The 71,685-nt window shown below is 46.9% G+C and overlaps 1 protein-coding gene and 1 long non-coding RNA gene across 2 annotated transcripts; both read right to left on the reverse strand.

Annotated features, from left to right (window-relative positions):
• Positions 1-5,302: 5,302 nt before the first annotated feature.
• On the reverse strand, positions 5,303-22,484 carry MEDAG (mesenteric estrogen dependent adipogenesis). The gene is made up of 5 exons (XM_043478079.1): positions 21,693-22,484; positions 11,400-11,509; positions 9,659-9,771; positions 8,961-9,246; positions 5,303-6,513 (listed from the first exon to the last, which is right to left on the reverse strand). Exons 1-5 carry the CDS (start codon positions 21,968-21,970, stop codon positions 6,389-6,391), a joined length of 912 nt encoding a protein of 303 aa, XP_043334014.1. The 5' UTR covers positions 21,971-22,484; the 3' UTR covers positions 5,303-6,388.
• Positions 22,485-44,237: 21,753 nt separating this feature from the next.
• LOC122447512 lies at positions 44,238-46,661 on the reverse strand. Its single transcript, XR_006271264.1, has 3 exons — positions 46,552-46,661; positions 45,388-45,772; positions 44,238-44,525 (listed from the first exon to the last, which is right to left on the reverse strand). It is a non-coding gene; the product is annotated as an uncharacterized LOC122447512 (long non-coding RNA).
• Positions 46,662-71,685: the final 25,024 nt, after the last annotated feature.

Genomic DNA, 71,685 nt, shown 5'->3' on the forward strand with positions numbered 1-71,685 from the left:
TTACTTAGCATGGGTTACCCACTTTGGTTCAAAGAGAAAACAGTAAATATGCATTGGAGACTGCCAGCTCCATGTTTAAAAAGCAATTTACGACAATCCCTTATCCTTTCAAGGAGTTATTCTAACACAGACCTTAGATAAACATGTTTACACGCAAATGCTAAAAAAGTTCATTTTTAGCCTAAAAATGAAGTGCTAAACAAGAATTTTCTGAGAGTAGAGTCTCATCCATGTAATGGAATGAATATAACACATTTAGACTCTGAAATTTGTTGCAATGAATGGTGGGACACACAGACTTCTGTCGATGTTATTAGAAGGAATGCATCTAAATTAAGATTTAGTAGTGGAGTCTAAATTAAGCAAGTAACACCCAATAACAGATTACTGTCTGGAAATAGAGCTCATTAGCATAGTATAACTTAAAAGAGGTACATTTTAAAAATAGAGCAGTGGGTATATAGAATTTTAAAAGTGAATTTTTATTAATATCTTATGTTTGTCTTCTCCTAGGCAAGCTGTGAAATGGGCAAGGGGTGGGGTGGGTTGGGTACACGCTGAATTGAGAGGCAGAAGATCTGTCAGCTTTCACCTGGGGGCCTTGGGCATAAAGCAGACACAGCGCCAAGTCTCAGCTTCCTTATCTGTAAAGTGAATATATGAGTATCCACCTCACTGGGCTGTAAAAACGAATAATTCTAACGACACTTTATAAATCGTAAAGCCATACACACCTATGGTATTGCTCTTTTGTCTTATTGCTCTTCTGATCTTCATTCCTTTTTGTAGTCTTTCATTTCTGCTTCAAAATGGATGGTTCTCATAGGTCCATTTCATTGTGAGCAGTACAGTGCTCTTCTTGCCTTTGAATTTGGGTTCCTTGAGGCAACTAGAGACTTCCCTGGTGACTCAGATGGTAAAGCATCTGCCAACAATGCAGGAGACCCTGGTTCAAACCCTGGGTCAGGAAGATCTCCTGGAGAAGGAAATGGTAACTCACTCCAGTATTCTTGCCTGGAAAATCCCATGGACGGAGGAGCCTGGTAGGCTACAGTCCATGGGGTCGCAGAGAGTCGGACATGACTGAGCGACTTCACTTTCACTTTCACTTGAGGCAACTCCTTTCAAGGATTAAGTAGAAATGTTTCCCTTCTTTCCCTTAGCAGATACTGACTGAGCACCGGAAGTGAGCCGTATGATGTATGTTAGAGGCATTAAGGGTTATTACTGGAACTTTGGGGTGAGTGGGTGTGTGGGACGCAGTGAAAACAACCTAAAAGGAATTTCCTGAGCTGCGCTCACTTGGAGAGTAAGATCAAACCAGTCCATCCTAAAGGAAATCAGTCCTGAATATTCATTGGAAGAACTGATGCTGAGGCTGAAGCTCCAATACTTTGGCCACCTGATGGGAAGAGCCAACTCACCGGAAAAGACGCTGATGCTGGGAAAGATTGAAGGCAGGAGGAGAAGGGGCTACAGAGGATGAGATGGTTGGATGACATCACCGACTCAATGGACATGAGTCTGAGCAAACTCCAGGAGATAGTGAAGGACAGGGAAGCCTGGTGTGCTGCGGTCCATGGTGTTGCAAAGAGTCAGACACGATTGAATGACTGAACAAGCTTCCAAGGGTGCTCGGAAGACAACCAGCTGAAGAGGGAGTGGCACCCAAAGGCTGAGGTCCCAGAAGCAGGGAACAGCCTGTGTCCTTCAAAACCCCTGAGAACTAGGTGTTGCCTTTTTATGAAAGATGAGGGGGAGAGCCTAGCAGAAGGCCCAGCAGCCACTCTGGGAAACTTGGGCTCCACCTGAATGCAAGGAGAGTGCACTGAAGTGGATTAGGCAACAGCGTGAAGGGTCAGGTAGGCAGTTTAAGTAAATCCTCTTTTCTAGGAGTAAGAGAGGCAAGGTTCCATATTCCCTGCCAAGGTGAGTCAATCACACAGAAACTAAGACATCGAGTCTTCCAATACGCCTTTGAAAGAGTTTTGAATTGATCAAAACCAAATGGGGGCTTCCCAGGTGGTGCTAGTGGTAAAGAACCCACCTGCCAATGCAGCAGACTTAAGAGAGGCAGGTTCGTTCCCTGGGTCAGGAAGATCCCCTGGAGAAGGAAATGGCAACCTACTCCAGTATTCTTCCCTAGAGAATCCCACAGACGGAGGATTCTCTCCGGCTGCAGTCCATGGGGTCACAAAGAGTCAGACACGACTGAAGCGACTTGGCACACACACAAAACCAGTTGAGAGTAGTTGCAGCGAATGGGTTAAAGGTTAATTGGTTATTCCCAATTTAAAGGATTACAATCAATTTCTGTCTGCCACACACATGTACAGAAGAAGCATGAGATGAAGAAGTAAGGACAGGCGTGGGTGGTGGGGGGAGGAGACATCAAGGAAAGAACACTTGAATTTTGTCCATGTAAGAGAAGAGAGTCTAGTGGGGGAAGAGGGAACAGGTCAGGTAGAGGGTTATTACCTGAAAGGAGAGAAGAGTAACCAAGTTCATAGGCCAAGGCCAAGGAGCCGCGAGAGAGAACTTGACCCTCCAGGGAGGGTGGATGTGGCCCCAGCCTGGAGGAAGTATATGTGCCAGGAAGTGGTCCCCAAACTGAGCATGTCTGTCACCACCTGGGCATCTGGTGAGGACACGGGTTCTGAGTCAGCAAGTCAGGGCAGAGGGTGGGGAGAGGGTAAGCTTCTGCTTTTCTAGTAAGACCCGCAGGTGATTCACAACATTTGAGATGGATAGATCTAGAGCCTTGTCCCGGGACCAGCAGCCTTGGCATCACCTGGCAGCTTGTTAGAAACACAGATGCTCAGGCTCCATCCAGACCTCCTGGATCAGGATCTGCAGCCTCACCCTCAGGAGATTCCAGGGCACATTCCAGCCTGAGAAGCTCTGCTTTGGTTAACATGAGATGTGAGTTTGGAGTGAGAGGGAGTGGGAAAGAGTTGGTGGGAGACTCGGCTGGTGGCTGCTTCCAAAAGCCCAGAAAAGGTCACAGATATTCTTCAGCGATGCCAAGTGCTTTGGGTACCAATATGATGAGGGGGTTTTTCTGACCTGCTTGTTGTATTTGGGCAAAAGATTTCCTGTTACTATGTGGTATGCAATGCTTTTATTTTTATTCAAGTCTCTTCATGTAAAAAAAAAATACTGCCATTTCTCTTTTAGCTGATTGATTACCTTGTAAAACATTTCCTCAATTTCTGTGATGGACTCTGTATTATTAAGGGCTCTCTAGAGAAACAGAACCAACAGTGTGTGTGTGTAGAGAGAGAGACTTAGTTTAAGGAATTGGCTCCCACACCTATGGGGCCTGGCAATTCCTAAATCTGCAAGGAGGCCAGAGGCCAGGTGCCCAGGATGGCCCAGGGTAGAACAAGGTCCAGGTCTTCCTGAGGTCACCTGGCTCCTGTCTGCCACCAAGAGGGGTTGTGGTTAAGCAATCCAAGAATGACTGCTATCCTTCCATGGAAAAATCCAGAAAAGAAAATCCCATACTAGTCTCTATTAGGACAGTCCAGTTTAATAGGGTAAATTCTAAGCTCTGCTTCTAACTTGCCACTCACCAAACTCACATTTTATTCAACTAAAGCCATAACAGCAAGTTCAGACCTTTCATTCTATCAAAACCTTGTCAATCGTACATATATGTCACCTTCCTCCTGGGCCATCTCTGTTGTCTCTTAAGAGTAATTATTCATGCCTTACACTGTTGGTTCTCTCAAGTTTATTCAAGCCATGAGTATCAAGTGTGAACATTCATTTAAAATCTGTTGGAACAGCATTTATCCTTCCAAATGAATGTTCTCTTCTTCAAAGTAATCATTTATTATAATGACACTGCTATTGCTTAAAGCATCTTTGAAATGTGTTAGAAGCTCTGTTCAGAAACTGATGCACATTCTTTTGAATTTCTTAAATACAGGTATAACTTTGCTCTTTGAAGATAGACTGAGTACTTGAAACAGAAGACGTTTGAGCTGATAATTAAGGTAGGCAATCGAGTTAGGCAGTGTTATCCTTTGGCCAAAATTCAAACTCTAACCATGAGGTAATAAGAGAAAAAACCCCCTCCTTCTGTAGATAATGTCTGGATTTGCATTCTTTTGGAACAAATTAATAGCTTCCAAGGTGACTCTTTCACTGAGAGCTTCTGTAATCTGTCACTTGGATAAACGAATCATTACGTATTTATCTTAAAACTAAATTTTACACTTACATGTCATTAATTTTATCATCAAAACTGGATCATAAGCATTTTAGATGCTTTCATTTTTGAATCTGTCCCTGAGCACTGATATTATTGTTCATACTAGCTGAGCACCTGTCTGTTACAAGACTGCATGCGCCTTGAAAGCAAGGGCCATGTTTCAGGCACCATTACTCAACAGCCCTCGGCTTCGCTGGTGGCTCAGACGGCAAAGAATCCACATATAGTGCAGGAGACCTGGGTTCAATTCCTAGGATGGGAAGATCCCCTTGAGGAGGGCATGGCAACCCCCTCCAGTATTCTTGCCTGGAGAACTCCATGGACAGAGGAGCCTGGCGGGCTAAGTCCATGGGGTTTCAAAGAGTCAGACATGACTGAACAACTAACCACACACACACATTTCCTTAGAGGCAGTGGACAAAACTTTGCTAAGTGCATATCGAATGAGTGGATGCACTTGGTTCCGAGTCAACTGATAAAAAAATTTTAATGATAAAAGAAAACTTTTAGATCTTTAGTCCATTCCTGGAGTGATGACTGATGGCTTTTCAAAAAAAAATGGACTTCGTCAATTTTTGTGAATAGAGTTTCTATTCCCTTTAGGAAGCATATACTATTGGATATCCACCTAAGATTTGTGTGCTCTGGTATAAAACTTATTTGATTGTTAATACTCTTCATTTTGCACTGCATTTGAATAATAAACATTTACCATTTTCTGTCATTAAGGAAGATTCCCCTTTTCTGAAACCTCAGCATCACTTTTTTCATCCAAATACTTCATAGACTTGTTATTCAAAAAAGGCTCTTTTTAAAAAAAATTTTTGTTTATTTATTTTTGGGTGTGCCCTGCAGTATGTGTGATCCTTGTTCCCTGACCAGAGATCAAACCTGCGCCCCCTGCATTGGAAGCACATAATCTTAACCACTGGACCACTGGGGAAGTCCCCCAAAAGGCTCTTCCTGAGAAAGTAGCTATAAAACCACAATTGTTACTGTAAGTAACTTACAAGGCCAACATACCACCTGCATAGCATGATGGAATGGTCACGCATATTGGTCACAAATTTAATCAGTTCTATGTTGAATGTTAAAGAAAAATTTAATTGCACAAATATGGCACATACCATTTCAAATACAAATGAAAGGACAATCGGTGGTGCTATCAAAACGTATCATACAGGAACATTCTTTAAAAGGATAAGAAAATTATACTCGGGACCCATAAATCTTTCTCATTAGAAGCCTATGTAGCAATTCATTCATGCAGATTTTTATATGTAGATAGGATGATTTTTTTTTTCTTTTTGAAGAACGCCACTGTAGCTATGAAATGAAAAATGTATTGATGTGACTACAATGTATTATGGTAATGCATAGCTTTCTTCTATTTTGCTTTTAGTGTTAGGATTGCTAAAAGCTTATAAAATACCCAACTGACATTATGTGCTTTTAATAGAGAGGACACGGCCGCATACATTATCCTTCTCCTGTCACGTTTGGTATCGCATCACCTGGCCTCTTTATACACAGGCCACTTTGTTAAGAGGGAGGCCAAGGGAGTTCAGATTTCAGGCAGCGGGGGGCAGGGTTACAATCGTACCATCCTGGCCAGTCCTCCATCCAGCCTCACCTCCGATGTTTGTCCTAAGGTTTCATCCTACCAGCAGGATGAAAAACCGACTTGACTTCTGGAGAAAGAGGTCCTGGACTTTTTTGCTCAGCCCGGTTTGCAAGACAATGGCACTCCTAACTTCATACTTGCTGGGTTTAGGTTCAGACAGGGATGTCCCCAAGCAGAGGGCCAAATCTGGAAATAGGAAGCATCTTGGGGCAAAACTTGGGTAAGATGGCTCCGCCTGGGAAGCTCCCAGGATGCCAGGGTAGGAGGTGCCAGGGTATGCCAGGGTATGATGCCTGCTGCTTCCCTCTGGCTCTTTGCAGAAGCATTCAAAGGAGAGGAACCTCCCAGTCGTGGGGCCAAAGCCTCCCATCCTGAAGTCAGCTGCATCAGGCTGCCAAGGCATCATCCTTGGAAATGCAAGGAAGGGGGCCCTGTCAGAGGAGAGGGTCTGGAGGTACCTGCCTCCCCCCTCTCTCACGTCCCCTTAGCCCTCGATGCTGGCACAGGCCTGGGGTGTAGGAGGAACTGTGGAACATCCAACCCAATCAGATAAATGGGTTTGGTGTCTCCTCAGATTCCAGAACACATGGAAATGGCAATTCCACCACAAGAGGCTCCATCAGAGATGATCTGGGTGACAGATTGCAGTTAAAAACTTCATCTATTGAACCTGAAAAAAAAGTTAAAAGGGCCTGCATTATTACCATCTCTGGAAAACCAAAGCCAAAACCCAACAGTACTTAAAACCCACACAACATCCAACGTAACCATTTCAATGTGAACAGAGAATCCTGGCTTCCCCAGAAAATCTCAAAAGACAGAAATATGCTACTTGCTGTTCACCAAGATGACGCAATGGTCACTTGCCTCTCCATGGAATGGGCATGCAGGCACCGTTCCTCACTTAATGACAGAAGGCCCACAGGTGGGGACCAGACGCCAAGGACAAAGGTCAGTTTCTGAGAAGGAGACTCTAACTGATCACCAGGGCAGAGTCAGTGGAGATGCCTGCCTGGCCATTGATGTGTTGTGGCTAGACCACCTGAGGTGCATAATTATGGCTCAGATGAGCCTTGAGGAATCTTCCTTCCCCTGCTCTGGAGTGGAAGGGGGCCCCAGGGCTGGCTCAGAGTAAACTTGCAAGGAAACACTGCCCAACTTCACACATCCCTCGGTATCCCCGGGATAACCAGTGGACGCCCAGGCAGCCTGCAGGACAGAGAGTGAGCGATGGTGAAACAGAGAAAGCCTGCCCAGGCTGCCCTGGCCAGTGGGTGAGGCTGGAGGGTGTCCAAGGAAGGACCGGACATCTGGTTTGGGCACAGCCAGGCAAAGTAATCTTCCCCCAAAAGGGTAAGCATATAAACCTCCCCCTCTTCCCACCACCACACATGGCTGCGATGGAACAGAACATAAAGGCATCTTTGTAAGGAACACCCAGACAGACAACATAAAGCAACATGGAGGGGGAGGGGGGAGGAGGAGGGAAGGCAGGAGGGAGGGAGAGACACACAGAGGGAAGCTGCTTCCAGGCTAAGAAATAATCGGGAGTAAGCTTTCCTGGTGGCTCAAATGGTACACAATCCACCTGCAAAGCAAGAGACCTGGGTTTGATCCCTGGGTCGGAAGATCCTGGAGAAGGGAATGGCAACCCACTCCAGTATTCTTGCCTGGAGAATTCCACAGACAAAGGAGCCTGGCAGGCTACAGTCTTTGGGGTTGCAAAGAGTCAGACATAACTAAACAATTAATAGACACTATAAGCATTTTTGCTATAAACACTGGAAGAAAGCAACTGTTATTAAAAACAATTAGTGAAGCATCTGTATTTAAAAAAAATTTTTTTTAAAGTGCAGGTTCATAGAGACTGGTGGATTTTTTGGCTTCTTTGAGTGTTTTTCTTTGTTTGCAATTAGCTGCAAGAGTCCTGGTTCAAGGAAGTTGCCTTTCAGCACAGACTAGCCTGGGACAGAGGGCAGGCTCAGCAGAAGACAAATCCAGACAAGACTTGACTGGTGTCACTGTCTGAGCCACACCACCTGAAAAGTCTTCCCAAATCCTGGGGAGGAGCTACTGCATAGAAACTCCAGAATGCACCAGATATGACCTGCAGTTTGTTAAGTGAAGAATTCTCAAGAGTTATTCTTTAGTGGTCTTAGAAACCCTGGAGAACCTTCCAAATATACTTTTTATAATTTTATTGATTTTATTTATTTTCTGACTGTGCTGTCTTTGTCGCTGCGTGGGCCTTTCTCTAGTTGTGGCGAGTGCAGCCTACTCTCTAGTTATGATGGGAGGGCTTCTGATTGTAGTGGTTTCTCTTGTTGCAGAGCACAGGTTCAATAACTGTGGCGCAAGGGCTTAGTTGTTCTGAGGCATGTGGGATCCTCCCAGGCCAGGAATGGAGCCTGTGCCTCCTGCATTGGCAGGCAGATTCTTTACCACTCAGCCACCAGGGAAGCCCTCAAACATTTTTAAAGATGGATATCTTGACCACATGTCTTCCTCCCCTAACCAACACATTTCCCTAACATTCTGCTGCCCTGAATATGCACATCAGGAAAGCATCATTCTTCTTTGTTAAATTATTGTTAAAAGTACTTCAATGAGCATTAACATGTATCTATGTTAATAACATATTTTAAAATTATTTTCTGAGTGTGCCGCACAGTGAAACCACTGAGAGAAAACCTTGAGGAGCCTAAAAGGAAAAGTCACTATATTCTTTTTTAAAAATTTTACTGGAGTGCAGTTGATTTACAGTGTTGTGTTAGTTTACTATATTTCCTTTTGGTAGTAAATGTTTTTCACGTCTTACTTTCTGAAAAATGTGATATTATATTTCCCCTTTATCAAGAGGCCTTTCCTTTTCCATTAATTGATTCTTTTCTTCTGTGATATTATTCTACCCTGTAACTATTGTTCTGGGGGTACTTGAGAACTTTTTTTAAAGGTCATATTTATTTTTTCATTTTTAAAAATTTTCTGGCCCCTCCACGCGGCATGTGGGATCTTAGTCCCCTGATCAGGGACTGAACCTCACTCCCTGCAGTGGAAGTGCAGAATCTTAACCACTGGACCACCAGGGAAGCCCCTACTTGAGAGTTTTTAACATACCTCTAGAAGTTACACTGAATTTTCGATCAGAAAAACTGCTCCTTCGGATTAAAGGTTCACTCATTTTTTCCAGAAATAATTTAATGGTCTCCTTCTTTTCTGGGCTTGTACTTGACAAATTTAGAACTTTTCCATTCACTTTTACAGTGGAATTGCTGAGCCCAAACCAATAGAAGAAATCGAACAATGCATCGGCTTTGAATTCATACGCAAAGCTCAAATCTTCTCCGTTAACAACCTTGTTTCCTGGAGGGAAAAAATTCTTTACTGCCTCTTGAAAATCAAACTGAAAGAGAAAGAAGCATTTAATTAATTACATGGACATGACGATAACATTATATTATAGACATACATTACCACACAATTATAGAATTAACAGCTGTCCAAATGTCCAAAATATCACACCCTTTATTTCTCTGACATAATTTTAAATAGTTGCCTTCATCTGAAAACAAACAAATCTTTGCCTTTGCATCAAGTTCCATCAAGTTCAAGGTAAAGACCTTTTTCTCAGAAGTTGCTAGAAACCAAGTTCACTTTATTGGTTCACAGTGATTGGTAGTGATAATGCAGCAATAGAAAATGTCAGCCTGGATTCAGTTAAGTGAGAGTTAAGCTCTAGGGACTCCATCCTGGCCTGAAATGCCCAGATCCTCTTCCGTGTGTTGGCAGCCCTGGACTAACACAGGCCAACTCACCTGCAGCCGGTAGCTTTCTCCAATCACTGAGGAAATGACCATGTCCATCCCCTGCTCTATTTGTCTTCTTATCTTGGGATGCCTTGTGTTCACAAGAAATGCATATGTCCTTTCTAGAAATGAGGAAGCACAAGTCAAAAACAAGGGTGCTCTTGTGACCTAGACCTACTTCATAGAGAATTGCTGGCTTTCTGGTACCAGCAAGCCAAACGACATCAAGGGCTCAGATGCGCTAACAAGCATTCCTTGTTACACTGTGATCTGTTCCCAGCCCTCCTGCCGAGAAGGGCATCTTGACTTTGAATTATGAAGTGAGCAGGGGATCTGAATGACTCTGAACAAAATGAGCAGAGAATCGGCTCGATGAATCTGAATGAGGATGGGAGTGTTTGAGGAAGTCTCTTTGGAATTTGTAGGCCCATTCTTACTCTCTTGGACACATTTTTAAGAACATTTTAGAAGTAAGTTTAAGAAATTCTAACGCTATCATAGAACTTATGCTCGTGACTCTCTACATATCACTTTGAGCAGGAGGAAGATGGGCAAATGGAGATATTTTCATACTGGAATTTGAGTTAATTTAGTTGCTATCAGTTTGATTTCCTGGAAGAAACAATAAAGAAATATCTTTGAAATTTGAAGGCCACAGCATGAAACATGAAAGCATCTACAAGCATTTTTTTTCCTTTAAAATTAATTTTTATTGAAGAATAATTGCTTAATAGTGTTATGTTAATTTCCATTGTACAGCAAAGTCAGTCAACTATGCGTATATACCTCTCCCCTCTTTTTTGGATTTCCTTCCCATTTAGGCCACCACAGAGCACTGAGTAGAATTCCCTGAGCTATGCAGTAGGTTCTCATTGGTTATCTATTTTACACATAATATCAATAGTGTATATATGTCCATCCCAATCTCCCAATTCACGGCACCCTCCCTTTCCCCACTTGGTGTCCAGACCAAGCTTTGCAAATACCATTTATTTTCTTTATCCCAGTTGTCTCATCTGTGAGAGAGAGAGAGAGAAAACTAGGATTCTCATCTGTAAGAATCCACCTGCAATGTGGAAGACCTGGGCTCAGTCCCTGGGTTGGGAAGATCCCCTGGAGAAGGGAAAGGCTGCCCACTCCAGCATTCTATCCTGGAGAATTCCATAGACTGTATAGTCCATGGAGTCGCAGAGTTGGACATGACTGAGCAAATTTCACTATCACTATCTCATCTGTAAAATGGGGATGGTATAAGTACCACGTAGGCAGAATGACCAGACATCCTAGTTATGCCTGAGTCAGTTCTAGTTTATACCTCTGTCCCAGCATAATTATTACAGTTCCTGTTTTCAGGCCAAAAACGTTCTCCTTTGGATGACATGCCCCACAGGGTTGTTGCTCAATTATTGACATTAGCTCATTCCTCACAGGAGTGTTTGATACGGGGTAGACAGTATGATATATCATCATCATCATCACTCTAGTCATTTTTGCAACCCCTGCAGGCTCAGAGATCACTTCCTGCCAAGACAGGAAGTATGAAAGAAAACTCAGAGGCAGATGACTTCTGCCGCAGGGTCATTTACAGGTTTGCTCTGCAGGCCTCTGCTGATGGCCTAACCCATGAAGCTTCCAGCCTAGCACAAGCTGACACCCTCTCTGCTTTCTCCACGTCCAATTTCTGCCTCATCAACAGGCCACAGGCCACAGCCCAGAAAGGCAGAACCAAACCCAAACTTTATACACCTACCTTTCGAGGAGTCCTTTTTCGTCTGTACATGAACAAAGAAGAGCATTGGTTTGCTCAATATAGTTTCCCTGTAGTCTTTATAATCGCAGTAGTTTGTCAGTTCCACATATCTGTGAAAAAAGCAGAGAGGATTACAAATGCTGTGTAGCCTCCCACTGAAGTCAGGACAGGCATGTACTGGACACACGCCTGCTACATCCACAGACTCTCCTAGGGAAGTCCTCTAAAGTGTATTCGTCGGGAGGCAGCCAGATCTTGTATCAAATAAGTAATTCCCCCTCCCCTGGTTGACTGACAGATCAACATGCCACCAAAAGGTGGCCTGGGCCTGGGGGTGCCTGGCACCAGCACTCAGCTCTCAGGGGCAGCCTTTACCAGATGATGACCACTACCATCTGTTTGGGCTGTAAGATAGCAGTGTGTGCGTGTGTGTGTGTGTGTGTGTGTGTGCGTGCACACACTCAGTTGTGTCTGACTCTCTGTGACCCCATGGACTGTAGCCCACCAGGCTCCTCTGTCCATGGGATTTTCCAGGCAAAAATACTGGAGTGGGTTGCCATGCCCTTCTCCAGGGTATCTTCCTGATCCAAGGATCAAACCCTCATCTCTTGCACTGGCAATTGGATTCTTTACCACTAGCTATCCGGGAAGCCCCCAAGATAGCGCTACCAGAGCACTATGTATCCCTGGATTGAGAATGAATTATACTTAGTAAGTAGACTTCTCAAGGTCTTCTCCAGTGTAGTCATCCTGACAGATGGATCTGAAATTTTCCTTCTCTTCCTCTCTTCCCTTTTCTAATCCTGAGATAAACCCAGCCCCCTCCAGAGATGCAATATTCACATGAACTACTTCACATCTCCCCCAATTGTGAGCTTGTACAGTTTTAAAAAACTAATGTAGGATTTCTGCCCAGGGCCCTATTCAACTTAGCTTCCTTGGCCTTAGTTCATTATTCCAGCCCAGGAAGATCTTTTTGCTTTTTGACTGTGCCTTCCAGCATGTCAGTTTCCTCTCCCTACTCTATACATTTTCCAAGCCGCCTTTCTGTGTCTCTACCTACATTGTTGATTTAAAAGAAGACAGATGCAAATTGGCTTCTTTCAAGAAGATGGCTAATTTTCTAACCAAACCCAAGTTCAGAAGCAGCTTGGACACAGGTGGGCTGAGAGGTACCCAGCAGGCTGGAGGATGCGTCTGCCCCGGGCCCTCTTCAAGACAGAGCGGCCTCCCCACTGATGGGCATCACTGTGAGGTCTGCATGGGGTGAATGGGGGGCTTTTGTCATAGCGCTCTGTGTTGGCTTCTAGTCTCAGGCAGAGACCACTCTTGCATTTCTGGCTTGTGGTCCTTCTAGAACCTGACTTGAAAAATCACAGCCTTGGGGACCGCCTGCAGCTGGGGGGCTCTAGCCACACAATCCGCAGCCTCCTTCATCAACCCGCTTAGAGAGGCCGGAGCTGGAGACCTAGACAGAAGACTGGGTCAAGAGCAGTGGGAGAATTTCTCTACCCCCGAGTCAGGAAAACACAGCTTCCGCTCATCTGCCTCCAGCTCCGTCTCTTAGAAATCTGTGTCATCATGTTTTTTTTCTGGGATTGTCAGATCTGATATTGAGAGCTTTTAAAACCTGACCCCCAGTGGAGCACCTGAAACGCTTCCTGCCTTCTATTTCACCAGGCTTTTAATGCGGCCTCCACCTCCCAACCCTGGGCATGGGGGGAGGGGGGGTGGTGATTACGGGGCTGCTCCCGCAATGGGTGAGGGGGACACAGGCTGGTGCATCCAGGCAACGAGAGGGGGGGCCGGTGTCCCTGTTCAGGGGTGTGGGTGCGAGGGGGCAGGAGTTGGGGAGAGGAGGGTTGGGGTGGAGAAGGGGGGAGCCACGGAATGGACTAGGTGAGATAACACAGATGCAGACTGGGATCTGCATGGCCCTTCCTCCGCGCCTCCCCCACCCCGACCCTTCCTCGGCAGAACAGGGTGGAGTGAGCATGGGCTGAGCGGGCCCCTGAAGGGCAGTGTCACCGTTCTTTGTCCCAGCTGACCAACTGCCAAAAGATCCTGGAGAAAGGAAGCAAAGGAGAAGGAAGGAGGAAGGGAATGGCCCTTTGCTGGGCTCCTTCACTCTCATTCACTCATCCACTAAGCCTGGGTGCTGACCTGTGCCTCATGCAGCTGAGGCGCTCAGGGCCCAGGAAGTGGGGGTGGGGTCTCAGGCAGCAGTACAGGGGTCCCCCCATGCTCCCCACCCCCTCTGCCATCCATCTATTCGGCTGCCAAGGACCGAACACAGGCAGGTGGGAGTGACCAGGGAAGCAGATGAGGAGAGGCCAGCTGGTGAGGTCTGTGATTTCAGGGGGTGTGAGACAGGGCAGAAGGAGAAAGAGGAGGAAGAGCTTATAGCAGAAGAAGCAAAGACCCAAGTCTGATTGGTGTAAATGTCAGAGAGACACATGCATGATGCTGGGCCGGGAGTACCACCTGTGATCCATCCAAAGCAATTTTCACACTCTCCCCACCTTGATTACCGTGGAGTGAATTCATGGTCACTTAAACACTTAATATTTCCCTCAAGGTGATTCCTCTGCTCTCAACAGCCACGGTCTTACAGTCACTCTCTAGGGCGTGTGTGCATGTCTGTAATACATTCAGAAAGCCTGCAGTTTGGACTACCCAAATGACTTGCCTCTGCCTACAAAATCGATTGATGTCTCATTGGAGGTATCGCTGGCAGAGAAAAGATAAAAATCTCAACTTGGAAACAATCACTGGCTGGGAAAATAATTGGTTTCCCCCAGAATTCCGCAGAAGAGGCTTTTTCTGAATGCTACTAGCCCTGATCAAAGACGAGGGACTTGGAGGAGGGAGGGGAGGGTGGGGTCTTCTGGAGAGTCACATGTTGAGTTAAATGCATAACCTAAACATGAGTCACTTCTTCTGGAGCCTGAATTTAATAAGATATCCTGAATAATAGGATGACGCTCGACATCATTTAATCTTCCTTTGATGATTTAGAGGCACTTTTAGGATCTTACCCGGGTTGTCAACAGCATCACAGAGCAGTGCCAGTTATCACTGTACCACAGATGTGAGAAAATGCTGCTCATGCGAGAGCTCTGATAACAGAATTTACAGACAAGATTGTGGCAAGATCCCTGCTTAACGCTCTGTTGAAACCAGGTCGCAAAGAAGAAATATCCCCTTACATTCATCCATTCCCAACCTCCCAGATATGGTCCAATTGTTAAACACTTCAGAATCACAGTGGAATAAATAAATGGGAACATCCCTTTTGAATTCAGACAGATGCACAGACACTGCCCTTCAGGGGCCCGCTGGGACAAAATTTGGATATGCAAGTCACTAAGATACAAAAAAGACTGAGGACCTAATTGTTAAACCTCACAGGTCTTCAAGTACCTGACATTCAACTGCCAGTTTTAAGATGAGCCTGACTAGACTACCTTAGTCTGATGAGACTAGCTATCTCATCTTTCATTATGCATATTTCTGAACTGCTAATGCAGATATTGCTCCTGTGTCCTGGATATTTATTATATTTGCTGAAGTTATCCCTAGGGAAGAGAAGCAAACAGTTGAAGAGAGCTTTATTTTTTTTTTTTTGAGAGCTGCTTTAAACTCTGATTTCTTCAGTGCTTTTATTCTGGCCCCAGAATGCTCCTAGGTCGGAACTTTCTACACCTGGCTTTCATCAAGGGATTGAAAGGCAGAACACTGTGATGCGAAAGCATGGTGGTTTAGTCACTAAGTCGTGTCCGACTCTTGCGATCCTGTGGGCTGCAGCCCGCCAGGCTCCTCTGTCCATGGGTTCTCTAGGCAATACTCCTCGAGTGGGTTGCCATTTCCTTCTCCAGGGGATCCTCCCAACCCAGGTTTCCTGCATTGCAGGCAAATTCTTTACCAACTGAGCTATGAGGGAAGCCCCAGTGGAAAGCATAGTGATTCAAAATAAGAAGATTTAATTTGCATCCTGATTGACTGGCTGTGTGAACTCAGTCCCAGAGGCACAGTTCATCTTGACCTTAAGTGAGTTACTTAACCCCTCTGATCCAGTCCCCTCATCAATAAAAGGGATATAACAGAATCACCTTCCATTTGATGATGTAATGTGCCCATAACATAGACATACAGATGTGGGCTCATAGTAGATGCTCAACAAACATTATTAGTGTCTTCAATTCTGGCCAACTCTGCTGGCCCGTGGGTGAAATTCTGTAAGCTTCTGACACACAGCCAGGGCTGTGTTCATTCGTGTTACCAGGAAAAGAGGACTATATAAGTATCTGAAAAATAAATGAGTAAGAATTTCTCCTCCCTCAATCCAATTTCTTTCCTCATCTTTTTAGTTTGGAATGTTAAAGGGAACAATTTAATGAAGGCAGTATCTGAAAGAACCAAGAAAGAGTATTGAATTTTTGCTTCTAGCAAATTAGGAGTAGCTGAAAGATTCCCCACCCCAAAGATACCTATTCTTCTCCAGTTTCCTTCAGATTTTACATCATCTTGGAATGATTCAAAAGTCACTCCAAATTTTCCTGGCCCCTGACAATTTAAACTGGCTTCCCTCATGGCTCAGCAGTAAAGAATCCGCCTGTTAATGTAGGAGACTTGGGTTGGGAAGATCCACTGGAAAAGAAAACGGCAAACCACTCCAGTGTTCTTGCCTGGTGAATCCCATGGACAGAGGAGCCTGGTGAGCTACAGTCCATGGGGTCACAAGGATTTGGACACAACTTAGCAACTAAATAACAACTGACAATTTAATACTCAAAGGCAAATAGAAATTGAAACACATGGCTCACATCTGTGAGTGTGTTCATTTCTAAAATATGTAGGGAGGAATAGAGAAAAAGAGGAATATATTGGATAGTCCTTGTGTAAAAGGCCCAGAAATTGCTAATAGCTTCCACAGTTCTTTGCTAAGAATTTACTAAGCAAAAGCTTACAAGGACATTCTTTCCAGTATCAACTTGTTAGTTTTATGCAAAACCTCCCCTACACACTCAAAACAGTTCCTTTGGTTCATCATCTCACCTTCTTCTTCTGTCCGACTCTTGTGAAATAAACACAAATTTCAGATTCATCATTCTAATGTCTGTGGCTCTAATCATTGATATGCATGTTCAGTCATTCATTTCTGCAATAAACATTGACTAAGCAAATATAAGGACAAACCTAGACAGTGTGTTAAAAAGCAAAGACATCACTTTGACAACAAAGGTCCCTATAGTCAAGGCTATGGTCTTCCCAGTAGTCATGTACAGATGTGAGAACTGGACAGTAAAGAAGGCAGAGTGCCAAAGAATTGATGCTTCCGAACTGTGGTGTTGGAGAAGACTCTTCAGAGTCCCTTGGATCGCAAGGAGATTAAACCAGTCAGTCTTAAAGGAAATCAACCCTGAACACTCTTTGGAAGGACTGATCCTGAGGCTGAAGCTCCAATACTTTGGCCACCTGATGCAAAGAGCTAACTCACTGGAAAAGATCCTGATGCTGGGGAAGATTGACAGCAGAAGGAGAAGAGGGCAACAGAGGATGAGATGGTTGGATGGCATCACCAATCCAATGAACATGAGTTTGAGCAAACTCCAGGAGACGGTGAGGGACAGTGAAGCCTGGTGTACTGCAGTCCACGGGAGTCGGACACAACTTGGTTACTGAACAACAAAGCACCTACTATGTGCTTGGCACTGGGGACCTAACGAAGAAAATAGTCTTGCTTTCTAGAAGCATACAGAAGCCCTTAGAAGAGGGCTAAGAAAACATACCATTTCAATATGAAAGGATTCACAACTAAGACCTCATTGCTTATAGTCTGATTATTGGACTTACAGCACTGACATCACAGGGGAGCTTGTAAAACTGAAAAATTCTGGGTCCCTCTTCAGTTGTATCTGATCTGAAATCTGTGTTTTAACAAGCTCCTCAGGAGACTTGTAAGCTTATTAAAAGTTTGAGGAGCACTGGCCTAGGACACAATCCCTGTTACTCAGAGGCTTACAAACTAGTTAATCATTCAAACACACACAGACCAGAGGAATGCACAGTGCTCGGCTTCCTTGTGTCCACAGGGCTATGTCCTGGCAATGTAAATAGGAAGAAGCAAAGCCAAGAGGCCTGGAGTTAGAACCATTTACTGAGCTGAGTCAGGTGTAGCAGAAGGGTTGTTCTGTCAGGCCAAATAGACTGCCAATGGGTGGGCAGAAGGAGGAGACGGGGGCCCGGGTGGGGGCAGGGAATCATGGCTTAGCTAAGCCTTGGGGACTGTGGGTAGCTGAATCCAGGCCTGCAGGTGTGTGTTTGCAAGGACTGGAGTGTGGCTGGAAGGACAAAGCCAAGCTCCCGAGGAAGAAAGCATCAATGGCTTGTGGGTTTTTTTTTTTAAATTGCACCTGGTCTTAAAAAGTATTGCAGCATGCATACTCTTAGTTGAGGCACATGGGATCTAATTCCCTAACCAGGGATTGAACCCAGGCCCCCTGCATTGGGAGCTCAGAGTCTTAGTTACTGGACCACCAGGGAAGTTCTGTGGCTCATGGCTTTTGAATCACCCCATCTGGGTTTGATTTCCACCTCTGTGACTTCAGCAAGTATTTTAACCTTGTTGAGGTGCATATTCTCACCTATAAAATCTGGCTGACAAGAGGTGCCCCATGAGGAGGCTGAAAGGTTAAATAGCATGTGAAGCATTTGGTGTTGGGGCTGCTTGATGAGAACATAAGCTGACATTGGTCCTGTGATGAAGATGTGCCACTGACTATCTTGAGGACTTAACAGATTTTAATTCTGAACAACTTATAAAGTTGTTGGCATTATTATTCCCAGTTTACAGCTGAGGAGACTGAGTCACAGAGATGAAGTAGCTTTCCCCAGTCACTCAGCTAGTAAGCAGTGGGACTAGGGTACAAACCAAGGCGGCCTGGTCTCAGCGCTCATGTTTGTCCACACTTTGTTGTTGTTCAGCCGTTCAGTTGTGTCTGACTCTTTGTGACACCATGGGCTGCAGCACGCCAGGCTTCCCTGTCCTTCACTGTCTCCTAGAGTTTGTTCAAACTCACATCCACTGAGTCAGTGATGCCATCCAACCATCTCGTCCTCTATCAACCCCTTCTCCTCCTGCCTTCAATCCTTCCCAGCATCAGGGTCTTTTCCAGTGAGTGAGCTCTTTGTATCAGGTGTCCACACTTACACTGAACTGAATTCCATAAAAGTCATAGTTCAGCACAGGAGAGGTTATTACTTCATCAATACCACTATGCATTCTGTTTAAGGGGCTGCTATCCTGGGCAGGTCATTAAATCCAAGGCTCAGACCTAGGGCCAGAGCAGAGGATTGGTTGTGTAAGAAGTCCACTGAGCACAACAGTAAGGGTGGCCAGGCTCCATGTGGAGATGCTTCTGAGAAGTGGGACCGGGTCGCAGACAGGGCCCAGGCACCTCCCACCCACCGCGGACGGAGCTGACGCTCTCCCAGTGACAATCTAAGTATGATCCAACCCTGACGCATCCTCCCCTGAGTCTTTACCCCCATGCGTCTCCTCCCCGCCTCCCCTGCACTTCCTGCCCCAGGAGGCTCACCTCAAGGGGCTGAGACCATCACCCAGCTAAGAGATGCTCAGATCTGAGCAGAAGCAGGTCACAGTGCTACTTCCAGTGACTTCCTTCAAACCACTGGACTTACTTTCTCTCTTAGGCTGATTATATATGTACTGGCTGATGTAATCCCAGTCATTTATTTGAGGTTCAGGAAATCTATGAGCGTGCCGCTGTGTCCTAGAGGAAGCCAGAATTATTCCAGGTTGGAAGCAGCTAGCTGACAGCCTGGGCTGTAGTTAGACAACTCTGCAGAGAGGCCCTGACCCTGCAGTTCACCGGCATCTCACCCGGGGAAATTGCTTAATCTCTCTGAGTCCTAATTTTCTCATCTGTAAAAATGGGAAACAAACAATGGCACCAACTTTGCCAGCTTCTGTGAGACAATAGCTGTGAAATACTTTGCATCAATGCTGAGACTCAGGTAAACATTAAAGAAAAATGTATTTGCTTTTTTTCCAAGCAGCCTCTTACATGCTAGAGGACGGCTGAAAACAAGGGGTTAGAGCTCCTCTTTGTCAAATGTTGGCCATTACATCCCACTAACAGGCTGCGTTACAAGAAAAAAGGGAAAGGTGTGTGTATGTGTGTGTGATAGTTAATGGTAATTTACACCTGGTACCCTGAGCAAATTTCATTTGTAACATGGGCGGGAATTCTGAGCTTGAATCTGGGATCTTTCGAAGTGTGCCAGAACTTACTGGGAAAGAGTAAATCATGCAAATTCCTCGTCAGTTAAGTTGGCTAGAAATCACCGAAGGAAGGAAGGAAGAAAGGAAGAAGTGAAGGATAGCTCAAGAGCAACTATTTTGAGACAGGAAGCTGCATCTATCTTCAAACCAAAGACAACTGGTAAATCTGTGCCAGTTTGAGAAGCAGCAACTTCAGATACCTGAATTTTGACTGTGCCTCTCACTCCTGATCCGTGAGGGGTAAACCTCTCACTGCCATCCACAACTGTCTTCCCCTTCTTTCTAGAAGGCTCCCTCTGTTCAGACCAGGTTCCCTTCCAGTCCTGAAAGAGGACTGCACACCCACCTGCCACAGTCTGTCCCCCAGGAGGAAGGCAGGTTGTTCCACCTCTCGAATTATTCTCAGGTGCACCTTGCCATTCCCAGGTACAAAAGCCCTCACACTATTGCTTAGCCCATAAGAACCTTGTATTTGCTGATTCTTCTTTGCACCCTGGTCTCTGTCACCTTGTTATTGTTTATTCTGGACTCCAAACTGCTGGGGGAACCACTGCTGTTTAATTTTCCCTTATGGAGGAGGTGTTCAAAGCAAGAGTTTAACAACCAGACTTCAAAACCAGTTCAAGTTTTGCAGCGCTGTTGGCTGAGATCAGGGGAGCCAGCACTACCTAAGACCTAACCTGCAGCTTCAATTAACTCTGGACATTTTTATTTTTCATACTCTGTTCTCAAATACAATGCTTATCTTCTTTTTAAAATCTCTGCAAATCTGATTTCTAGCTCAGTTCCTACCACCATCCCCTGCTTATGGCTTGGAATTTTCAATTCACTCAGAAAGGGAGAGATTTTTGCTGGGGAATCCTGTATCAGGCGCTCAGTGAAAGCCCTCACTATCTTTTGAGTGGAAAAGCAAGGTGTTCCCCAGCATCTTTGAAGAAGGCATTTTAAATATCTCCTTTGGTTTGCTTGCCCCTCTTGACTTTATTCCACCCATAGGGTGCCCAGGGCTGCTGTCTCTCCCTGGAGCAAAGGCTTTCTAGCTTAATAGCTGTCTGCTCCCTCATCTCAGAATCAACCTGTCCCGCTTCCTGATACCCAGCTCCACAGCACAAACGCAAGCTCCCCACCCCGCAGGTGACCTCTGGAGGCACCGGGTGACCTCTGGAAGCAAGAGACCCCAGCAGAACCCAGGGTGAAGCTCCCTCCTCCTTTGCCCTCCCAAAGCCCGCCTCAGATGGGCTTCAATCCTGCTGCCTTCAAGTCCCCTAGGAAGGGCTTCAGGTATTTTTCCACCGCACTTAAACATTCCGTGACCCTCCATCAAGTTGTTTTGGCCCCAGCTCTGCTCCTGGAAGCCACACTCACTGTACTCATCCTCCCAGAACGGAACTGCCCACTCCACAGCCAACTGCCCACTCGACAGCCCACAGGGCCCCAGGGTTGGACTTCAAGGGCTTTGGTTCTTTCTCAGACACGATTTATTAATTTTTTTTTTTTTTTTGAAAAGGCAGTGAGGCTAAAGATGGGGAACTGTAAACTTCTGCTTGCTCTCACCGGGTCTCCTCTCTAGCTGATAGCACAGAAAAGAACCTCTCCCCGCCCCTCCTCCCCCCAGGCTAAAGCCAGGGTGTGAGTCTCCGCTTAGCAAGGGTGTGCCCCTAGTTTGAACTCATTTGACCCGGTTAAGGAGCCAGAAAATAAGAATCATCAGCCAGTTCCGCGCTCCCCTCCCTGCCCACCCCCCACCACCCTCACGGGCGGCTTGGACAGCTGTGAAATGTCGGTGCAAAGGGCAGAAAAAGCCAGGGCAGGGGGAGCTCCGCACCTCTGGGTGATGTTAGCAATAAGAAAAATCTAGAAGTGTGATGGGAGGTGGGGGTTCCAGGCTGGATCTCTGGAAGTGAGGCATGGGGATGGGGGTGGGCAGCGTGGAGGCCTCGGCGGGAACCAGGCGGCGGGCCGGGGTGCGCGGCGAGGCCACCCACCTCTTCATGTAGCTGCTCAGGCTGTAGAGCTGCCCGTCGAGGCGCACGAACCCGTCTCCGAAGACGTTGAAGCCCCCGCGCGTGGCGGCGGGCTCCGCGGGCGCGGGCACCACGAGCTGGTCGCCGCGCAGCTGGAACGCGCCGGGCTGCAGCCGCAGCAGCTGGCCCAGGGGCAGCAGGGCCAGCTCGCAGTCGCACGTCCACAGGCTGCGCAGCTCCCCCGACGAGATGGACGTCAGGCTCGGCCTGGCCGCGGGCGCGCTCTCCAGCCCCGCCATGGCCGGGCTTCGCTGTTGATGGCCCGCGGGGAGGCGCCGGCGCCCCGACTCGGTCCGCCCGGGACCCCTGGACGCCGCTCAGGTCCCCACCGGCGAGGAGCGCAAAGCTGCGGCCACCGCGCGGAGAAAACGGCCCCGGCGCCGCGCGGCCCTTTTATCCCGCGCCGAGCCCCTCCCGGCCCTCGGGCACGACCCCAGACGCTCCGGGCGGGCGCGTTACAGCATCCCAGGACTTGGCACGCTCCCGCCCGGCCGCGCCCGCTCGCGGCCAAGGGTTTACTCATCTCCCTGGGGTCCGCCGCTCCACGCCTGGGGCTGGGCCCGCCCCTGCCTGGACACCGTGGGGGTTGGGACACACACTGCCAGGGGACACTGGCCCGGGGACAGTGCCAGGACGGAGGGAAGCGTCCATCGAGGGTGCTGGGTCAGGCCCGAGGTGGGAGCCAGGGCGCGCAGCTCGCCCAAGGCACCACACCTCCGCGCACGGGTTGAAGCGAGGCATGTATCCCTTTCCCCGGCTCCCCACCTGGGGCCCTGGGTCGTGGGGCAGCGCCGGATCTCTGATCCCTACTCCTATGCCCCGCCCCCAAGCAGGAGTCAGATGCCAATCACCGTCTCCTATCCTTGCTTTCTGTTTTTTCCCTTCTAGGTTATTCCGTGAATCTCCCCTGCTCAGCCTTTCCTTCGCCTGGATTCCCTTCCATGTGGAACTCCCACTGGTCATCGTGTCATTTTCCCACAGTGGCTTCGTGAATCCCCTGTGGATTTCATCACTTCGTTCTGCTTGCTTCTCTGGCACGGCAGACCACGGGGGTGTGTCCAGAGCGGGGGTGAGGGTGGGGAGCCGAAGGAAACCAGGGGTCCTCTCCTCCCCTGCCTCCCCAGAGGCTGAGCCCCTCGAGTCCTGGAACACTTCCGTGTGTTCAATCTGGAGATATTTGAGAGTTAGGTGTGGCTCGTTTTGTACAAGGCATGAAAGGAGGGCTTTCCCATTCAGTTTAATTGTACAACTATTTCCAAAACATCTACTAGGGGACAGGCAAAGAGCTAAATTCTGAGAAAAGTAGGATGAATAAACATAAGCCCTGCCCTTGGCTAGCCTGTGCGTGTCTTTCAGTCGAATCCGACTCTTTGAAACCCTGTGGACTGTAGCCCACCAGGCTCCTCTGTCCATGGGATTCTCCAGGCAAGAATACTGGAGTGGGTTGCCATTTCCTTCTCCAGGGGATCTTCCGGACACAGGGATCGAACCCTCGTCTCTTATGTCTCCTGCATTGGCAGGCAGGTTCTTTACCACTAGCCTCAACTTACTGTCTAATAGAGAGGTGGACAAGCAAGCATTCCAGCGATTCTACCACACTGAATGAAAATCTCTGTTGAGGATAAACCTGAATTTATGGGAGGAGAGTCCAGTCTAGGGCTGAGATGCTGGGAAGACTTCCTCAAGTACTGTAATTTAGGACTGACTCAACCATTTCCCGAAGTTTGAGTAGAACTTAGAGAAAATCTTTAACTTGTCTTTGTGTGCCCCCACCAGGACCCTGCATAGGTTTAATCATGTGAAATGAGGTCTTTCTGTCACATCTCATTGGATCTCAGAATATAAAGAAGCTCCATTCACTCCTTCCTCCAGACAAGAGTCCCTTTGCCCCAGCATCTGTCTTTATGGCTGTGTCTTCCTGAGCAAATCTAATTTGTCCAGCAGGCATTGATACCGAATCAGTCTTCTGCAGGAGGAGGAGGGCATCTGCCTGGGAAACAAGCCCCTGAGGGCGTTCTTTCACAGGGTGAAGCCTGGGGGTCACTGCATAGAAGGTGGGTGTGGAGGAGGCTGAGGCTGTAGGGGAGACCCAGAGCCTGGGGCTGTGTTCACAGACAGGGAGGTGGCACCAGGAGTAGACCCAGCACACCCTACTCAGGTGTTCATTCATTCTCACCCCAAACACTGCTGCGGTTACTGCTGCCCACCAGGCACCAAAAAAAAAAAAAAAAGGACTTGATGAAGGTGAGAGCTGGACTAGATGCATGGACCAAGGATGAGGGCAAGATCAAGAGAGGGGTTGATTCTACCTGGCAGGTCCCAGGAAGGGTTCTCAGAGGAGGTGACCAAAGGGCTCGACTCTGAATACAGGATCAGAGCATCGTCAATAAGAAGTTAGGAGATCGTGGGCCAACCTTATGCAAAGGAGAAATTAGGGGAAGAGTAAAAAATTGTGTGACCAAAGAAGGTGACACCTATTTAGGGTGCTGTTTTTGTTACTCAGTTGTTAAGTTGTGTCTGACTTTTTGTGACCCCATGGACTGTAGCCCACCCAGCTCCTCTGTCCATGGGGATTTCCAGGCAAGAATACTGGAGTGGGTTGCCATTTTCTCCTCCAGGATTTAGGGTGAGAAGGTGAGTTTTGTAAGAGATGAGACCAGAAAGGGAAGGTGGAGCCAGATAGCGATAGGTTGTCTGAATTGTCTAAGAATTAGGATTCTTAGGGAACTGAGGAGCCTTTGAGTGCTTTGAAGGAGGGAAGTGGCATAATTATGGCTGAGTTTAAATAGATGCTTTCGGTTATGGCCACACAGAAGAGGTTTTGAAACAGGAAGATTGGAGGCAAAGAGACCAGGAGATTGATGCAGTAGTCTAGGTAAGATTTAATGAAGGTCTGACACAGCAGCTGTGAGAATGGAAATGACAGGATGAATTGGGGACATTTTTAAACTAGAGTCAGCAGGATTTCATGAGCTAATCTACAGAAGATGAAAATGCAAGACAAAGGAGTAGAGATGCTTTTAGTTTCTCACTCGGGTACCTCAAGGGTGATGACATAATGAGGTCAGAGGTTGTGGGAGAAGGAGCAGATTTGGGAGGGAATCCAATGAGTACGTACGGTCGTGAGAACTGGACAGTAAAGAGGGCGGAGCACCGAAGAATTGATGCCTTTGACCTGTGATGCTAGAGAAGACTCCTAAGAGTCCCTTGGACAGCAGGAAGATCAAACCAGTCAATTTTAAGGGAAATCAACCCTGAATACTCTTTGGAAAGACTGATGCTGCAGCTGAAACTCCAGTATTTTGGTCATCTAATGCAAACAGCTGTCTCATTGGAAAAGTCCCTGATGCTGGGAAAGAATGAGGGCAGAAGGAGAAAAGAGCATCAGAGGATGACATGGCTGGATGGCATCACTGATGCAATGGACCTGAACTTGGGCAAACTTCGGGAGATGGTGAGAAACAGGGAGGCCTGGCGTGTTGCAGACCACGGGGTGGCAAAGAGTCAGACACAACTGGGTAGCTGAACAACAACAATAACTGATGAGTACAGGAGGAAACATCCTTATTTGGGGCTGCTTATGGAACACCCACTTGGACAAGTCCAGTAAGCAGTTACTGAGGGGGATCTGGAGTTTTGGAGAGAAGACATTGTTAATTATTGGAATCTGAAAGCCATTAGCTCAAAGACAGGGCTCAAAGCCAGAGAAGTGGATGGGAACATCTACCAATAAGTGAGAAGGTAGGAATTTGAACCCAAGCCTTTAGCTCACTTCCACAAATGTTTGTTGAGCACTTGCTATGTTCCAGGGCCAGTGGTTTGTTGGAGATTCCAAGGTGAATAAATAGAGGAGGCCCCTTTCCCCAGGTCATGGAGAAATGTAGGGATCAGCACAGCTAATTTTCTGGCACCGTGTCCAGACTTGTTGCTGAAGCCTAGTTACTTATTTTGCTTATAGCAGGTCTCTGATGCAACAACAGCAATAACAGCTCCAAAAATGGCTTTCCTAATTATAAGGTCAATGAGGGCAGGCCTACAGCAGAGCTCCATCCAGCCCCACATGGACCAAATTCAATGCTACTGATGACCCTTAAACTTTTACTCTCTATGAATGGTTTGGCTTTGTTGAGAGGCGAAGTTAAGATGCACTTGGTTAAGATGAACATAGCAGCTCTCCCAGCTTCCCAGGTGGCTCAGTGGTAAAGAATTCACCTGCAATACAGGACACCTGGGTTCAATCCCTAGGTGAGGAACATCCCCTGGAGAAGGAAATAGCACCCACTCCAGTATTCTTGCCTGGGAAATCCCATGGACAGAGAAGCCTGGCAGGCTACAGCCCAGGGAGTCCATCAAAATATGTTTCTGTTGCAGTAAAATATCAACATTTATTACCCGAAAAGAAGAATTCAATGAAATTTTTCTGTTTTTCCATAGTTCTCTCATTTTCCAATTTTTGTATTTTCCAAATGAGTATATATTGTTTTGTACAGAAAAATGATGTGGAACACAATAAAAATATTTTAAAGAGACTTTCCTGATGTGTTATTTAGAGGCTTCATTTCATGCATTTTCAGTAAAACACCTGCATTTCTTTTTTTTTTTAATGGATAATTTATGCACTACCAGAATGCCAGAGAAAGGCATGAAAAAGTGAACAGAAAAGAATAGCATTCATTGTAATGCCAGACATTGTTAACTAGTGGAGAGTTAGAGAGATCTTTTCATGTGTTGTTTCCTTTTCATTAAAAAGTATTAACCAGGCAAACGTAATCAAGTCTAGCAAAGATATCTTCAGTCATTTTCATATTGTTGGCTTGTTTACACAGTTGTGTTCATATGGTAGAATTTTCATTCTGCTTTTCTTTGTTTTAAGACCATTTATATGTATATGTATATATATCATGTTTCAAAAATTATTTTTGTAAGTATTATTTTAAGCCACTATTTTTTTATCAAGTGGATATATTATAGTTTGTCTTGTCATTTCTTTGCTCTTAATCTCTTATGTTACTTCCTGTTTTTTCTTATTATAGACAATGCTGCAATGAACATCCTTGCACATTAAGTTTTTAATCCAAACTCTCAGAAATGGAATTATTGAGATAAGTGATATGACAATACACAAGGCTCTTGAAACATGTACCATTGTTTTCCAAAAGAATTGTACCCAATTGTCTTCTCACCAGCAGAGAATTCTCATGGTTTCAAATCTTTGGTCCTAGGGGTATGATACCTCAGCTATCTCTATATGTAGTTCTTAGATTACAAATAAAGATAATAGTTTCAATGTGATGTTATTCAAATTTAGAAGACGGTTAATAGCAGAACAATCACCCATGGGTGAGTCTGTGGCTATGTTTGCAGTTCAAGCAAGACAATCAAGATTTTGCCATCCCCCTATGCTCCCTTTGGGGTGATGTCGCCGGCTCACAGGCTCAGTTCCTCAGGTTTGAAGGTTCAAGTCAGCCAAACCCAGAGACCTTGATTCCAATTAACCAAACTCACAGCAGACTGAAAGCCAGTTCTCCAGCAGCATAACCCCCATCCTTGGGCCTCCTGTCAGCATGCAAATACATGCAAGTTTTCCCCTCCTAACAAAAAAATAAGTTTTGAGCATTTTTATCTCTCTCTTTCTAGCTGCTTTCCCATCTCTCACTTTCTCTCTTTAGTCAAACTTCCTGAAAGGACCATCTAAACTCCTGCCTACCATTCACTCTTCAAGACTTTACCACCAGACCTCCACCCCATCATACCACTGTAACTGACCTTCCTGACTCCCCAGTGATCTCCATGCTGCCAAATCTAACAGATGCTTTCTGTTCTCATCTCATTAGACAACACTTTTGCCTGCAATTCTTCCCTCCCTTAGCTTGTGAAAAAGTTGCACATGGATAGTGCAAAAGTTTTAGTTTAAAACTCAATGCTGACCCTTATTGGCCATGTTGTCTTCACCTCTCTGGTGCTTGACTTCCTCATTCATAAAACCCATGCAAGGCAGGAGGAGGCAGAACAGTCATGTGACTCCTAGCTCAGCTGTTGCCACCTGTTCCATGTCCAGCTTGCTCTGTGATCTTGAGCATCTGGCTCCTCTCTGCTCCAGTTTCCTCCTGTGTAAATGGTGGGACTTTGTGAGGATTCAATGAACTACCGACAAGTCTTCTCAACAGTGCCTGGCCTTCAGTAAGTGCCTTTTAAGAGTTTGCTTTATGCCTGTAAGAGGGGACTTCTGTAAGAGTCACATGAGATGCTGTCATAGCATCTATTAGCAGAGCACAGATGGTCATGCCAACTCCCTGTCATCTGCTGGTCTTCCTCCCACTACTCAGGCCATTCCTTTTCTGGAGTCCCAGGGTTCTGTCCCTGACCACCTTCTCTTTACCTGGGTGACCTGGTTCAAATCCTGGCTCCAAATCCTCAGCCCCAACTTCACTGATGATTCTTGAATCTCTAGTTCCAGACCAGACTTGTTGTCAGATTCTCTGACCAACATCCCCAACTCCTTGCTAAACTCTCCAGGTGGTTTTCCACTGGCACTTCTAACTCATCAGCTTCCTCCCCCACTCCAGACCTGCTCTTTCTCCCCTGTTCCTCATTCCAGGAAGCATCACCATCCTTTGGTTCAGGACTTCAGAGTCATCCCACCCTCTTGCTTCCTTCCTTCCCACACACCCTCCTGCACTGTCCCTCTGCCCAGTCCTCCCCGCCAACTGGCTGCCTCCGCCTGCAGGTTCTGCTGCAAATCCCAGGAATCTCCTGCTTTCTTCCCAGGCCCGTTACAGTTGTTCACTTAACTTTGCATTACTCTCCCCTGGACTGGTTAAGTAGCTGTCACACTGGCCTCAGCCCCCACCCCCCCTCCACCTCATGGCATTCAGATGAATTTTGTTGCTTCCCCCACATTAGGGAGGGGCCCCCATCCAATGGGACTGGTGTCCCCCAGAAGGATGACTGTGTGAGGACAGAGCAAGAGGGTAACATCTGTAAGCCCAAGAGAGGCCTCAGGAGGTAACTAAACTGCTGACACCTTGACCTTGAACTAAAGGACTGTGGGAAAAACCAATGTCTGTTGTTTCAGCGCCCCCAGTCCGCGGGATCTTGTAGGGCAGCCCGAGCAGGCTGAGACCCCACCTCAGCCTCAGGTCTGGGCCCCCTGCCCTAGGCTGGTGTGGTTGGGCTTGCTGCTCCCCAGAGCACAGGCTGGCTTTCCATCAATGCTGAGCTCAGGCTTAAACATCACCTCCTCAGGGCAGGTTACATGTGCTTCCTCCTCATCCCCAGGACAAATGATACCCGCTGTGCGTGCCCCTATGCCAGGCATTGTGCTACTGATTTCCTTGTCTATCTCTTCCACTAAACCCATGAGACAGAGAGAGAGAGAAAAAAAAAGATGTATCCAATGCCTTTTTCATTCCTAGCACACTGTGGTTTCACGGAACACATCCAATTTATTTTTATTGAATGAATGAATAAGTGAATGAAAGGCAGTGTCGTGTCATTATACATTAAGTTCTCAGAATGGTACCTGACTCTGAATATGTACTATTGAGTGTTTGCTCAATAAATGGGCAGAAAGAAAAAAAAATGCTGAACATGCTTTGAATCACTTTTTCTTCAATTGTATCTGTTGAAGTCTTACGAGAGCTAAACTAAGAACATATGGGAAAATAAAAGCCCAGATTTGCAAAGAGATTTACTCATGCAAAGCGGTTCAAACTCGCAGTTATTGCACTGATTCCTGACAACTTTAGTCATGACTGAACCAGAACGGAAAATTTTACCTCCTTTGCTGTATGCTGACCTCACTGGGCTCTGACTGTGTTCATCTCTGAGTTCACTGTCTGCCCAAATAAACACTCCCTTTCCGCATCGGAGCTCACAGGCAAGCCTACCCAGGCCAGTTGGTTCATCCCGTTAACGTTCTTTGACGCTTTGGTTAAAACCTCTTTAATTGCTGGTGGGGCACGAGTGATGTGGGCAAATGTGGGTTAGGATGTTGTAGCAGCCGGAAGCATCTAGCACAGGAGAGAGGCTGGAGGGAGGGAGATGACTGGAGAAGAGCGCTGTGTTGATGAGAACCAAGTGTGGGAACAAAGGGCCAATTCAATTCTACAGACGCTGATTGAAGGGTTGCCTGGGCTAGATGCTTGGGAGGCAAAGACACCTAAGATCTGTTCTCTGCTTCCAGGGACCTCAAACCAAGCCAATTCTGAGTATTCAAAGTCTAAAATATTTATATCCGAAGTGGGACTATAATGCTGTACATATGCAGCTTATGTAATGTTATAAACCAGCATTACCTCAATTAAAAAGAAATATTTATTTTTAGAAAATAATAAAATATTTACTGCCTTGCCCTGTACAGAGAACACATGCCAGGCCCTGCTTGGGGTCCAGACTGGGGTCTGGAGCGAGTTCCCCTCACCAGGGCACCGCCCTCTCCTGGAGGCAACTCTCTGCCCCCCACCTCTCCCACAATCTCTCCAGAGCTACCCTCCACCCCTCAGCCATGGAAAAGACTCCAGACCACTAGAAAATAAAAGCTAGCCCCCAAACCCGGACTCTCAAACCCCCAAACCCCTCTCTCAAGTTAAAAAAAGTAACCTGACTTCATGGCCACTTTCGCCTTCTTTGGCAGTCTGGTCCACACATTCATTCACCTAGTCATTCATTCATCCCATAAACACTGCTTGAGCCCCTTGGCCCTGCTGCTTTCTAGGGTGGGTGAAAGAGTGAGATGGACCTTCAGCCTCCACAGAGTCAATAGTTACCTCCAGTCGTAGACCCTGATCTGAATGGTAAAGGCACAGACTTGGCACTTGGGTAGACCTGGGTTAAGACCCTGGTTCGTCCCCTTGCAAACTCTGCCTGCATGAAAGTGACTAAACCAGGCAGTCCTGAGGAAGTGAAGGGGTGGAGTTGCTTTAACCCCTTCTTATTTCTGGGCATAGCCCTTTGCACCAGGCGGCAGGGGTGGGAGGTGGGGTGGGGGAGAGGAGGGGTGGGGTGGGGGAGGGGTGCACAAGCCCCACCCCAGAGAACTGTCATCTCCATCTCCAGAGACTGAAGAATCCAGCCAGCCACACCTCCGCGTTGATAAAATAGTCAACGCAGATTTAGAGAAAAAAATCCCGGGTGTGTTTTCCCTTCTTAAAAATTTTAATACCGGGAAACACTGCACTATTTCTAGGCCCCTTGGTATTTGTTACAATCTCAAGAGCCAAAATGATTTGAGTCAACAACAACAAAAAAAATGAGAATTTTCCTCTCACCACTCACCTCTGGGATTCTGAGAAAATGCAGAGCAGAAATAATAAGGATCTTGGCAATTCAGGGCTGACAGCAGTGGGAAGAGGGACCCAGCTGCCGGCCCTAACGTCAGGCCTCTGGAATGCTGGGCCCTAGTGCAGCAATCCTTTTAGAAGGAAAAAAAAAAAAAAAGGCCCAGCACAGAATGTTCAGAAAGAAGTGAAATTTAACAAAAAAACAAAAAACCACACACACAAAAAACAAGACATTCTGTGTCTTTGGGAGGCTTTACAATCAAGGGCTTGGCGGGAAGGGGGTTAGGAAAGCTGAGCCGCCCTTTCTTAATCCTGTTTTGACCTGTAAATTACCAAAACAGTCCAAGGAGGGGGAGAATGGCTACTTCCTTATCACTTGGGACAACTCCACAGCTCTGAAAAACTTGTAATTCATTACCAGTAAGCGATGTGCGCTAAATGCAGAAAAATCAGAAGATATTGATCTGATTTTTTAAACTAATACACGGAAGTCTCCCCCTGGAATTTCCCCCATCCAGAGGTAAGCACTGAAAGCTGGTCCACGTGTGACGCCTTTCTTTCTCCCGTGTAAAGGGAGAGTGTAAATCACACTTTTCACCCAGTGTAGCTGCACTGGTAGTTAAGACCAGGCTCCCTGAGGCCACACGACCTGGTCTGGAATCAGGCTCTGCCCTCACCAGCTGTGCGGCTTCAGGCATGTGCTTCCCTCTTTCTGCCTCAGTTTCCTCATTCTCTGCCTCAGTTTCCTCTTGACAGGGTTGTACTGAGGACTGCATGCGTGTGTGTGTGCTCAGTCACTTCAGTCGTGTCCAACACTTTGCGACACTATGGATTGTATCCCGCCAGGCTCCGTTGTCCACGGGATTCTCCAGGCAAGAATATTGGAGTGGGTTGCCATGCCCTTCTCCCAGGGATCTTCTCCACCTAGGGATTGAGCCCACATCTCCTGCATCTCCTGATTTGCAGGCAGATTCTTTACCCACTGAGCCACCTGGAAAATCCGTAGTGAGGATTAAATGAGTTATTATATGTAAAGAATTAAGACAGTGATTAGCACTGTTGTGTGTGCGTGTATTCATTAATATATACATGCATTTATCTTAAATAAAATTACACCAATCTATTCATGGTATTTGGTAGCTCTTCTTTTTATGGGTTAATTATAATGACAATATTATAATTATTGTAATGTCGCTCAGTCGAGTCCGACTCTTTGCGACCCCGTGGACTGTAGCCTATCAGGCTCCTCCGTCCATGGGATTCTCCAGGCAAGAATACTGGAGTGGGTTGCCATTTCCTTCTCCAGGGGATCTTCCGGACACAGGGATCGAACCCTGGTCTCCCGCATTGCAGGCAGATGCTTTAACCTCTGAGCCATCTTATTTCTCACTATTATAAAAAAAAAGGCACTGCCACGTTTTTGCACTTATCTCTGGCAACTTGTCTGATACTTGCCTAGAATCCATTGCTAGAAACTGAGTCAGATGCTATGCCTTTTTAAAAGGATTTTGATACACAATGCTGAATTATTCTACAACAGGTTTTACCACTTTAAATTCCCAGTAGCATAGTATGAAGGTGACTTTTTTCCCAAATTCTTGAAAGTACTGGATATTTTCATCCTATTCCATTTTTTTCCCCCCATCAGGTTGGGGAATTTTGTTGTTTTAATTTTTATTTATTTTGTTATCAGGAAGGTTAAACATTTTTGTTTGTATTTATTGGCTACTCCATTTCTCTCCTGGAAATTTGCTATTTATGTCCATGTTAACATATGGATTCATCTTTTACTTATTGGTTTGTCAGCGCTCTTTATATAGTCAAAGTGTTCCTTATATTTTTAAGTTTATCATCTATCTTTAAATTTTGTTAAATACCAAAGCATATCTGAGTATATTTTTTATCATTCAGAAGTTTTTTGTGTGCATGTGTATTTTAAGTACTCAAATCCAGCAATATTTTCCACTATGGTTTTTGTCCTAAAAGTCATTGTTATTAAGTCCTTCTCTACTATCATCTCTCAAGTTACAATAATCTATTTTCTCCCAAAATACATAAAATTTCATTTTTACATTTGAAAATTAAGTTTATAACAAGCAACTTGTAGCTAATATGTATGGTTTCTCCTGCAGATTCAGTGATTCTATAGACTGATCATCATCCAATGTGCTTGATTGTTTTGAACATCAGTGTTCTCTTCCAAAAACTGAACAATATGACATAACCTCTGCTTGTGATTGTGATTATCTGTATTTTGAAAAGTATTAAGTGACACAGTGGTGTACATAATTATAACTGAATTCCACCTGAAGATGTGAAAGGCGTGAGACACAGAAGAAAGGTTTGAGAATTTCTTTCAAGACTTTGAGAAAAAGTGAGACATCTTCAACTCTAAGATTCCCTGGTTCTGAATGACCAATAAGCTTACGAAAGCCCAGAGCAGGGAGGCATTTGGGATTTTATCACATAAATATATGGCTTAAATATGTAAATCGACTCTTTATGCCTTTGGATATCAGAGAACTGACTTTATATGCTGTCTAAAAGCAAACAAACAAATTTCAAGTTTTATGATTTAAAGAATTAGTACTGTTTATTATTACATGGGCTTCTGTGGTGGCTCAGATGGTAAAGAATCTGCCTGCAATGCAGGAGACCCAGGTTCCATCCCTGGGTGGGGAAGATCCTCTGAGAAGGAAATGGCAGCCCACTCTAGTATCTTGCCTGGAAAATCCCATGGACAGAGGAGTCTGGTAGACTACAGTCCATGGGGTCACAAAGAGTCAGACACGACTGAGTGACTAACACTTTTCACTTTCTTATTATTACATATTTCAACAACAACAACAACGAACCACTAAAAACCAAAAAGCTTCCATTTCCTAAATTGGTTTGATTCTCCATAAACCTAGGCAAATTTATTAGTGTTATGCAAGACTGTCACTTTTGTTGCTCAAGATTTGCTAACTCTCACCTTGTTATTTTCTCTAAATCAGAATATGTATGCTCAGTCGCTCAGTCATGTCTGACTCTTTGCGACCCCATGGACTGCAGCCTGCCAGGCCCCTCTGTCCATGGAATTCTCCAGACAAGAATACTGGAGTGGGTTGCCATTTCCTTCTCCAAATCAGAATAGTGCAGATAAGGGATAGGTCAGAAGTGGTTGGTGGGGCCATCCCTTTCAGCCTCTGTGTTCTGGGCTCTGTTCAGAGCTGCCTCCACCCACACCTGGTAGCTTTGTACCAGGATTCATCCCCAGAGAAGGGGGGTGGGGGGAGCGTGGGAGGAGGAGCGGGGAGTGTGGGAGGAGGAGGGGGGAGTGTGGGAGGAGGAGGGGGGAGCATGGGAGGAGGAGGGGGGAGGGAGAAGCCCACAGCCACCCACTCTTCTGCTTTATCCTTGGTCCTTAACAGGAATAAATCATGGCATTGACAGCTGACGTGGACTCAGCTTCAGAGACACGTTACCCAAGGGGAAACAGCACAAGTTCATGAGTAAACCGTTACAAAACTGTTCTCAGCATTTCTGAAAGGCTGCCGAGAACCTGCTGAATAATCCTCAGTCATCCATCTCTTTTATTGTTCGTTTGCTCAGGTTCCTGCAGGACACTATCAGAAACATGAGGCACTTCGGGTGGTTTTTAAGAATGTGAACTCAGCCTCCCTCGTTTTCTCAGATGGAGGTAGTAAATTTAGCAGTAAGAGGTACATGAGGGCTGTGTTGCACCCTCATTACGCAGCTGTGATTGCATTTGGGGTAAGAAATTTTGGTGCTCTGGAAAGTACCACACGTTCTTCATTTGCTCTTTCCTTTCTGTGCCATCGAACACTTTGGGAAATCTTTTTCTGATAAGAAAAGCAAGAAGTAAGTGTGACAACACTTTTTTAATGAGCCCGAGTTTGTCCTTCTTATATAAAAACTACAAAAAAACAGCTGTCATTTCCTGCATGCCTGGTATACACTGGTAAGGAGTCTGCCTGCAATGCAGGAGACCGGTGTTTGATCTCTGGGTTAGGAAGATACCCTGGAGAAGGAAATGGCAACCCACTCCAATATTCTAGCCTGGAAAATCCCATGGACAGAGGAGCCTGGCAGGCGACAGTTCATGGCATTGCAAATTGTCAGACATGACTGAGCGACTTCACTTCACTTCACATATCTGACTGCCACACACCTATTAAGGTAAATATTATCACTGTTTTCTAGGTGAGGAAAGGAATTTCAGAAGGATTAAGTAACCAGCCTAATTGTCAGGGGATTTGAACCCAGTCTCCCTCTAAAGGGTTTTCTCTTCCCACTCACTGCTTAGGGCTTACTTTCCTAAACTTGACCTACAAAATGCATTTAACAGACAGCTTTCTCTTTTCTCCACTCTCATGCAGGACAGGAAAAGGGGAAAAAGACCTTGCTGAGTCTTTAAATCATGAAACGATTTTCATCATCGATCCTGTGATTTAATTTTCTGAGGTTTCTATTAGATATTAAGAAATTACATTTCTTGGTTCCACATTTCTGTTCCACATTCTGTCCTTGGGGAATTACAGTTCAGACTGTTTTCCTGACTACTTGGTGAATGCCTCATTTCCTCAGGGTAATCTTCCTTCTACTTTCCTGTTACTCTAAAATCTGACAGAGTTTCAAATCCATGTATTGCCTTCTCCCATTAAGTATGGATTTCTGATCTACTGTGATATACACTAAAATAGGAAAAGTCCATCTTCATGGTTCCCGGAGAGTTGTATGAACGGACATTCTAACAAACTGTCAGAAAGAGACTCAGACTTTGAGGAGACTGCAATTCAGCATTTGTGAAATATTCAGCTGCACAGAGCACTTACAACATACAACCACTGATGTTTCTTTCTACCTGAGAGGTATGTACTCCTGAGTTCAATGAGGCAGAAACCATGGATATAAGCTACAGAAAAGAGATTTTAAAACACAAAGATTCCTCTCTAGCAAATCATTGCAGCCTTTTAAATAATCTCTTAACAATTTGAAATTTTTGAAAGAGAATTCAAGAAAGACTTCAACAATTTTCTCTTTTTTTCACTCGGGAGGTGCTGGCACAAAGAGTATTTCATTTGAACATGTAGCCTCATGACTGGTACATAGTAGGCATTTGATAAATATTTGTTGGGGGAAAGGAATGAATAATTAAAACAAAGATTATTACTCTTTTTAAAATTTATTTTTAATTGAAGGATAATTGCTTTACAATATTGTGTTGGTTTCTGCTGTACAATCAACGTCGTTCAGCCATAGGTATATACGTCCCCTCCCTCTTGAGCCTCCCTCCCACGTCCCCCCATACCACCCTTGAACAAAGATTATTGCTCTTTATACTATCTCAGTTTTGTTCTTCAATTTATTTATTCAACATTTATTCTACCCAGTTGACAAGTGTGGTAAAAGATGCTGAGAATACAGCACACTGCCTGTCCTCACATAAGTTTTTAAACCATCTGTTTAACCTAGGGCAATGCCTTCGTGGTCCTTTTCTTCATATAAGATGAGAAGAATTACAGCTTCTCTGAATACATTGTGAAAATGAAGCAGGATAAGATGATTCATAAACTGTTTAGTTGTCTATTAATATATCATCAATAACCGCTATCAGAATGCAAGTAACAGAAGATTTCACTCAAAATGGCTTAAACCATCAAGGAAATTTGTTAGCTCAAGTAACTGAAAATATTAGGGGTAACATCGGCTTCACACAGGTTTGATCCAGTAGCTCAAAAATGTCACATCCAGTTTCTTTCCAGTTCTTCACTTTGCCCTTTTTCATGTCAAATTCTAAGGCTTACTCCCCTGATGGTCTCCTGTAGGTTCCAGCAGCTCTCAGGCATGGTACTTCCTCATTCAGGTTCAAAGAGAAGAGAAAGCATCCCAGCCCAGTCTTTCCAAAAAATAAAAATAAGATTCATTCATATTGGGCCTCCTTAGGTCACATGCCCACTCTGTAACCATCCTCTGTGTCCAGAGGGATGGAAGACACTGATTGGCTAAACTTAGACTACACGCCCCAAACCTGAAGCTGGATATGAAATTGGCTTACTCTGAGCTTCATGGATCCCCCCAGTAGAAGTGGTGGACTCCTGGGTAGAGAATGAAAATGGAGAGAAATGGATGATGAATATGCAGCCAACTAACAGCTCTGCTAGCTGAATGTGAAGCAAGAGTCAGTCAACAGTGCTGCCTGAAATCCATGTTGTAGTCCCAGGTGAACTAAAAAAAAAAAATCCCAATATTTGGGAAAACGAGAGGCATGAATAAAGTATATGATGTATATAAAGGTTATAGAAACATAAATAGGACTCTGATAAGCAAGATAATTAACAGATTCACTGACATAGTTCACTATTTTACTCCAAATAATAGTCATATAGTAATAAAATCTTACTGTTTTGTTACGTGATACACTTTACACAGCGCTTCATACCATTATCCAATTTAACAAAACACTCCAGAGCGAAGCACTTTGCAAAGAATAAAATGCTTAACATACGTAAGGAATTCTTCTCTTTCTTTGAAAACTGCTCTGGGTGGTTCGCCTATTGTTTGGTTAAGAGAATTATACAATTTTGAGACAGGCTTCCTTATCTCCTGTAGACTGAAAGGCAATTAAACAATTATTCATGTCAAAATCTGAGGTAAGGAGAAGGCTGCTTCAAAGGGTCCACTTGACAAAGTGAAAAGCATTTGAGCAGAAACAGAGAGCTGTATATAATTTCCTTCTGGAATATCCACTCCATATGGCCCAAAGCAAGAATTTTAAACTCCTCCGTGGAGAAAGAGACAGAAATAAAAACATTAACTTTTTTGCTCCGACTTCTCTCAGCCATTTTCTGAAGAGCCTTTGGAAACCATCCATTCTTGTAAACAGAAATCAACTGAGAGACTCCAAGGAGACTTTTTTTTCCCCCTCTCTCTGTGTAGGACTTGTTCAGTCATGAATCAATGTCTTGTTCTGAGAGGAAGGTGTCAGCCACAAAAATTGGTTGTAAAAAGGATATTAAACTTTAGTATGCTTTTCATGGTGCCTCCTATTTCCGGTGGCCAAGGACAGAAACTTCAGAAGACACGGGGAGGGGAAGCTCCCCACCCACAACCCACCAGTCAGAACACCAGGATTCCAGCTTCACGGCAGAAGACTGTAGTCAGTAGCCAACCCATCTGAGGAGGGCACGGCAACCCACTCCAGTGTTCTTGCCTAGAGAATCCCATGGACAGATGGGATTCTGCCTGTTCATCAGACAGCCTGCAGTCCATAGGGCTACAGTCCATAGCGTTGCAAAGAGTCGGACATGACTGAAGCAGGCAGGGCTAAGTCAGGAGTGTTCGGTGGGCTGAGGGGTGGAGGCCGTGAATGCTGTCCCCACACCGTGATTCCACCCGCCTTGAGGACCCTTCATTCCTTGGCCTCCTCCAGGTCATCAACCTGGGAGTCATGACAGCTTCAGTGCCTCAGCTACCATTCAGACCGCTGTGTGTTGAGGGGGTGGGAGGGTGCGGGGTGGGGGGAGATGATAGCACAGAGTAGAGCTTTGTTTGAGAAATCTGGAGAACAAGAATGAAAGTTCTCATTACCGCCTCCTCATTAGAGCAGGACAGTGAAGCCTGGAGTGCTGCAGTCCACGGGGTTGCGAAGAGTTGAACGTGACTGAGTGATTGAACAACTGCCTCCCCACCTCCGACTGCAGCCCCTCCCGATGCTGCCCTTGAAATCTACTTCATCAGAACAGAAGTGATGCTGCGTAGAGCTCCCTCAAGAGCTGTAAGCCCATGCCTCTGCCACACCTGCATCAGAATCTCCACCCTTACTGGAATTTCCTCTGCATGGAACTGAGACCCACCAGCCTGCTCACCTCGGGAGTCTTTCTCATCACATCCTTGGGGAGGGGAAGGGGCCAGGATTGAAGAGGGGTCTGGGCCAAGTCGGGACCTTGTTCTTTAACTAAATTTAACCTTGATTCCAAGGACAGATATTTCCATTTGAAAGGATGTCTCAAAGGGAGCATTTGGTGTGCCTAGCAAACCATGGTGTAATTTGTGGCTTTTAACATTAGTCACCTCCCTGCTAGGGAAGAGGTTAGAAGTCCAGAAATAAGGATATTGCAGAAATGGACAAAACCACAGGGGAAAGGGTGGAGGAGCAGCTGCTGCCTTGCTTAAAGGTCACAAAGCTTTATTTGTATTTTAATATCCAGAGTCCAAGTGAGATAAACTGAGAGGTTAAGATCCAAGTGAAAACTAGCTGAGGGCAACTGTGCCTTTTGGATTCTCTGAGTTGTGCTTGGCTGTAGGAGAATGCAAACCCTCTTAGCTACCTCTCTGTCCATGAGCATAGATGAGGAAGGAAAAGGCATTAATAAGAATAAACAGAAAGAAAAAGTGCTAATTATTGGCATGGAATGGCAAGAAAAAATGGTGGCTTTCCCTCCCATGGGGATTCTTAGAACAGGACAGATGTATGAGTTAGGTACAGATGCACATGGAAATGGTTTTCTTCCCCTGAGAATGTGTTGTGTGTAACCCCTAGTTCTCTGGGCCACCAGAGTCTGAGTCGTTCTAGGGATGCAGGATGCAGGAACCATGCTAGAGGCAACCCACTGGCTCTTAGCCCCCAACCCAGATACACTGTGGAAGCTCTGACCTCCTTCCTCCTAGCAGAGTCTCTGAGAGGTCACATCTTCTCCTTGTGATTAATACAGATTTCCTGTCTGTTTTCAGCCTGTGACTTAACGGCCTTAATCTGTCCCCTCTTGTGTTGCTAATGGTCACTCCTGTATCTGTCTCAACCTGATGGCTCTGCAGCCGTCGATGTTGTCGTTCCTTCAGGGGATGTTCACAGAGGCGGAGGAGCTGAGTGTTTCTAATAAAAAGAGGGGCCCTGCTTTCTCAGTTTCTGGTCAAATTTCCCCTGGTGGAGATACATAGGTTCCCCCATGGTTGAAGGATGTATATGAGGACACTTTCTCCTGACACATCTCCAAACAATAGTCACCTTGAGTTCCAGGACAGATGCTGAGAACAATAACCAATCTATACCAAGTGCCTTTATGCACTAGATGCCATGCCAACTGCTTTACATGCATCAATTCAGTTGACCTTTTCTTCAAGCCTGCGAGGTAGGAACTATCATGTTCCTATTCTACATGTTGGCAGAGACCCAACACCTCAACTCTCCGACCTCAAGGTGCCAGGGTAGGAGGTGGCCCGGCCTGCTTTTGCTTCATTGCTGTAACCAACCCTCACTTTCACTGTTGTGTCACATCCGGTGCCCTTGGATCATTAATGTCATGATTCTTCAGTGGACATCAGGCTTCATTATATTACATGTGTTGATAGCTTTGGTTTCCTTTTAGTTACAGTGCAATTAAGATAATATGAATAAAGTCTCAAGAAATAGAAGATGCAATCTGAGCAATAACAAAAGCTGAGATAGTTGTTAGGGAACCATTGCCTGAAACCACCTGCCTTGGCCAGGCATGATGATAACCACGGGCATGAGTTGTCTCACAACAGGAGGTTCCGATAAGGAACACAGTGCTGAAACTAACCGGGAGAATGCAGGAGAGGCTGGAAGGAGGGAGGAGGCACCAGCCCATAATGTGTCCTACTAACCTCCCAGAACCTTTTGCACCGGTGTCCATCATGACTGAACAATGGATGTGCCACCAGGAAGGACCCTGAGTCAGATCAATACAGACCAAGCAAGATGACTGGTCAGAGACAACCTGGAAACTAACCCCATCACCATAAAACCTGAGACAGTGAGCCACGTGGCAGAGCAGTCCTCCTGGGTTCCCTCACCCTCCTGCTCTCCATTTGGGCACCAATATAGTCTTTTGCTTTGTCAGTGTGTGCATTTCCTTGGACAATTCATTTTGAAATGTTAGATAAGAGCCCACTCTCAGGCCCTGGAAAGCGTCCCCCTTCCTGCAACATACTGAGTGTTTAATATCATCATTTTCTGTTCTGTGAGGACTCAGTCCTCATTACAGCCCTAGGAAGTAGGAACCATTATTAGTCCCATTCTATAGGCACAGAGAGGTTAAGTGACTGGCTCAAGATTGCATAGCTCTTTGTTGGAGAAGCCAGCATTCAAATCCAGCAATAATGGGAGTCTATTCCTTGCAAATGCCAAGTTCAACAAAGCTTTCGGTTTTCTTGTATGCTTGCTTCTTACCTCACTTTAGAAAAGAATACACCAAAAAGATCAGAATTAAGATGAGAAGCAGCTAAGAGGAGGGACTCAAATCCAGGGAGGCCTGCAGAGGTCAGGTTTTGTGAGTGGTCCCTCATCAGTAGAGAATGTGATACTGCGCATAAATTGTAACAAAATCAGAAGAGACAGGTGTACTAAGGACACAAATCCAGCCCTATGGGGGCTTAGGTAACACAATGCTCCCTGACCGCTCCTGCCCTCAGGAGACCCCACTGAGTCAGGTCTCAAACAATCACTAGGATCTAGGATCTCCATGGATGGAGATAGGAAAGAGGCCTGGGAACACTCTCTGGAGAAGGAGGGCTTCTGGTGCAAGTGTCCTGGGGTCCAGAAGTGGTTACTAAAACCCACGGACCAGGGAGGAAGTAATGGATGATTCCGGAAGAGAAGATGCCCAGATTTATGAGAATGACCAGCAGGTGAAAGTTGGCAATGTTTCTAGCCCACACGGGGCCTTCAAAAGCCCTTGGTAGTGGCCCAGTGAGGGTCTACTTCAATCTGTGTGCAGGGACCCTGTGTACCTGCTTGCCAGGATGTCCTGGTTTACACCTGCTGTCTTGGCATCCCACCTTCCATCCACTTTCATGGACAAAGAATCATATGGCTACTCTGTATCTGGCAAGTTCAAAGAGCCTACAGGTAGGGCCTAACACTTAAGTGCATTGAAAGTGCTCAAGAAACTGTGTTTTTTAAAAACCTATGTCACAAACACTAGCTAAGCGTTGTAAAGAAGATGGGTCTCAGATATCAAACTTGTAAGCGACTGCAACCAAAAATAGTTTTGAAAGCTAGAGTCAGTTGTTCTTCCTACACCTTATTTGGTCTGGGCCCAACTTAATACAAAATAATCTCATTCGGAATCAAAGATATACAGGAAAAGCCAGCCTTTGATAAATAAATAGCCTTCTGTCTCTGCAGCCAGTTAGAGCAAGGAAAAAGCTTACCAAAGGCTTATAACACATATTGGCAAAATCTGATTGTGCTAACTTTTTTCTAGAAACCTTTGAGCTTAAAACAGCTGTATTCCAAGAAGTTAATTAAAACCACATAGAGTTGTCAGGGAGCTTAAAAATCAAACACACAGTAACTTTGAAACAATGAGACTTACTAATTGTGGGAGACAAGTAGGGCCAGTTTTTGCAGAGGAGCCAGACTATTTGTAGATGAGCTAAAACACTTTCAGGAAAGAAAGAAAATTGCAGAGTGTTCAGAGAGCAGAGGGCAGGACAAGGAGGGGCAATTCTAATGGTCCTTTCAACTTGGACATGAAATCTGTCTACAGGGATCCCTTGGGGGTACGTGTAGGCTTTTTTTAGCGAAGTCTTATTTAGTTGATTGATGCGGTGTTGTTGCTGGGGTTTATTACTATGTGAAGTTGAAAGGCTTGATGTTAATGCATCTTAAACTTCAAGCCTCACCACAAACACTCCTCTTTAAACTTGACTGTGCTGGGCAGTGTGCTTTTATCGGGTGGCCGTCTGGTTTGTGTGTTTCTGCTGTTCCCCAAGCATGTGATGTGACAACTGAGGCAATGAACCAGCTTTCTCTCCAGCTCTCTTCTGATTCTTTGGTTTGTTCATTGGAAGGTGAATAAACGAAAACAAAAATATTAATAAAGCCCCCTCTTAAAGTCTTATATTTAAAAGAACATGTAACCAAAACCACAAATAAAGCAACTTGAACTCATTTACAGTATGAGTAGGAAACAATGACTTTGGACCTGCCCTAATTTTGGATTCCAGATTCCAAACATTTCATAAAATATGACCAGCCGCGTGAAATCACAAGGTATGTACTGTGGGAATTATATTCATAGGGAAACATTGTGTTCAACAATTCCTGCTGGCAAAGCCAGACTTCTCACTGCCTCCTTTAACCTTGTCAAATAAAACCATTCCAGGTAGGGAGGTTGGCGAGATGTCATGGTATATTGGAAGCTTAAAATTTGACTCTCCAGGGTAGGGGGAAATCATATATTCATTTATGCTCTGTTATGGCATATATTATGTATTTTTAAGGAAAGAAAAGGCTGATCACTTCCTTTTTATGTGTATTATCTAAACGAACTCAATATTAGGTGTCAATGAAATGCCAGATGACAAGTGAGATCGCCTACATGAAAACATACAGTTGCACTCTTCTAAATGAGTATCTCTTTTATCCTAATAAATATTATTAAATATATACAGAAAAGGTTCTCTCATAAATAAAATCCAACTTCTTTTCAGATGCTGAGGATCTGAGAAGACCCTCAAGGGAGAAAAAAAAAGACTTGCAAACTTATTTTATTCCCAGATAATTCCTGCACATGTTAAATGTAGTAGGTAGAAACAATGGCATCAAATACTCTATCAGAAATCACTCAGGAAAAGCAAGAAAGTATATGCTCTAATTCATTCAGTAGCTATTTTCATAGTCAAGGAAGGCTGAAGATGTTAAGCTTCATCCCAGCACAAACCATCTTTATTCAGGATCAGACAGATAGAACACCTGGGTGCTAAGTTCAATTCCAAACCATCAAACACAAATGCACAGACGCCTGGGCTATGACCATGGGCCAGGTACCGTGAGATCCTGGGTATGTTAATGAACCATATCATAGGGGCTAGAGTGGTGGCCCCAAAGGGATGGATATGATCTTTTCTGGAAGAATGGTCTTTGCAAAGGTAATCAATAATTACATTGGGGATCTTTAGATGAGGTCATCTTGGATTAGCTTGTTGTTTAGTTGTGTCTGACTCTTTGTGACCCCATGGACTGTAGCCCGCTGGATTAGCTAGGTGTTCCCTAAATCCAGTGACAAATGACTTTATAAGCAACACACAGGGACTTCCCTGGTGGTCCGGTAGTTAAGAATCCACCTGTCAATGCAGGGGACTTGGGTTCGATTCCTGGTCAGGAAAAAAGATCCTGCATGCATTGGGGCAGCTAAGCCCGTGCCCTCTGGAGCCCATGTGCTACATCTAGACAGTCTGTGCTCTGTGATGAAGGATCCCACATGACCCAACCAAGATCCTGCATGCTGCAGCTAAGACTCAACACAGCCAAATCAATAGATACTTTTAAAAACTAAAATGATAGACTTTAAAGAGAGAGAGAGAAACACAGAGGAGAGACAGGCAGCAAGAAGGAGAAGACATGGAAAGATGGAGGCAGAAACTGGAGTCCGGGAACATCAGGAACCACCAGAAGTTGGAAGAAGGAAGAGATATTCTTTGAAGCCTCCCGCAGGAATGCGCCCATGCCGGCTCTTCCATTTTGGTCGTCTGCCCTCCGGAACTGTGAGGGGAAAAATGTTTCAAGCCATCAGGTTTGTGGTCATTGTTGTAGCAGTCCTGGGAGACAGATACAAGTACCCTCCCAGCATTTGGAGCTTGAGGACAAATTTCAGGGCAGGGAAAGGATAGAAAAAATTTACTCTAGATGTAGCTTTTTCACAGCAAAGAGAATAACAGGCAGAAAAATAGAAAAATTAATTGTATGTGTGATTTAAAAAAAAAAAAAATCCAAGCCAGTTCAGGACCCACACACGTATCTTTTGGATCCTCCAACCCCAAATGCTGGAGTCCTGGGCTGTCAGGCTTGGCATGCAGCCTGGCTTTTCTGCCTTTCCACGCAGAGCCAGACTCATCTTTACAAGAGGCCCCTAAGAGTAGGCTTGAGTAGGAAATACTTTCTTGTATATGCTTATTTATAGACAGCATATGTGGAATAAGGGACTTGGAAATTCATGTGCATGTGTGAAGATCCTCAGCATAGGCCTGGGTGCACCCACGGTGGGGGTTCAGCTGTACTGGGGGTGTCTGGCACACTGGTGAGTTAGATTGGACCAGAGAACAAAGCAGTGCTATGAAAATTCTTTCTAGAAAATTCCTCCTTCGGCAAGGTTTTTACCCAGAGGCCCAGGCATTGACTTCCCACGTCTGTAAACTTCAGAGTTTGTCTATGAAATGCTGCATGAGTGCACGCACTGTTCTGAGAGTGAGCTCAGGGCTTATTATTGAAACTACCCTTTTGAAAGTCTTTGTGACCATGCCTCCCCTCCCCCCTCAAAAATGTAAGGAACCAGAGGAAGACTTAGTTAGCAAGACCCATGAGAACAGACTCAACCATCAGAGAAATTCTAGTTCCACAGACACACCTTCTACTCAGCAGGGCTCCTGGACGCAAGGTTGGGTTCAAGGTGAGGGCAGAAGACTGCAAGCAGTGACTGGAAGGCTGGTGTGTGGAGGTCCAAGTGGCCTTGCTTCAGGACCTCGTCAGGGACTGATGCAGCCGGGAAGGCCATTGTCCATCCCCCCTGCCAAGCGTCCTGCCAAGGTTCGGCACACAGAGCCTTTGGTAACCGCCATGGAGACTGGCTGCACCGACAGAGCAGAGCACACAGGCGATGGCTCTGGAGACCCCAGAGATGGTGGGAGAGCTTCAGGGGGGCTGAGTGCCCTGCCACAGCAGAGGGGACGACGGAGGCAGCGGCATTCAGGTGGCCATACTCAGGTGGTCATGTGCTGCACACTCATGGCTACCTGCAGATGTGGGGGTGTTTAGGTGACATATTACTATGATACAGGATTTGCACCCCACAAAGTTATATAAATATATTTAGGTTGATCAGTGCTTATTATACTGGGGTCAAGTTTTAATGCTTAGTCATTTTTGAAAAAAAGAAATCCCCTAGATTCCTCCTCAGATTCTTGTGACCAAGATAGTGATGTCCCTGCTCATTCCCTAATGGGCCTAGAGTACCATCTGCCCTGAGTATCACAAAAAGAGAATCGGGGGCACATCTCTGGAAACCATGAGTGGGTGGTATTTTCAGACTTCTGGTCGACCTCTGCTGTGTGGCCTATGGCCTAGGAAGGTGTTCTACCCACTGGGGCTGATACTGCTAGCCCCTCTGTTCCAGGTTTATCCAGAACCTTTTTTTATTGAGATAAACAGGAAAATCAGACCCTTTCTCAAAACACTAGACAAAAAAAAAAAAAAACAAAAAGCCCACAAATGCATAGTTTTTGTTTTGTTTTTTTATGGCCTCAACAAAGGCAGGTAAAGACAAGAATACACATTTATATAGAATGTTTTTTTTGACAAAATAGAAAAGGAGCTTTGAGAGTTCCCATTTTATGATTTGCTTAAGAAACAAAAAAGCTAAAGCCTCAGCCACAGTTTCTATTGAAAAAGAACAGAAAAGAAGGGGAAAAAAAAATCAGAGAAGAGGAACTAGTTGGAAAGTGAATGCTGGCTTCCCTGGGCCCACTCAAGCCTGTCACCATGGAGACTCCTGAAGGTTCCAGGAATGACTCACGCGATTCGCCGATGGAGACTTTGAAATGGAAGCCACACCGCAGCACAAAGGCAAACAGTCTGCAGCCTTTGAGGAAGGAGCCTTTGACTCCTGACTGATGCCCAGAATGCGGAATTTGGGCTGCAGCGCTGCTGACAAGATGCCCTTTGCCTCTTCTGGGTCCTCATTACGGGGGTGGGGGTAGAGTGGAGGCTGGGGGGAGGGGTGCTTGCCTCCAAGAGCAAAGGTCAAGAAAATACTTTCGCCTGGTTTCCTGGGATGGGACTTTGGCACCACTGTGGGGGGAGCAGGGATGTAAAACCCGAGTGTGTGAATGCCGGGACGGCGAGGCTGCCATGCGGGGGGCTGAGGCCAGGGATGGGTGCCCCGGGATGGTGGCAGGGCACTTTTCAGAAGCTCCAGGCTGGGGACAGGTAGTGCGGGCACCATGGAGCTGCTGAAGCTTGGTCCGGGGGCTGCCCCCGTGGCTGCGGGACACTCGATCACATTAGGTGCTTCAGAACTCAGGGATGCAGGTGCCGTGCCAAGCGGCCTTGGACTTCACCTCCACCTTAGCAAGGATGTAAAGACAGAGAGCCCTGGGAGGAAGCTCAAAGGAAGCTGGTCTCTGTGCAGAGTTTTGTCGGTTGAACACCCCTGAAATCACCTCGGGGCAACTGTGGCACTGGGAAAGCACCAGCTCGGAGTTCTGCGGAACCCACACAGAATGACCTGCATGTGCTCAGGGGGCTTCTCTCTCAAGGGCCTCCTTGCTTGTGGAGCAGATCCTCTTGCAAAAAAAGGCTACCCTGGGGTCACGTGAGGTGTGTGTGCTCAGTTGTGTCTGACTCTGTGACCCCAAGGACTGTAGCCTGCCAGGTTCTCCTATTCATGGGATTCTCCAGGCAAGTATACTGAAACGGGTTGCCATTTCCTCCTCCAGGGGATCTTCCCAACCCAGGGATTGAACCCACATCTCTGGCATTTCCTACATTGGCAGGTAGGTTCTTCACCACTTGAGAAACTGAGCCATTTGAGAAACCCACCCTGGGGGCCACATCAGTTCCCAAACTGGGGGTGGGAGCGGGACCAGTGTCCCCTTCAGGGGAACATCCAGGGGTCCCAGGACTTGCAGACACATTGGTCAGGTTGGCTGTCCCCTCCATCCCACCCTGCTCGCTGGTTACAGCCAAGTCCACCAGCCACAGAGGAAAACCTAAGGAGGGAGGAAACCTTCTGGGGTCAGGCCCAGGCCTTGTCTCAGACTGAACCAAAGCAGTAAGCCTGGGACTCTGAGGTTGCCCCAACCACGCTTTCATAAACCGTTCACCAGAATTCCAAGGTCTGAGATGCATGAAAACGGTGTCCCTTTCTTCCCTCGAAGGGGAAAACCACAGGGAAGATGTGTATTTGTCCTCCTCCGCCCTGAATCACCCTGGCCTGGGGGACCACACCTGCTGAACCAGGAGAAGGAGGAAGAAATACAGGTCTGAGCAGAGCCTCCTCTCAACGATTTATTCTGATTTCTCGACAAGTGAGTTAATTGGATGGGCCCCCGTGACAGACATTCCATACTCAGATTCATAGCTTTCTGCCAAAACAACATATTGTGTGCTGCTATATTTTCCGAGTCGGAACTGGGAGCTGACGTGGCTCCTGAGCAGTTTCATGTGGGAGAAGGGAGGCAGGAGGCGCAGAACAAAGACGGCTGCTTCAGACGTGACGGGTGGCCTGGCAAGAAGAGCCGGGGGCCTGTCCCCTGCCCTTTGCAGTGGCACCTGCTCCCTTTGCTGTTTCCTTGTGGCTCTGCCTTTGCGGGGTTCACGTTCAAAGGGACACCCAGAACAGAGGCCGGTTGGGGAGCCCCCTCATCTGGAGCCTTGCTGCAGCCTGGGAAGGACCCGGGTTGTCTGGCGGGGGCCTCCGTGGGCGGCCGACACTTGGGGAAGGCAGGTCCCTGCCATGTGGTTCGGGCCTGTGTCTCCATCCAGTGTGCCCACGCAAGGCCCCCAGATTTTCCCCAAAGCATGGTGTCCCCCAGCTGCCACCTCCCCAGGGAGGCAGGGAGGTCCCGGCTGCACAGAGCGAAGGGCCAGGACAGGCTCAGGGCCGAGCGCACGCCCTCGCTGGCCCTCAATGCCTCCAGCACTGTCTGATGGGTTCCTCTCCCCATCAGCAAAGATGTAACGGCTGCCTCCTATGATGAGAGAGTATCTCCCCTCTGAAACATCTGTCTTCATTTTCTGGTGTTTTCCATCGCTCCCCGCGTTCCTCCATCCGTATGCCAGGGTCCTCGGCTCCGGCCATTCCTGGCCCCTCCGCCGGCCCCCGCACCATCACGCAGCCCCAAACAGTGATGCCAAGGCCCCGCTCTCCTCCCAGCGCTCGGGCTCCCCCCGACCCTCCAGCCTCTGTGGCACCTGCTGTCAGCCCTAAACAGGCAGAGAGAGACTGCTGCCTTCCTGGGAGATGGGGGTCTATAGACTTTGTTCACCATTCGGGCCCCAGAGTGCTCAGCAGGGAGCAAGCAAATGCCACCCTGGAGCGCCCTTACTGGAGACAGAAGGCACAGGCAGGACTCCCCGCCAGAGAACCCCCCAGGGCCCCTCCCAGAGCCCCCCCAGTGTGGGCCCCTGAGCTGTGTGGACTCCCCAGACGTCTGCTGTCACTGTTCTCACCTCCATGACCTCAGACGGCGCTCAGCCCCCAGGAGCACCTACTGGCTGGTGTCCGGGCTCTAGCAACACTCCTCTCTGGGGGTCCTTCCCCCCCACCCCTCTGGACACACCATCTTGAAGTCCTTGGGTTGTTGCCAGTGCTTCTTTTGGCTCTTTCATCACACTGGAAACCTCTCGAGGATGGAACTACGTCCTCCGTTTCTCTGATGGCTTCCGGGAAACTCTTTTTGTGGGCTCCTCCCACCACCTCTCTGAGATGCACCCTCTCAGGTCTCTCCCCTGTCCCCCCTCCCACTGGACCTCTGGTTTGGGGTCTCAGTCCCCTCATGGTCGCTTCTCGCCTCTGAAGCCGCACTCTCTCCAGGCTACATCAGCTATGCACAATCGCCACCGCTGCCTCCAAGCCGAGAATGATAGTCCCAACTGAGAATCCAAACCCACATCTCAACTTCCAGCTGGACAGCTCTGCCTCAAAGCTCTGAGGTGACTCTGATTCAGTATGTCATGAGCTAAGCGGATTATGTGTCTCTCAACCTGCTCTTTCTCTGGTCTCACCTGTCTTGATTAATGGCTCCACGACTCACCCAGTCACCCAGAAACTTTGAACCCCCCTAGACTCCTCACCCCAGCCATCACCACCACTACTGCACCCAGCTTAACACCTCAGCTGCTCCTTCCAGACTCACCACAGGTCAGGACCAGAGATGGGCGCTAACTTAGACCATTTCCTTTCCTTCTCACCAGAAGTCTTTCTATCAAGCACTATTTTCATCCCTGTCTTACAGATGAGGACACCAAGATTTAGAGAAGTGAAGAAATCTGCCCCAAGGCACACAAATGGCAAGTAGAGGCTTTGAGACTCAGATGAGCAGAACCCGGAGGAGACAAACATATTTTCCTACACTCAGCCAGAACCTGTTCTTCTCAGGAGAGGACCCACAAGGCAGAGGGGAGTCTTTCTATAAAAGGCAAAGGGGGCCTTCCCTGGAGGTCCGGTGGTTAAGACTCCGCCTTCCAACGCAGGAAGAGCAGGTTTGATCCTTGGTCAGGGAACTAAAGTGCCACATGCTGCAGGGTGCGGCCAAAATTTTTTAAGGGGTGGGGGGTGGACAAATGGTGGTGACCAGACCCAGGCTCAGCAGAGCTTTCTCGCTCCTTCACCGCACATGCTACCTGCCAGGGAACGGCTCCAGAGCCATCAACAGTTATCACCTTCTGCTAACTGCCCATCGAGTTTAAAATTCTTATGTGAATTATGATTATTCTGGCAAGGATGGTCGGTTGTGCTGAATTTCCACTGAGAATAAAAAGAAGGGCCTGAAGTTGCAGCATGAAAGATCTAAATTTGAAATAAAAAAAATAAAAACACCTCTTCTAGATGCAGAGAGCTGGTGGACTGTGTATTCTCTTGTAAGGGGGTCTATGGGACCCCTCTCTCTCCTTTTAAATCCTTTTAAATGGCTCAGAGGGCTTCCCTGCTGGCTCAGTGGTAAAGAATCCAACTGCCAATGCAACAGACACAGGTTCCATCCCTGGGTTGGAAAGATCCCTTCGAGAAGGAAATGGGAACCCACTCCAGTATTCTTGCCTGGGAAATCCCATGCACAGAGGAGCCTGGCAGGCTACAGTCCATGGGGTCAGTCACAAAGAGTCAGACATGACTTAACAACTAAACAATAGCAACAACTCAGAGGCTTGGTATAACTGGAATGAGTTTGGAGGAACCAAAATGCAGGTAGCCCTGCCACTACACATGATTCATTGTTTTTTTTAAAAAAATTCATTTTATTGAACTATAGCTGATTTACAATGCTGTGTTAATTTCTGCTGTAGAGCCAAGTGATTAATATATATATGTATATATATATACACACACTCTTTTTCATATTCCTTTCTGTTATAGTTTATTACAGGAAACTGAATAATAGCTTCCTGTGCTATACAGTAAGACTTTTTTGTTTATCCATTCTATATGTAATAGCTTACATCTCCTAATCTCAAACTCCCAATCCATTCCTCTCCCACCTCTTCTCCCCCTTGGCAACCTCAGGTCTGATCTCTACATCTGTTTCTGTCTCTGGCATATGTTCATTTGTGTCATATTTTAGATCCCACATGTAAGTGCCATCATATGGTATTTGTCTTTCTCTTTCTGACTTACTTCACTTAGTGTGATAATCTCTAGTTGCATCCATGTTCCTGCAAATGGCATTATTTCATGCGTTTTTATAGCTGAGTAGTATTCCATTTTCTGTATCTACCACATCTTCTTTATCCATTCATCTGTTGATGGACATTTAGGTTGCGCCCACATCTTGGCTATTGTGAATAGTGTTGCTATGAACGTAGGGGTGCATGTATCTTTCGAATTATAGTTTGGCCCGGGTATATGCACAGGTATGGGATTGCTTCCAGGACCCATATGGCAACTCTATGTAGTTTTCTGAGTACCTTTCACACTATTTTCCACAGTGGCTGCAGCAATTTACATTCCTACTGACAGTATAGGAGGGTTTCCCTTTTCACCAGAGGTTGCTGTTGGACTGTAGGCATATTTGCCTTGGCACACATAGTGTTTCATGAAAATCCTGATTTCTGGCTTCTTATGAAAAATCAGTTGGTATGCCAACCCCAGGCTCTCTGCCTCCATTGGCAAAATCCTGGCTGGAGCAGGGTCAGCCGGCCTCCCTGGGAGGGTCCTGCACACTCCAGGTGGCCTCGGCCCCCAGCCAGCTTAGCTACTGATGTCACCTTCCTGACCTCCCCAGGGCTGTGAGTAGGTGACCTCAGGTGGCAGTAGGAAGGCCAGCCTTTCAAAGGTGCACTTTCCACTTAGCCAAAATCTGAGCTATGCCAAACTTTGTTAGGCAGAGTATGGACCACAAACCAAATTCCTTTTGCCTTGAGGGGTCTGGTTTCCATACTCCTATTTTATCACTCCAGGCTTCCCAGGTGGCTCAGTGGTAAGGAATCTGCCTGCCAATGTATGAGATGAAGGAGACGCAGGTTCAATCTCTGGTTCGGGAAGACTGCCTGGAGAAGGAAATGGCAATTCACTTCCAGTATTCTTGCCTAGAAAATTCCATGGACAGAGGAGCCCAGTGGGCTGCATTCCCTGGGGTTGCAAAGAGTCAGACATGACTGAGCAGCTGGACACACACACACACACACATTTTACACACACACACACACATTTTATTGCTCCAGAAAAACACAGCTAGATCAAGTAATCTTACCTATCTTCTGGGGAAATCAAAAGGTTTCACCAGGTATTAAAGCATAAGCTTCTTTCTCAGAATCACCACCTTGGCTGCACAGGATCACACGATGATTTCTGCCTGATGAGAAACCCAGAGCAGGAGGCGGGGGTTGGACAGACAGAGCCCGTTTGCCTATTTCCTCGGTCGCTAATCACAGTCATGTTTACAGGAAAATGCCCTCATCGGCCTCCAGCAGCTCCAGCCACTCAGCCATGTGAGAGCTGTCTTCAAAGTCAATTGCCTGTCATTCTGCTGATTTATGTTGAGCAACTGCAAGGCCCCCTCGAGGTATTTGTAGCAGCTTGATGATTCCCAGCTTATAAAGTGGCAGTGGGCAGAATATTTCGGTTCAAAGTCCCATCAAGACAGACTTTTAAATCCCCGGCTCTGCTGCTCATATTTGCAATGTGAGCACTTTAGATAAGCAGAAACCACCGCACCCTAAATGCTGAGGGGAAAGTGCAACCTGGGTGTCTTCAAATAGAGCCTGAACCCAAATCTTCTTTCAGACTTTGGCTGGAAAGGGATTCCAACAGTCTTTTAAAATCATGATCACATGTGCCTTTTCCCAAGAAATCCTGACAAGGGAGGCTGGTTGAGAGCTATCGGATAAGATTAGAGGACTCTGAATGCCTTTCCTTTCCCTCCTACTTGCATTCTTACACTGCAAGCAGCAGAATCTGACTTCTTTGGAATAGCTTGCCTTCTGACAGAAGCAAAATAAAAATATTACCGAAAAGGGTGACCTAGGGCTTCCCAGGTGGCACTAGTGGTAAAGAATGTGCCTGCCACTTCAGGAGATGCAAGAGACATAAGTTTGATCCCTGGGTTGGGAAGATCCCCGGGGGAGGGCATGGGAACCCACTCCAGTATTCTTGCCTGGAGAATCCCATGGACAGAGGATCCCAGAGGGCTACAGTCCGTACCGTCACAAAGGGTTGGACACAACCAAAGCGACTGAACACACACACATTAAATGTCTAACTCATTCATTTCTGGTTTAGCTTTCATTTTAATAGAGTAGAGCCTCCCTTCTGATCCCATTCTCTCTCAACCTTTCTTCCACCCCATAGAAAGTGCTAGAAAGATCCAGATCCTGGGGAGCTGGCCTTCCTCTGCTAATGCTGGGAGGTGAGACAGCAGGTTCTTACTGAAACCCAGCATCCTGCAGGGAAACCTTCCAAGCTTTGTCCCAGCAGGGAGTCATTGAGAGGTGAAAATGGATGCATCTTTTATGTTCTCCCATTTTGCATTTGGAAGTCAGACACCCATGATTTATAGATTGCCTCCGGCTTATATTGCCAGTATTTCTGCATTGCTTGTTCTCTGGGATGATAAAGTTTCACAATGTTAGGGCTGCAGGGAGATTTAGAGATCTTCTTCTCTGGGTAAAGAAACAAGTCTGGTGATGTCCCCTAAATCAGTAGAGCCCAAGGATCCTTAAAAACCCAGACATGTGAGAGACTGAGTCATCCGAATTGAGGCCGACTCCAAAGGGTGCTCCATTGATTCATCTCCCCATCATCCTTCTCCAGCTCCCACTTAGAGGAAGTGTGTATTTCTTCCATTTGGAAAAAGACAGCTCAGCCTCACCACGTCTTTACCGCCATTCTTCTCGTTATATCCCAGGTGTCTCTTTCCGTGTTTCCATCACCTGCCCGACGTAGCCAGTTCCAAACTAGCTCCTGCTTTTGTGCCTAGATGAATGCTTTTCTGAGGCTTGTTCTAGACCAGTTTTCACAGGCCCCTCTCGGTTGGGTCCTTCAGCTCCTGAAACCCGGTTCCCTGCTGCCTGGCTGTGAATTGTTATGCCTTGGAAGTGCCACTGGGTGGCAATATTTCAGAGTATTCCTGAGCCTGCGACGTGGCTCTGGGCTGGGCTGGCGGTTTGTCTTGTGCAGAGCAAACCCAGCCAGTCTGGCCGTGTGAACAGGCAGAGCAAAGAGGCTTACCCTGATGCTCGAGAAATTGAGGATGGGATATTCTGGAGTTGAGGGCACAGGTCTGAGTGCTGTTTGTACTTTCAGAGCTTGCTCGAGCCGCAAAACTGACACTTGCCCTCCTTCTAACAAAGGACCTTCAAATCCCAAGGCTATTTGGGAGGTGTCCTTAAAAAGAATGACCATAACCCTCTGCCTTCCCTGTTATGATTTTTCAACCAATCATCAGGCCCTGATTCGTCCATGAAAACAACAACTGAAGGGGAAAAGGCGGCCCTTGTGAGCGTTGTGTGTTTGCCGGACAGGAGGGTAATGGCTTAATCCTTCTAATGGCCTTGGTCGCTGCAGGATATTAGCTATTAGAAGAGTCTGCTGCAAGGGGGGCCCTGGGGAAGGTAGGGCCGGCCATCTGCTGATTACAACACACCCGAGGAACAGAAAGAACGTTTAAAGAGACACTGTCCATCTCCTCGGACACACATAATTGCTTTGTCATTTAAAAGGTACATGTAGGGCTTGAGTTTTAGTATCCAAATTATTGGCATGGCTCAGACTCTAAATGCAAGGGCCCTGACTGGAGACACTCCCAGGAACTGTTTGTTTCCACCCCTCTCACTTTCTGAACAGAACTTCTCTGGGGACGACAAGGAATGTGGGCTAAAACGCTTGAGCGTTTACATCATAGGCTGGATTCTGTGGAAGTCAAACCAAATGTTTTTATTATAAACAAGTCAGCCTGAGACCAAACTGTGAAGGACCCGTTTGATTTCCAGGCCTCCCGCCCCAGCCCCAGCCTCCTCACAGGAAAGAGTCCCTGCATGCCTGGTGTCCTCTAGTTCCTCTCTCGTTTCTTTTAGTTACATTTCTCTTCCCTCCCAGGCCCGAGAGGAAACAAAAGGAAAGGCGCTCACCTTGAGTGTCAGGAAGTGTCAGGAGAAGGCAGGTCTCCTCTGGGAAAGCTGGGAGCAGGCAGCCTCGCCACCCAGGTGGTCTAGGCCAGGATGGAGAGGTGAACAGGTAGATAGATCTCTGGCTTCTCCCCCCAGCCAGACCCTGCTCAACACAGCGACACCTGTTGTCACATCCAGGAATTTTATACCTCAACTCAGTGAGAAGGAAGATGTGGAGGACGTGAGTGGTGATGGTGGTGTTTAGTCGTGAAGTCGTGTCCGACTCTTTTGCGACCCCGTGGACTGTAGCCCGCCAGGCTCCTCTGTCCATGGGATTCTCCAGGCAAGAATACTGGAGTGGGTTGCCATGCCCTCCTCCAGGGGGTCTTCTCGACCGAGGGATCAAACCCACCTCTCCTGCTTGGAGGATGTAGTTGGTATCAAATGCATCCTGTCATAGCACAGAATCAAGCATTTGGTCTCTGCATCCAGAGAATGTAAAACCTTAGGGAGAGATAGCTCCAGAACATTGAGGGGCAAGTGCTGCCCATGTGAGGGGCATGGGCTGTCCTATAAATGTCCCAGGCAGTTGGGGGTGCGGGTGTCCAAGGAAGGACATGGTTGCTATGATGATGAAGTCATGGAAACCTCAAAGGAGAGGTGAGACTGGAGTTGGACCTCGAAGGAAGAGTAGGTTTAGCCAGCAGAGGGGAGGAGGAGGGCATTCTTAACGGAGGCCTTGCACAAACACAGTGTGGAAAGCAGGAACATTCAGGAATAAGAAGGTACCCTGTGTGGTGGCAGCTGAAGGGTCTGAGAAGCATACTGGTAGAAAGGGCAGGAGAAGTAGGTACAGGTCAGATCTGGAATCTCTGCTGCTGGTATTTTTAGACTACAAGGAACAGAGCCACTTAATTTACCTGAAGTGAAGGAGTTGAATCTAAGATGTGACGGGTAAGGACAGGAGGGCAGGACACAGTCCTGCCTCCAAGGAAAGCAGGACAGCCACGGTGCTGAGCTCCACAAGACAGGAGAAGGGTGTGAGAACAGAGTGTCTGAAGGTCCAGTTTATTCACAGAAAAATTGAGGGATAGTACGTCCAGCGGGGGCTCCCAGGTGGTGCTGGTGGAAACAAACATGCCTGTCAGTGCAAGCGATACAAGAAATATGGGTTCAATCCTTGGGTCGGGAAGATGCCCTGTAGGACAGCATGGCAACCCACTCCAGTATTCTTGCCTGGAGAATCTCATGGACAGAGGAGCCTGGCAGGCTGCAGACCATAGGGTCACAATGATTTGGGCACGACTGAAATGACTTAGCACACACACAAGTCCAACAGATCAGAAGATGATTTCCACTGAAAGGATAGCTTATTACTTAAGTTCCTAAGAGGACGAGCACACCACACCACACAGGGCCTCACGGGGAAGCACCAGGGCTGGAGGGGGTTGCAGCATGGAGCAGGGGCAGGAGCCTGTAATGTGGTGTATGCAGAAGGAGCAGGTCAGGAGGGGTGAGTGGGTTTGGGATTGGCTGGTTTGAGTCATTTCAGCAGCCCCTGGGCTGTAGAGTTGTCCCTAGGTGTAAGGTCCCTGGGTGTCCTGGGGTGGTTGGGGCAGGCAACTAGTGGAGGCCGGGGCAGAGTGTGAGCACCATAAAGAATTGGTGGGGCATGGGCTCTGGGTTCGTTGGTTTGTATTTGGAAAGCATGTTCTTGGATGGGTTGTTTGGCAGCTCTAGGTCTTGGCTAAGCCTAGCAGAGGCGGTCCCTGCAGGGCCTGCAAAGCCCCAGACATCAAAGCATCAGGATATAGAAAATTAGACATGCATGGTTATGACACCAGGGGATCATTCAGGACCTCATGTGGCTTGAGCAGTTCGGTCATCCTGCCACCCCTGTGGCTGCCACTCAGAGCTCCAGATTGCCTGACTCAGGCTCAGCCCTTTATTGACTCTCCTCCACTGCCCTGTCTGGAGTCAGACTCTCAGGGAAGGACCAGATTGGTCCAGTGATCTCTGTCCAGCACAACTGTTCCCATTGGGCAGATCTTTCTGCCAGGCCACACACGCTGGCTGCTCACGAGTCTAGTACCCATTCACAGGCTGACCAATTTACTAGGGGGTCTCATGTCTTGGCAAGCTGTGCTTAGAACCCACTGACGGGGGAGGGGAGCTCAGGGTGGGCAGGGACACCCTAAGGGGTCCCAGAGGAGAAAATACACAACTAGCACTTCACTCGGCTTTTACTGTTTAAAACTTCTGAAAAGGCCAGGTGTGAATCTGAGCTACAACCGCAAAGGCACCCAAGGATTTTAAACATGGTGATGACAAGCGAGAGCAGTGTTTTTATAAAGAAGATGATGCTGGCAAAAAAAAAAAAAAAAATGTGGGAATGGATTGAAGAGAGAAGAACCTGAAAATTGGAAGAATCAGGAGAATCTTCACCTGGGTCTGCAGGAGTTTAGGCACCTGGAGTGGGTGGTGAGTGTGGGAACAAAGAGGAAAGAGCAATTCCCAGAGTCAAGGCTGAAGGAAGCAGTGATGGAACTGAGCAACCGATAAGCCAAGGAAGAGCTGGGAGAAGGACCACCCAAGGGCCACATCGGGACTTAGAACCTGGAGGATGAAGAGAAGATGCCTCCCTGACAAAAACAGCAAAGATGGGCAGGGAAGAGATACAGGGAGACTTGTTTAGGTCTATGAACTGGTGATGGACGCTGATAACCCCCAGTGACTCATGAGTATGACACAGTGCAAGGACTTCCCTGGTGGTCCAGTGGCTGAGACTCCATGCTCCCAATTCAGGGGACCCAGGTTCCAGCCCTGGTCAGGGAACTAGATCCCACATGCTGCAACTAAGAGTTCACATGCCACAATGAAAGATCCTGCATGCTGTAATGAAGATCAAAGATCCAGTGTGCTACATGTAAGCCAAATAAGCACATAATAAATATATGAAAAAAAGAAACAGTGGGGCCTTCACAATGAGACACCTCGCTGAGTAGACAGCCTAGTTATGTTCTTATTTGCTCGTGAGTCCAGGAATTCCATAGACCCAATGACCACATCCCTAGATCTCCCCAGGTTTTCTCAGAGTCCAGGTTTTTGGTCCCCAGTAGATAAGTACAAACCAGAATTCTCTGATATCCTCCACCCATCTCTGACCAAGTAGTTTTTAAAAATCATTCAAAGCATGATTCTCATACAAATATATACTGAGCACTTGCTAAAGGGGCTTCACCCAGTGGCTCAGTGGTAAAGAATCCACCTGCCAATGCAGGAGACACGGATTTGATCCCTGACCCAGCACAGCTGGGAGAATAAATACATAAATAAAAGAATAAAAACAAATAAAAGAATAAATAATAAATAAAGATAAATAAGAATAAAGAATAAATAAATAAAATTATTTTTAAAATTATAAGGAAGACTTATTCTGGACTACTGCAATAGATGTTGAGACTATTTTAACAGAAGAGAGACCAGACTCAGCTCCCCACATGAAGACAAGTCGGGGGTTATAAGCACCGAGAAGAGTGAGGGGGTAAGTGGATGAAAGACTAATAGGAGATATCAAGGGCAGGGCTTTTTGCTAAACTGGCTTACAGGATTCTAGCTGAAGACAGGCCAGCATAGTCAGGTATCAAGGGTGGGAGATAAGGAGTTCAATCCTATATCTTGGATCAGTTATCAAGGTAGAGGGGGTCTCACTATACTAACTTAGCAGGATTCTTGTCGAGACAGGGCAAGGCAAGCCCAGCAAGGACAGGACAGGGGCCAAGGCTGAGGTCTGGTTGAGAAGAAGGTTCTAAGTGGCTGACTAACACTAGAACGAGGAGAGTTTTTGTCAGTTACCACTCTAATGCTTATGAAACTGTGTGCCCAGAACTTAGAGGTCTGCAAAGATGCTAAGTTTGCAATCCAGAATGCTGCCTGGTGAGAGGGAGGCAGTGCGGGATGGGAATGGGAGAGAGAATGAGGGTGGAGGCCCCAGGGCTTTGCAGCAAGTCAGCAAGGACTTTGGACATCCACACTGTCCAAGCAGAGCTTCGAGGCAATCCTAACTGAAAATCCAGGGAGGCCACTGATTACCACTACCCTAACAATGGAATCAAGGCCTTGAGGGTTCAAGAATTTGCCTAGATGATCAAACTCCCAAGTCAATGCTCTTTTTTTGCCCTGTAGCACGATTTTACATGTTACACCAGATCACTTGACCCTGAGAATTCCCCAGCCAGCTCTGGGTGACAGCCTGCCTGTCCTGTGACAAACACCCAGCTCCCCCCACTCCCATCTGGCCCAGCCCACTCCATCCTGAGGGCCTGTCTCTGACTGTCTTGCGAATGTTTACTGAGTCTAAGGGAATGCTCATTTTCTAAAGCTTTGCCCTTGTTACATACGCGTTGACAGGCCTTTCCAAATCCGTCTCTCGTTTATTGACTCTGACAGCGCACTCCACCGGGGGTGCAGCAGGTGTGGATTTCTTGGGTGATGACCACCCAGGAGCAGGTTGGCTTCTCTGGATTCCGTCTTCCTGGCCAGTGGAGGCCCCAGGCAAGGTCTTCACCTAGAATGGGCAGCGGCAGGCTGCTTGTTCATCACTGGCAGCTCGTCCCACTGCTGAAATCTGAGACCTGCCCCCATCACAGCTTCAGGTCACGGGGCTATTGGCCCCTTTTCAGCAGTTTCCTGGAAATGGATGATGGAGACAAGTTCCAATCCCCCTGCAAAGTGGGAACATTCACAGCAGCTATTCACCACTTCCTTCAACGGTGCTTACAAGGGAGCAGTTCATGTCAAGCACTGAGCCACGTGCCTGGGGTTCCCTGGTGAGTGAGATGTCTCCTTCCCTTGAGACAGAAATGTGGGGGGGTGGGCCAGTCAGAGTCACCCTGCAGTGGGGAACAGGTGTGCTGAGGCCAGGCCCAGGTGTTCGCAGAAAGGCAGGTAGACCAGCTGGCCAGAACACACACACACACACACACACACACACACACACACACACACACACACACACACACACACACACACACACACACACACACACACACACACGCACACACACACACACACACACACACACAGACACACACACACACACACACACACGGTAAGGTGCAGCCAAAAGAGCTGAGGGCACCAAGCAGCAGCCAGAATTGGTTTGTTAGCAATGTCAAGGTCGTGACAGAACTGGCGCTCTGAGAATCAAGAGTTGTCTTCAACACAGATTGCTGGGAAGCCTCCAGGAATAACTACAGAGCTGACATATACACTCCAGCACTCACTTCTCCAGGCTTCCCAGGTGGCTCAGCAGTAAAGAATCGCCTGCCAATGCAGGAGACGTGGGTTCAACACCTGGATCAGGAAGATCCCCTGGAGGAGGAAACAGCATCTTATTCCAGTATTCTTGCCTGGAAAATCCCGTGGCCAGAGGAGCCTGGCAGGCTACAGTCCACGGGGTTGCAAAGAGTCAGACACGACTGACTGACTAAACAAAAACAACAACTTGCTCTCTAGGACTCCCTGGCTGGACTTCTTTTATTCCAGCCACCCTGGTGAGACCTTGGAATATGGTGCTTAAACCACAGATTTTGGAAACAGACCCAGCTCTGCCTCTTAACTACCTGTGTGTGCATGCATGCTAAGTCACTTTAGTCATCTGAAGTCGGACAGCTTCAGACTGTCCAACTCTTTGGGACCCTATGGACACGTAGCCTGCCAGGCTCCTCGGTCCATTGGATTTTCCAGGCAAGAATACTGGAGTGGGTTGTTATGTTCTTCTCCAGGGGACCTTCCTGACCCAGGGATTAAACCTGAGTCTCTTAAACGCCTGTGTTGGCAGGCGAGTTGCCACCTGGGAAGCACTACTAACTTTGACTTGTAGTAAATATCCTAACTCAACCTAAGACTCAGATTCCTCAACTGTAAAATGGAGCTAACCATAGAGTTGTTAGAGGATGGATCAGGGTTCTCCAGAGAAGGAGACTATCTCTATCTTTATTTATAGATGCATCCTTCGTATATATTGAGGTTTATTTTAAGGAATTGGCTCACTGGCAAGTCAGAAGCCATGAGTCAGGCTGGGAATTCAGGCAGGAGCTGATGATACTCTGAAGAATTTCTTCTTCTCTGGGAAATCTCAGTTTTTACTCATAAGGCCTTTCAACTTATTGGATGAGGCCCATCCAATGGGTAATTTCCTTTTCTTAAAATCAACTGATAGGAGATCTTAGCCACATCTACAAAATTCCTTCACAGCAAAACCTAGACTGTTTTGTTTGTTTAGTCAGAGAGGGCCACTGTCAGGACTTTGCTATTTATCTTGGCCTGGTGCCATGGGCATTCTCTGAACATTGGAGGATCCAGATATGACTTATGTTTTAACAGGGCCACCCTGGACTGGACAGTGTGAAGAGAATAAGCTGAAGGGGACAAAAGTGGAAAGGAGGAGATCAGTTAGAAGTCTTCATCACCAGGCAAGAGGTCATGACAGCAAGATGCAGAGTCAGGGGTAAGAAGAGATCAGATTTGCCCCTACAACTCAGTAGTAAAAACAAAAAAAAACACCCAAAACAAAACAGAAGAAATCTCCCCAGAACAAAAATAATCCTCATTGGAAAATGGGCAAAGGGTTTGAATAGACATTTCTCCAAGGCAGACATGCAAACAGCCAATAGGTACATAAAAAGATGCTCAGCATCACTAACCATCAGGGAAAGGCAAATGTGAATCACAATGAGCTATCACTTCACACCTATGTGGATGACTCTTATTTTTTAAAAAGGAAGATAGCAAATGTTGGTGAGGATGCAAGACTCTCAGTGTATAGATACACTGTACTGGGCATTCAGAATGGTGCAGTCACTGTGGCAACCAGTATGGAGTTTCCTCAAAAAATTGCAAATAGAGTTGCGATCTCACTTCTGGGTGTTTATCCAAAAGAGTTGAAATCAGGATCTCAGAGAGATAACTGCACACCGATGTTCACCATTGCTCACAAGGGCCAAGATATGGAAATAACATAAAGGTTTGTTGAGAGATGAATGCTAAGAGAAAATGAGGTACACATGTACAATGGAATATATTTAGCTTAACAAAAGGAGGACTTTGGTCCTTTCTATCTGGGCAAGGGGCTTCATCTCTGTGAGCCTCAACTCCTCTTCTGTAAAATGGGTCTATTTATAGAACTACTGCAGGTTTAGGTAAGATACTGAAGCTGAAGCAATGTGCTAAGGCTGTTTTTCTATTTTCAAGTGACTTCAGGGCAGGGAACATTGTAATCACAAGGAATGCAGAAGGAGATGTATTCTGATTACATTTTGATTATTTCTTTCAGATTCGTGTCATCTATGCCCAACAGCCTTAGATCCTAATGAAACAGGTGCTGGTCTCCTTGGTAAATAAGCCACAGTGTTTAGGAATCTTTCTGGAATCAGCCCAGACCCCTTGTTCAGTGCTTTGTTGCTCACACCAGTTATAATTGAATGTGACAGAGCTTTTTTAGGTCAAGACCTGAGGAAGGTCTGAGATTTCACCTCACCTTCAAGTTAAGACATTTCACAGACACAAGATGCTGGGATCAGAGATGAAAAATTACTATCAGCAGCAGTCTCACTTCACCAAGTGTCCCTACAGTTGCCCTGGTTCCCCTGCCCCAAGTCCACAGAGCTTACGTGACCAGCCCAGACAGGAGCCGTCAGCCCACAGCTCAGGAGCCCAGGGTCCAGGCCTGAGCTCTCTGAGTGACCAGGAAACCTGGCAAGCACCCCCACACCCCACTCCTGGGGAGTGAGCGGTTCCAGGGCAGTCACTGCGGGCACCTTGACCCACTCGTGTCTGTGTGATGAGTCCTGCCGTGGGCATACGTGGTGGGGACACGCCAGGCCATCACACCCAGACTGCTGCCTCTTTTCCATCACTCCATTGCCCGAGAACATCCTAAGGAACGTCCATGTTACTTTGCAGACAGCTGAAATCCCGGCCTGAGAACCGTATCTCCCAGGCAACCCATGTCTCTCACAAAAACACACCACTTCTCAGAAGAGCAAATTAAAATTAAATAGATAAGCAAGGTTTTCCATCTTTCTCCCTGTGTTTGGGCTATGCTGACTTCATTTACAGAGTCACAGAAGCCAAGAAAGGTATTAGTATGGTTGGGAGTTGGGGGTATATATATACAATATACATATTATATATATATATTCTGTGGTTCCGTGCAGCTCTGAGCCTAGATGGCTAGTAAATGTGTCAGTGGTATGTTAGAATAACAATGTAGCTTACAAATGCTCTTTAAAACGCCATTGAACAGTCCTCCTCTAAGCCTGGCTGAACCTGAGGTCCTCTTGAGGGCCACAGTGTGGGAATCAGTTCCACAGGGTGACCATCATCCAACTCCATCAATTCTACCCCCAAGTTATCTTTCAATTACACTGCTTCTCTCCCCCCTAGTCTTAGCCATTATCATTTCTAGCCTGGACTATTTCAATGGCCTCTTCATTCATTTCTCCATACAATAACCGAAACCATCTTTTTAAAACAGAAATCATACACTCCTTGCTGTAAAGCGTTCCGTTGTGTGCAATAGAGCAGGACAGGGTAGGGTAGAACGCATACCCTTCCTCTATGAGACCGGAGCCCTGACCGCCTCTTTAATCAGCTCTCACCACTTCACCTCTGCTCTCTGCCCCCCATCTACCCATCCTACCCCACCCGCGTTTCTGAGCTCCTCCCCACTGGAACACCCTTCTCCCCACTCCTGGTAGACGTTACTATCACTCACCAAGATTTCTCGCTCTCTCTCCTGGGCTCGCATCCCCTTGAGATGAGGCCTGACTGTGATATTTGCTGTGGCCAGGGATATGTGTCACACCCGCCACCCCCACCCCAGCAGATGCCTTAAAGGAGGAGCGCATTCCTCCACGCTCCGATCCACGTGCAATGCTCATGGGAGACAAGTTAAGAGGGCGATGCTGTCATATCAAAGCCTCCTAAACCTTGAGCCACATGTGGAGGGCAGCTGCCAGAGAGCCGCCCAGAACCTCAGCTGACTTAATGTGAGAGAGAAGTCAAACTTTAATGGGCTGCGCCATAGAGATTTGGGGGTTGGCTGTTATCACCTCTTTTACCCAGCACAGCCTGACTGAGAGATTGTCAACTTTCCATGAAGAAGTCTTCCTGGACTTTGCTTACACAACCACACACATGCACACATACACACGCACAGCACCCCTTTGGTATTCTCTCATAGCTTTCTTTACTCTTCCTTCATCATCCTTATCACAGTCTGTAGTTACGTATTTTTTTTCCCCATTTATTTTTATTAGTTGGAGGCTAATTGCTTTACAATATTGTAGTGGTTTTTGCCATACATTGACATGAATCAGCCATGGATTTACATGTGTTCCCCTTCCCGATCCCCCGTCCCGCCCGTAGTTATGTACTTTAATTTGTACATGTTTGCCCATCACCCTTGTGAGCCCCTCCTGGGCACCACTTCATGTGGGCAGGAGTCTGGGGTGGGGAGAAATTGGAGGAGAGGTCACAGAGGTGGGGAGGTGACATGATGGCAGACCAGAGCAGGAGCTGGTAGCAATGGCCAAGAGGGTTTTTAAGGACAGAAAGCCTAGTGTTCGTGTTTTAGAGATCTGATGCATTGGGTTGGCATGTGGACCTTTTTGCCTCTAAGCCTCTTTCCTGTAGAAAGTTTTTCTGTATCTTATAATGGAGAGAGGGTGCTGCACGGACATTGAGGGGGACGGGTCTGACCTGTGCTATGGCTGAACCTAGGGCAGAGATCAAGGAGTCTCTGCAAGATGCCAAGAGGGAAATGAAAATTCAAATGAAAACTGGGCCCCAGGGTCTGAGTGGGAGTGGATGAACACCCAGTGGGGACGTCCATCCTGGGCGCCTCTCCTCACGCCACGTTCTGCCCTCACCTTCTGAATGGGTCCTGTTCTGTGTCAACGACAGGTGAGCTCAGGAAGGAAAATAACAAAAGGGATAAATGCCTATCCTTCATTCTTTCCTTCCTTCCTCATTCATTCAGCAAGTATATGCTGCATGCTGGGCACTGTGCCAAGGCTGGGGATTGCATGGGGGTTCTTCATGTCAGTTGCTCACTAGGGTTGTTCTGGGGGTGTCTGTGCTCCCACTCGTCTCCCTGTTGCATATGCAGAGTTCCCTAAACCCCTCTCCTGGACTTCTGTGGGGAGAGGATGTCGGCCACACTGCAGGAGGAACCTCCCCCTTGCCCTTTCGGGTCTTTTGGATAGTGTGTTTGAGTCCTTTGGGAATTCTTTTATGCTAATTCCACCAGGTCACACGACCTTGTCACTGCTTTCATCCTTTTATGATCACACGGGGTATGTGTGAGAGGAGAGAACTGGTGATTAGTGGGTGATGCGGGCTCCATCTTCCCCCCCAACCCCATTCTATCCAGAGGCTGTGTGCACTTGCGCCTGCCTTGTGCCCACACATTGTATCAACGTTGGCCATGGGACAACATTTGCTTGGACCTAAGTGCTAAGAACGTTGGTGTCCCCTCAATCCATTGGGGGACTATTTGGGGGCTAAATACAAGAGCTACACATCCAGGGCCTCCAAGAAGAGAAGAAACCCCATGAAGAAATACCTAGAGTACCCTCCTCCCAGTTCTGTTAATTATGGCTCTCTCTCCACTTATTCTGGGATACAGGTTGTTATGGAGATGAGGGAGAACTGAACTGGAACTAATCTGGGGGAGATGTTGCAACGTGGAGGGAGGCACTGGGGGCATAAACTTCTCTGAAGATTCATGGCTTCGACCTGGGTTTGAGGGATCTGCTGCTGGCTGTAGTCTTAGTCTAAAATTTCACAAGACTCTGAAAATCGGGTAGTTTCCTTCTTCCCTTTAAGGTCCCAGGAGCTTGGGGAGGACACAGCCCGCTGGTGGGGCCTCAAGGCTGGATGAAGTGTCTGCGATTGGAGGATGAACAATGCAGCGTGGAGAAGGCATATGCTTTTCCGCCCCAGAGCCCAGACTTGGCAGAAAGAGACAGGTCACCATTCAGCCGGGTCTTGGCTGTGACAGTTCTCTAAGTGGCAAAACTATACTTGCAGGGACCTTAACACCGCTGAAGTGGGGTAGTGTGCCCCCTCAAAGGCACCCCTGGTCAGGTGGAGACCAGCAGGACCCTCAGCCCAGCAGCCTCCCATGTGGTCCCTGTGGCTTTGTTCCTGAGGTCTTTAGTGGACCTGTATCAGCAGAGGTGCCTCGGGAGTCACCTAGCTGCTGGAGGCCCTTGGGCACGAGACCCTCCATGAGATGCTCGCTTTTCAGATGCATGTGCTTCCAGCCCTGGGACACAGCATTGCTGCCCACCTTCCCAGGGCGTGTAGGGACCCCGGAGGTGCCTGGAGATCCTTGGAGGAATGGGTCAGTTTCCTGCACAGGGTCTGCTGGGAAAGATGAGCACAACCTGAAAAAGATGCCAGGCTTTTGTTCCAGCTGCTGGAACCACTCCCGTGGCAGGATGTAAAATATTAGATTCTCCTCGCTTTTGGAAGGAAACAGGAAAACAGAAAAGTACAGAAATATCTAATACCTTGCACTATTGATTTTTTTTTTTTTTTTTGCTTTGAGGTCCTGTCAAAGCCTTTTGCTGACTCAAAACCAGCTGTTTCATTGAATGAATACCTGTGCTGTGTGTGTGTGTTGGGGTGGGTGTCACGGCTTGGAGCCTCGGGAGATACAAAGGTGCATCAGATCTGGGTGTGCCCTCAAGAAGCTGAAAGTCCAATAGGACGAAGTGAGGTCACGGTTATTACAACACCAGGCAGAGGTGATAAATAGAACTCGATGCCGTGTAGTTTACAGGAAAGAGAGCTTTAAACAGAGGGTTGCCAGATAAAACACTAAAAGCCCAATTAAATTTGCATGTCAAGGACTTCCCTGGTGGTCCACTGGTTAAGACTCTACCGTCCAATGCAGGGGGCATGGGTTCGATCCCAGGTCAGGATGCTAAGCTCCTACATGCCTTAGAGTGATGGTAAAAAAAAAAAGTTTTTTTAATTAAAAAAAAATAAAGAAGATTTGAAAAAAATTTGCATGTCAGATAAACAATGTGTCATTTTGTTAGTGTAAGTATGTCACAAATATTGCTTGGGACATACCTATACTAGCAAAACGATGCATTGTTGAGTATTGCTTGTCTGGCATGCAAATTTAACTGTGCATCCTGGGTTTTTATGTGCTAAACCTGTCTACGCTATTTATGGAAGACTTCATGGAGTAAACAGTATTTCATCTAAGTTTTCAGAGAAGAGGGTGAGCGGGTGCGTGGAGGGCCACGGCTGCCACACTCTCACATGCCCTCTGACCCCTGCAGAGACGTCTCTCCATGTGCTCGGGAGGAGAAACTGCGGGCTCACAAGCGGGCAGGAACTGTGCTGTCTCCTGCCTGTCACCACGGCGGCCAGGATAGGGGCAGGTCAGTGCCGCGGTCCCCACGGGCTGGGTCACACTGGGATGTCACACGAACCCCATGCCAGCCTCTCACTCCAGGACCCAGTCTTGGAGGGGCAGCAGGAGGGAGAGACCAGGATCTAGGACATCGCCAGTTGCCATGGCAAAGGGAGAGGGTGCCACACAGCCTAGGCTTTTAAAACTCACACTCAGAAGCAACTCAGCCCCTTGCACGCAAATGCCCGAGTTCAGCGAGATGAGAAAATGCCATCCTCCCATGTGCCTGGGGGAGGGGGGAGAGAAAAGCACAAAGCTCCTTGAACAGCCGGAAAGACCACCTCCGTCAGCGTGCTCCAATTTTCAGTTGTACGAACAACCGGCTTCAAATCTTACTCAACCCCAGGCTTACCTCACCACCCCCAGGGGCCAAGGCTGGGTTCACCCTGGGGTCCACCTCCCCCCTACCACCACCAGTGCCAGATCTCAGGGTTTCTGGAGGACGAGCCTACATGGTTCAGGGCTGTCTCAAACCCAGGTGCTGAGCGGTTTGACTGTTACCCCCACTTCCAAAGGCAAACGTGGCTCCTGTCTCCCCGCTGTGGGAGCCTAGGGGTGGTAAGAAAGCCAGTCGTCCTCGGAGAAGGGCCAGTGATGGGGCACCTGCCCTGGGCACAAAGGAGCCGATGTCAAGCTGACTGTCCTAAGTGGCAGGGGACCCAGGGGTCTGCACTCTCGTTGGAGCCTTTGGAGGGGCGATGTGGGGGTGAGGGCTCACTGTTCAGCTCCAGCCAGGAGCCACGTGGTTACCTGCACCCTGGAGCCAGAGCAGCAGGGAAGCGACCCAAGATTGACCCAGGTGGATCCAGAGTGCCCGCAACAGCTAACACAGGGCCTGCCCCAGATGTCAGCTGCAGGCTGCTACTGGCATCGTGCTAGAGAACAGCCTGTCTGCAGGAACTTCACAAGCAGAATTGTTTTCAAGCCGGGGACTAACAGTGTTCCCAAGAGAAGATACATTGGCCACACCCAGCAGATGCACTTCTAGCACAACCTGGTTGGGCTGCAGCTGTCAGAATTTTCAGGAAGCCTGAAGACAGGAACAAACCCACAGTCTGGGGGCATAACCTTAAGGGTCATAGGCCGATGCTGGACTCTGAGCTGTGGTGTAAGGACATTGTGCAGTATTGCCCAAAACCCAGGGAGACTGTGAACAAACATGTGCTAGAAAAATGATGACAGATGATAGATGGATAGATGACAAATAGATGGATACATACATATATAGATACATAGATAGGTGGATGATTGATTAGATAAAGATTAGCTAGATAAGGTAAGATATACATATAGGTGATTGCTAGATTAGATAGATAAGATATAGATAGGTAATTGATAGATGATATATAGATAGATAAGATATAGCTATAGATAGGTGGTTGATTGATTATATAGATAGCTAGCCAGCCAAGGTGGGCATATGTAGCTCAAGATTTCTGGGTCTCTCAGGGTGACCCAGTTTTTAAAGCAAAAATTTCTGCACAGACTGCCATCATTTTATTTTTCTGATTTGTTTTCTCCTTGTGTGGGTGTACTAAGTCACTCAGTCATGTCCTTTGTGAACCTACGGACTGTAGCTGGCCAGGCTTCTCTGTCCATGGGGATTCTCCAGGCACGAATCCTGGAGTGGGTTGCCCTTCCCTTCTCCAGGAGATCTTCCCAACCCAAGAATTGAACCTGTGTCTCTTATGTCTCCTGTATAGGCAAGCGGGTTCTTTGCCACTAGTGCCAACTGAGAAGCCTGTTTCATCATCAGGTTTTACAAAAGTTTCAAAATGAAATCTTGCTTATTTTGTCATTTACTAATTGTTCTTAACTGGAATTATTTATAGGCATCAAAGCAAGAAGTCCAGAAATGAAAATAACATCAAATCAGAAATCCACTCTGGACTCCCAGGAACAGGTCTGACTCCTGCCTTGGTGGAATACAACAGCACCTCTACTCAAGGAAACCAGAAAACTGATATATTTAAATGTACTTTGAGCAAGGCAGGAGAACACAAGCTATTTTCCCGCCTCTCTGAGCCTGTCTTCCACCCTACATCATGAGATAGACCATTCATTGAAACCGAATCCATCTTACTGATGCCACAAAGTAATGACCAAATTTTCCCCAACCTACCTTTGCTGGCAAGAATGACCTGGACTCCAGGAGAAAGGAATGAGATGAAGCACCAGGTGCCCCGTTATAGGAAGTCATCTGCTGGGGGCTCAGGGGCAGCCTGGGGGCAAACAGCTCCCAACCTGGGGAAGCTGACTGGAGACACACCGGTGCTGTTATTTGCACAACAACTTGCCTTCCCACGGGACAATCATCCTTTATACAGAGACAGCTGCAGGGTCAAAACAGCTCATTGATCCTTTAAGTGAATACCCTGGCTGTCTCCTTTGATAAATGGAAAACTGCCCTAGCCTAACCTGTCTCTTTTTCTCTCCACCTCTCCTCCTCAACCCTGTCTGCATGAATTTCTCTCCCTCTGTTTTCTCATTCACATTTCCACCCCTTTCTCTCTTTCTCTGATGTTCATTCCTACTTGAAAAGACATGGGACTTCAGGTCAAGTGACCACCACGATGTTTGTAAAATACTATTCCCCAAAGTGACACTAATGGTCTGTGGAACTTCTCTGGTCCTAATTGCTTGGTGGTAGAAATCTCTGTGGGCTGCTCCTGCCGCTATCAGTTCGTTCAGTAATTACCTCGAGCCCGAGAGAGGAGGTGGGGCGGATGGTCAGGCCGAGATTCTGGGGCTCCTGACACTGGCGTGTGCACAAAAGATGACACTTACAGGGAACCGTAAAGAAGGCTGAGGGCTGAAGAATGGATGCTTTTGAACTGTGGTGTTGGGGAAGGCTCTTGAGAGTCCCTTGGATGGCAAGGAGATCAAACCAGTCAATCCTAAAGGAAATCAACCCTGAATATTCATTGGAAGGACTGATGCTGAAGCTCCAATACTTTGGCCAGATAGAAGGCAGGAGGAGAAAGGGGCAAGAGAGGATGAGATGGTTGGATGGCATCACCAACTCCATGGACATGAGTTTGAGCAAGCTCTGGGAGATAGCAAAGGACAAGGAAGCCTGGCGTTCTGCAGTTCATGGGGTGGCAAAGAGCCGGACATGACTTCAACTGAACAACAAGGGGAAACACAGAACAGGAAGGACAGACAGATTCACCATGTTTTAAAAAACAAAGTCACCTTGAATAGAAAAAGAGACCGTGTTTCTGCAAGACAAACACCTTTTCCCCTTGAGACCCAAATTACCAAGTCTAGGATGGCTTCAGATCAACTTTTACAGAGTGAAGTCTTGACATCCTGGCTCTAGAATTCTGTCACACAAAGAGATGGCATTAGAGGACACCAATGACCAATGGGCAAGACAAGACCCTGTTCTGTTCATGCTGCTAACAGACGGAATTTTCAACGTGAAATACCAAACCTAAAATGAGCAACGATGCCTATGTTGTAGAGGCCCTGATCACTCTGAAAAAGTGATCAGGAGGGCTTTGAAAGGGAACAGATTCAGTGGTCATTGGGCTACTTTGAACAATAATATTGCAAAATCCAATTACAGGCTCTGGATTGTCATCCTATGTTTCTCGGAGATATGATTCTTTTTTCTTTTACTTCTTTTTTAAAATTTTATTTTTTTTAATTGAAAGATAATTGCTTACCAATTTTGTTGGTTTCTGCCATACATTAACATGAATCAGCCATAGGTTCTCTCCCTCTGGGCCCTCCCTCCCACCCTCCACCCCATCCCACTGCTCTAGGTTGTCACAGAGACCTGGTTGGAGATCCCCGAGTCACACAGCAAATTCCAGCTGGCTATCAACTTACATATGGTAGTGATATGTCTCCATGCTATTCTCTTTATTCATCCCTCCCTCT

The sequence above is a fragment of the Cervus canadensis genome, chromosome 9, assembly GCF_019320065.1.
Source record: "Cervus canadensis isolate Bull #8, Minnesota chromosome 9, ASM1932006v1, whole genome shotgun sequence".
NCBI classification, from domain to species: domain Eukaryota; kingdom Metazoa; phylum Chordata; class Mammalia; order Artiodactyla; family Cervidae; genus Cervus; species Cervus canadensis.

Excerpts from the sequence above, each read along its gene's own strand:
- MEDAG (XM_043478079.1), bottom strand. The coding sequence starts at position 21,970 with ATGGCGGGGCTGGAGAGCGCGCCCGCGGCCAGGCCGAGCCTGACGTCC. Across the intron at positions 11,510-21,692 it reads CTGAGCAGCTACATGAAGAG|ATATGTGGAACTGACAAACT; the intron begins GTGGGTGGCCTC and ends CTTTTTTCACAG. Across the intron at positions 9,772-11,399 it reads GAAAAAGGACTCCTCGAAAG|AAAGGACATATGCATTTCTT; the intron begins GTAGGTGTATAA and ends CCTCATTTCTAG.